Consider the following 63,674-nt stretch of genomic DNA (forward strand, 5'->3'; position numbering starts at 1 on the left):
CTAAAGGAAAAATGAAGAGAATCCTAATTTGTTGGATTATTTATACAGTACCCCGAAAGCAATCGCTGATAGATGAATAATGTGGCTGTTAGGAGGAAAGGGTTTGGTACACCCCATCAACTTCTCAGACATTCTTTCGATCAGTCTCAGTGGATTTAAAGTGAACGCCCGTGCACTCATCCTCTGGTTCACATTTAGTTGAGGGATTGTTATTCTTAAACAAAGTGGGCAAATGGAGATTCCATTCCCTACATACATTTCTATTCAATCCAAGATCACTAAATGTAGTCTAGTTCAAAACATGGTCACGCAAGACAAAGTTCATAGAAAACGGTCAAAAGGCTTACATTTCGACCAAACGTTGCCACTATCATGGGAAGTTTATTGGGCCTACTGGTCATCAAGTTATGCTAGAATTCTGGATGCTATAATGTTATAAAACGGCCTATATATCCACCTCAAATACCTCATACCACTGCACATTGATCTGGTACTGGTACTCCCTGTAGGCCTACATATCTACCTCAAATACCTCATACCACTGCACATTGATCTGGTACTGGTACTCCCTGTAGGCCTATATATCTACCTCAAATACCTCATACCACTGCACATTGATCTGGTACTGGTACTCCCTGTAGGCCTATATATCTACCTCAAATACCTCATACCACTGCACATTGATCTGGTACTGGTACTCCCTGTATATAGCTCCACATTGATCTGGTACTGGTACTCCCTGTATATAGCTCCACATTGATCTGGTACTGGTACTCCCTGTATATAGCTCCACATTGATCTGGTACTGGTACTCCCTGTATATAGCTCCACATTGATCTGGTACTGGTACTACCTGTAGGCCTATATAGATCCATTCTTGTGTATTACTATTTTTATTTTATTTATTTTATTTTTAAAAACTGCATTGTTGGGAAGGGCTCGTAAGCAAGCATTTCACAACACCCGTTGTATTCAGAGCATGTGACAAATACACATAGATTTGATGTGATTTCTAAGTAGAATTATACAAACAGCAGACTGATTGAGGCAGTGATTGAGGCAGTATGTGTCCAGCGCAACCTCTAAGACGTGGTGGTAACGTTGTTTTGGTGCTAATCACCATGGACGTAATGTAAGCGCCTTCATTTTTGGAACAGTGAAACCTGGACACATGTTGCTTGCTTTGCACATCTTAAGTCAATACAGCGACTGCCAAAGCACCGCTGGAAAAGCGTTAGATTCTCCCGATAGCCGATTATGTGATATAATATTATATGAGACGGATCCCACTGCTTGATAGGCAGACAAGATACTTGAGACAGTTATGAACTGGTAGGACCGTTGTGTAGCCTGTAGCGGGAAATGTCAGCATAAATACAATACTGACAATTTGTCTGTTACATAAACATCTATTGTCGGAGTTTCATATAGGCAGGGAATAGGGGGAAATGTCTGCATGGAAATATGTATATATATAGCTTGTGTGTATATTATCGTGTATAATATCATAATATATGTAAATAAAGGATAGAGGCCAATATGATTAGAGGGAGTCAATGAGAGATAGGGGAAACACAAAACAGATTAAGTACAAGAAAATAAGTTACCTTTATTTAACTAGGCAAGTCAGTTAAGAACAAATTCTTATTTACAATGACGGCCTAGGAACAGTGGGTTAACTGCCTGGTTCGGGGGCAGAACAACAGATTTTTACCTTGTCATCTTGGGGATTCGATCTAGCAACCTTTCGGTGTAAAGCTCTAACCACTAGGCTACCTGCCGCCCCATAACCGATAATATTCCTCGAAATTCATCAATCATTTGGCAGGATGGCGTGATTTACTTCATTCCAGTCAAGGGAGTAGCCTACTGGTCAATCATTCCATATCGATACATTCATATGTTGAGAATATCGATGCGGTGCAAACACTATGGTATTAAAATATTTAAAATATATTTAAAATTCAAGGTGGGTTAAAATGTGCAAAGAAACACTTGAGATACCCAGTCTGGTCTGGTGGAGGGCGCTATACTTATTCTGCTGGACCTCTCTCTCAAAACAAATGTAGCCTAGTACCAAGCATACCCTCGTTTACTAGTTTTCTACAATGGCTTTGCCTTATACAACAACAACACATTACAATGTATAAAATTCAGTAACAGATATTTTTCTGAACTATTTGAGAAAATAGCTCGACCAAATCTAAACATGGGTGTTGGGAAAAGAAAAGTATCGCGTTGGCCCAGTTCGGCAACCTCAATATTGGCCTATAGTCATGTCGTGCAAGAAATGTTTAAACTATAAGGCTGCTCTGGTGACAATGCAATATAAAATACAGTGGAATAACCAACATGATATCTGGGACTAGCATGAACACACACATAGGAGGCGTTTCCTCTTCTAAAATTCAGAATGGTCTAGAACAGGGCCTGGTTGTAGCCTTTTGGGGGCCCTAAACCAGATTTGGTTGGGAGCCCCCCCACCCCGCAGCAAAACATTTTAGTGGCCCCCGCTTGATGGTGGAGAGAAAAATGTTACGTTTTAAAGTTCATTTCCTCCAATTCTACACATTTTGCCACGGGGAGTAGAGAAAATGTTGCAGTTTTAAAGGCCCAGTGCGGTCAAAAACTTGATTTACCTGTGATTTATATTTATTTCCACTATGAGGTTGTGAAATAGTAAACATGTGGATAATGTCCTTTTTAGTGTAAGAGCTGTTTGAAAAGACCGCCTAAAATGTCTGCCTGTTTTGGTGGAATGGAGTTTTGGCCTTCCCATGGTGACATCAAAATTAATTAATGGACCAATAAGAGAGTTCCAAACCTCTGCTAATAACAGCTAATTTTCAGGTTTCCCCTCCCCACGCAGACCACTCCCAGACAGTCCTAGCAAAATTCATGCTTGAGAAATTGCTCTTTGCCAAGAAGCAATTTGTTTATTTTTTACAATTTTAATTGAAAACAATCACTGTAAGGTAGTTTGTTACCCAAAAATTATTTGATATTGAGATAAAAACGGCTGCATTGGACCTTTTAAAGCAAGTTTCCTGCAATTCTACCAATTGTGTAATTATTTATGCCATGTTAATATGATATCTGAATGAGAATGACTACCAAAATCAAATGGGGGCGCCCTGGAAGTCAGGGCCCCAGGGCACATTTAGATAGCTGGCTAGACTACCAATCTAAAAATTGTTAGCGGACATGGCTAATTGAGTGACTGAGTGACTGACATAAGATAAAAACTGTTGATGCACAACCACATTTGGAATTTGCACCTGTGTGTTCCACTACTATTATTCTCAATAGTAAATTGAGATGAGACTGAGTTCCTAAACTCCCTAGCGGCTGGAGCCCTAAGCAACCACTTATGCCTGGAATCGGCCCTGGTCTAGGGGTACATTAACCCCTTTCCTCTTTGCATAAAATAATGGCACGAGCCACCCCGGGAACATCCTGCACGCGCTATTTATATTCACCGAGAGGGCCACATTAGTCTGCCATATAGGATCACATTATAATAACGCTATTTATATTCACCGAGAGGGCCACATTAGTCTGCCATATAGGATCACATTATAATAACGCTATTTACATTCACCGAGAGGGCCACATAGGATCACATTATAATAACGCGTATATGCCTACTTATACAATGCCATAATGGTCGACGGTGTGTTAACCTACCTCTATGAGAATGGAAGACGCCTGGGAAGACATATGATCCTTTGCCTCCCGGGTCTGGTACATCCTCCTGCACTATTTAGATTCAGTACCTACCGAGCTGAAGGTCTTATCCTTATAAGGGCACATTAAGCTACTCCAAGACCAGTCCAATGCGCCCTGTGTTGTTTGCCACAACTAACTCCACTGCATGCAACGTTTTTTGATTTCATAGTTGTCGAAATATCTGCACAGTTCAGTCAGGAATAATGTTTGTATTGGTACGTATTGATTACACAGTGCAATTAAAACGAGGCATAGTCCTATAATAAAAAAAAACATCATTGGGCTATCTGATGCACTCAAAAATGTTTATTAGCAAATACTGATCTAAACATATGCCTTAATTATCTAAATTAGTATTGAAACAGAATGATATCACCATGCAGCCAAAATAGCAGCAAACATGCCATATGATAAGACCCATACATGGTTATCTTTAAAAAATGAATATGCCTAGAACAGAGGTATGCTAATGTTGATCATTTAATGTATGCATTATCTTCGCCTAAAAAAGTACATGTCCCTTTGCTCCTGACTCTAGATTTGGTGCATAAAATTAAGGATTCCCGCATGGGTTACAAGCGAGATCAACAGACAGAAACGAAAATATTGAAATTGGGTTATTCCGTCAGCTGTCCTGTCGGTCTCACACATACCCTAAAACCAGATAGTCGTGTTTAACGGCTCAGGAAGGATGCGATGCGTTGACTTGCGCTCAGGACTATTCGACACGGTTAATTCTGTTTTAGTCAGCTATGATACATGCCTTAAATACCGTCAGGCCTACTTCAAATAAACAGGGCACCGCAAGGCTTTACCCTATACCATGCGCGCGGGACATTGTCCTGAACGGAGGACATGCATGGAGAGTTGAATTCATTTTTAGTCATGCTGTTCAGAATGCCGCAAAACGTCGCCTAAAAGTATTTAGCGACTCACTATTTGAGTCAAGTATGTAGCCTAATATATTGGAAAATATCTGATGAAAGAATACAAATCGTGGCAACACGGACATCAAAAGATTCCTCCTGATCTAACAGATTACATGACGTGCCATGGTAATCACCGTGACTGTCGTCGAAAAATTGCTCGTCACCTTTAATCTCCTCAGTGGTAGGTCATTTTATACCGTATTCATGAAATTACAAAATCAACTATTTCGGTGGATTGCAACGCATAGTGTAAATAAAAAAAGTCGGTTAGAATGAATAGGATAGAGATGATACAGTTATACATAGGATTCTGTAGGATTCTGTAGCCTCTTTACTAGTTATAGGCCTACACATGGAACACAACGTGTCATTTCAAATGGTGAATTCCTACCATATGGTTGGCTATAACAATAATAATACTGTAATAATAATAATAATAATAATAATAATAACAATAACAATATAGGCTACAGGAAGAAATCCACAGGTAGGCAAAAATATATAAAAATACATATTTTATTGCCTACCGATAACAATAAAAATACAACCAAGAACAATAACAACAACAATAATAGCCTAATCTGATGTAGTCCTAGTCCTAATATCGCTTGGGCTGTAAATACATTTTAGCCTAAATCTCACTGATGAAACACGATCATTATTATATCTGTAGGCAGTCTAAAGACCTCGAAAAGACCGTACATGTATCTATTTCACATTCCCCTACACACCTTGTTAACACTTATCTGTCAATGCCCAATTAAACCCTTCAGATATACGTCTCACTGCGATAAGATTAAGTTAGACAAAACGTGTGGACAGAAAGAACAGAGCTAAACAGACAAGGGACTTGAAGTCCCATCACTAGACACTTAGCTCTTCTTATTAGAACGTTAAGGTGATGGAATGGATGGCAAGCGAATTCCCTTGAGGCTTTGAGTTGGCCCCAATGCACTCGCGCCCCCGGGGAATTCGCACTTGAAGCTGGTTTGCTCATAATCCAAAAGGCTAGTTTTATAAATCATAAATAAACTACTTCAAATCTTGATCAACACTGCACCATACATGGTCCGAATGGGGCTGTATAACATTAGTATAATATTTGTACACCAAAATGCTTTTCAAATACCATCACTTCTGCAAGTATCTACAATAGCCTACTAATTGTTGAGCGGAGACCTCTGATCCCTCGGACGTGACCCTTTGTTATTTCAGTCATCGGAAGCACCTCAATGGAAACAAGTTGAGCACGTTTTCCAATGGTAAACATTATCCTTAACGCATTAGTGACTGCCATGAGCGAGCGGGGTCCAGGGGAATCGGCCATGCCGGGAACAAGCACATCAGGAACACCCATAGAGCAGCTGGAAAACGAGCTAGACATTCAGAGTTCAGTGATCAGTAATCTGGAATCTCTCGCCGCTATAACAGACGAGGGCCCTGGAAGACACGGACAGCAAGAAGATGGTTAGAGTCTACGCCAATCTTGACAAATGAAGTGCAGAATAAGCTGGAGCACGTATCTGCGTGTAGCATAGGCCTATATAAAGGCTAGTGTTGATCTACTGAAATCTATTTCTAAGATGGGGAGCAAACGAAGCTTACTGTTGTGAAGTGACCCTTAGCAATAAGAGAAAGGGAAAGCCGTGAGCACAGGTCAACCATTGAGAGCTTCAAGAGCTAAGGTTTCTCGTGTAAACAGGAAGCGAAGCGTCCGATTACCTGCGTGTGTAAGGCATCCGATATCGCCTGTCAGATGGGTGAAATATAGGTGCCGGGGTAGTCAGCGCATTCATGGTATGTAGGGTAGTCTATAAATTGAATAAATAAACATGACATAACAGCATACAATATTTCGTAATAACGGAGAATGTATTTGACATATGCTATTATAAGTTATTATAACTGCTTATTTGTATAAATACATTTTGTCGAATATACAAATCGAACATTTATTCAAGCTATTCAGTCCGTTTTCATGTAAGCTAGAGATGGCGCGTTGTAACTTTTTTAAACACTCAGTTGAATGTCAATATACAACCAAGGTTATATGTCGAAATATACCTTTTTTTTTTGTATCTCAATTTTAGAAATAATAAGGATTATTCACAACAACATTGAACCAAAAGTGTATTAGTAGCCTATATGGAATGAGTTATAATAGGACCCAAAGCCCGAATCAGACAGCAGATGTGTTCTGCAGGCTACTGCTCACCGTCCACATACACCTATTTGTTTTTGGTTGTGTACTTTATAAGTCAACGCCGATACATACCAAATCAAACAATTTGTTTGCCTTGCTTTGGAGTCCATGTCACGATGTGCAACTATTCTGAATGTCTAATGTGATGTATTTGGTTGGTGAATGAAGACATCCACGCACGTTAAGCTATCCAGTTTAACTTAGATAATATCAATATGTAGGCTACCAATTTTACTTTCATACCACATTAATTCCTCACTGACAATATAGGCAAACAAAATCCAAACACTTGGATTGCCACTGACTATTACATTGGGATTGTTGCATTGCTGATTTATCCTGTAGCGTAGTTCATTGTTATGATTCATAATCACAATATTCATATACTTGTACTTACTTATATGTCATTTACCATTCCAGTAGAGTGCAATTCATAATTGCAATTCGTGGTGGTAAGTTAACACTGTCTGTAGTTCCGGAAGAGAGGAAGTTGCCTTGCTGCACGAGCACAAACTTTCAGACCAATAGGAAAGCGTCTCTCTATAAACTCAAACTTCCATTGGCGGACCTAGCCTCGCCGAGAAGAAAAGTTTTGGAAGTCCGGCCCATGATTTGTCTGGATTGAAATGTAAGCCTGTCTCCCCTGCTATCAGGAAACAGATCGCGGATTTGTCCTTCTCACTACTATCGTCAGTTCGGTTAACACAGTACCCGTGGCCGGAGGAGAGCGAGGATTTGTGCTCCCCTAGACAGGTTTCCGGACACCAGCGAAACTGGACTCGGAACTGGACGGAAGGCGTAACTCCGAGATCCCAATAATAATTTGTGGACTAAACGCAATGGGTAAGTTTATATGGAAATGTTGTGTGGCCGATGATGGAGTTAGTCTATAACAGGCACTCGACCGGATATTCCTACATCTTTCAAGGAACGAATTATACCTAACATTCTAATGAATCAATTATGATTGTAGGCCTATGGCTTGAAAAGCGATGGTATGGCTACAAATAAAGGCCGAGCCGTTTTGAGCTCCAGTTGGTTTCATTATGGGATTTTCCAGTGGCCAGTATTAATAGCCAATTAGTAAAACTATAGCATAGCTATGCGTAAAACATATTTTTACTGCAAATGTATATTGAAATTCAAATACAACGGTATAACAATGGAGCAGTATGTTATGTACAAACTGAAAATGTGCGGGGGTTTTATTTGCAGGGGGCAGCCTAATGGTGGGACATGTTTTTATTTTAATCACACGCTTACTGAATCGATTCTTGCGCAACTGTTTCGAGTGCATTAAATACATATATCCCAATACATTTAAGACAATTTCATATGCTGTAAATAAGCATTTCATTTGTCCTTAATGGGTTGAAAACGACGTTGCAGACCGCAGTATGTCGACTAAGGACTCGGGAACGGGAGGCACGATTAACAACACTAGACCTAAAGGGCCTTTACAGGCTACTACAGCTACAAGTCGTCCAATTTAAGATTTGTGTTTCATTGTGTTGCCTCTGTGTATGTTTCCATGACACCAGAGCCAGCCTTTGGAGAGGTGAACCAGCTCGGCGGGGTTTTTGTCAACGGCAGACCGCTTCCCAACGCAATCCGGCTGCGGATTGTAGAGCTCGCCCAGCTGGGCATCAGGCCTTGCGACATCAGCAGACAACTCCGGGTCTCCCACGGCTGCGTCAGCAAGATACTGGCCCGGTACAACGAGACCGGCTCTATACTCCCGGGAGCGATCGGGGGCAGCAAACCAAGGGTCACCACGCCTACAGTGGTCAAGCACATACGGACATACAAGCAGAGGGACCCGGGTATCTTCGCCTGGGAGATCCGGGACAGGCTACTGGCTGACGGAGTTTGTGACAAGTTCAATCTACCATCTGTGAGCTCCATCAGTAGGATCCTCCGCAACAAGATTGGGAATCTGTCCCAGCAGAGCCAGTATGAGTCCAGCAAGCAGTCGTCTCACCCACCACCACAACCAACGCTACCATACAACCACATATACTCGTATCCGACCCCCATCGGAGCCTCTGGGACCAAAGTACCAACTCCCCCGGGCATGCACTCCCTCCCTGGACACATGGCTATGCACAGGATATGGCCCTCCTCCCACTCGGTAACAGATATTCTGGGGATTCGGTCGATAACAGAGCAACAAAGTAAGCATGATTTTTACTTTGGTACGTGGGCAAACCAATTGCTTTAGTAAATGGTTAAAATTAATAGGAAAGCGCATGGGTTAGGGTATGTCTGTCTGTGTGTGTGTGTGTGTGTGTGTGTGTGTGTGTGTGTGTAGTGGGCCTAGTGGCAAGATGTGTAACTTTATTCATTTGGAGGTATTTAGTTAAAAAATATATGACCAATGCACATACCGGTCTGTATATGCACTATATTACTAACTAATAACAGATAAAAGAGTGACTATTCTGGAACAAAATGCAAAAATAAATTGGCAAAGTTAATTATGTGTTATTTTGCCAGTATTGGTGAGTGCATACATGAGTAAAGTTGAGTTCCTAGTTCAAAGGTTGCATTAAAACAGATGGTTAAAGGAAGGCTTGCACTAATAATTAAAGGGCGGATGTGGAATATTAGTGGGTTAATGAAGGGAAGGCGCAGCGGTGCACGAGGAGATGAACTAAAATCAAAATGAGGTGTTCAAAGCTTTGCCATGCCATGTCTTACAGCCAGACATTTTGTTCTTGCGTGCCTTGCTTCAAAATAGACTCCCCTGAAATGTAGTTTCACATGCTTTTAGTCTACCAGGCTGCTCCAATAGGCTACACTGAACTAGGCTACTAGACCTGTGTTGTTCCCTAAAGGCCCGATCCGAGTTTAGAGAACTTATTTTTGTTACTTACAGTCAGGTTTGGACAGTTAGTTTTCACTAGTGTGCTACCACACATACAAGTCTGTTTTGGAAACATTATAAAGCAAACCTGACCTCCGTCAATCATGATACATTACTGTTGTTGTGAATACCATTTTTAGTGACAACGTTTCTTGTGTTAGCAGAGTGTTAGATGTCAGTCGACCACCTATGCGCTTGTCATAACCGTGCTTCTGTCAGAAGGGAGAACGGCCTCGAGTCTCACCGCCTTGTGGATATAAACATGCCCTTCTCCTTAGTGCTTGTATAGTCCATGAGGCCTCGACCATGCCATGAATTAACTTAACTCAGACAATCTAAACAACAAGGCTTCGCCCCTCAAAGGCAGCGCCGATCTTCAAGCCGAACAAGAATTCCCGGATGCCTTTATAAACAACTTATGCATTTCCAAATTATTTGCAGATGTTTGCTGCAGGTTTTGAAAGCCGAAATAAGTGTCCTGTACACTGAATGACGTGAGGCCTTTTAGCGCCACAATCACTTCGCCAGCCTAGAGACTCAGGGTTTTAATCAAACAAATCCCTTACTATGACATAGAACTGCTATTGGGTTTACACTACAACAGTAGAGGGATACAGTAGACCTATTCTAAGACGAAGAGCGTTGACGCATATGGCGAATATCGCCGTCATGCGTAAAGATGCGTAAATCATCATAATTGCATTTGAATTATGGCGATATTTCCAAAGGCGTTGGTCATCAAATGGCACTCTCTTGCTCTCTCTCTCTCTCACACACACACACACACACCTTTCGCATTGCACTGCACTATTTTATAAGCCAGGCCTACCATGCCATCAAGAAAGGAAAATAAAGTACCATGCATATTCCTTCCTCGAATTAACCTAAGACAGCTTTATGTCAGTGAATGATTATTAAGGAAATAGCAAGAGACCCAAACATTTTAGACCGACAAAAATATTTAAACAAATGTCTATGCACAAAATACACAACTCCAAGTAAAACCTGCTTTGTTGAAAGAAAGAAAAGGAGGCCGAGAAAAAAAATGATCGACCCAATGGTCTTCTCAAGTTACAACACTGGTGGGCTTGCTTTTCCAATTCTAAACGTTAGCACCCGTGTATAATATCATATCCATCATGTACAAAGGGGAAACGGTTAAAGTACATCTAATTTGTCCCCACAGAAAGACTGGTTTGGTTAAATGTTACTGACCATTACAGCAATGTGCTGTTTCGGTTTGATCAGTAGGCTTAAGGCAAACACACACACACACACACACACACACACACACACACACACACACACACACACACACACACACACGGGTTCTAGGCGCCCTCTGTATAAAATATAAGTTGGCCTAGAATTAATTCAGATTTGAAATGCCAAAAAGCTTTTTAAGTATAGGAATGTCTATGCATAAAATCGCAAATGTTGATCTTTCAAGTATTTTTCGTGTCTTTGCTGGATAACTTTTTGTTGTGGGGGGGGTTTGCTAAAAAGCTGTAGGGTGATGGTGAGGTGATATCAATGCCTAGGATGGTAGATGGGAGTGGTAGCGTGAAGTCTCTTCGGTTCATCTCCTCTGACTTCCCTCTCCTCTGTCTCTGTCTGTTTTGCCCCATGCAGTTAGTGACAATTCGTCCTTTCCCAGTGGCAAACTAGAAGAATGGAGCGTTATAAACAGGACGCATTTTCCGCCGTCAGCAAGCTCTCCACTAGTCAATGGCGTGCAGGATGATAAACCACCGCATTCTATAGAACCTGAAGCAAAATACAAACAGGTAAAAGGAAACACATCCTTGATCAATAAAATTGCATCCTCGCCCATCTCTAACCTAATGTGTGTTAATCTCAACAACGGTGTAGTACAATATGATACCCTTCCATTTTTGGCCCACACTTATTGTATAATCCACGTAGAGTATGCTTTCTCGGCGCTTTCAAGTCATATTGACACGCTCTCTCCGCTGGGTGTGAGCGGTATGCCTCCAGACAACACACCGCACCGCAGAGTGTTTTGGGCCTAGGCTAAGGGTTGTTCTGACGGCTACATTAGGCCTACTGTGCTATTACATTACTATTACGTGTTGTAGTTTTGTAACCATCATTGGCATACGATTGATACCGTTCCGTGACAAATTAACCATGTACCTTGGACCCCATGACTCATCAATTTCCTTGCGTGTGACAGCGTGTTGACAAATGGACATGTACTGAGAAGCTCATTGGCTGTCATTAGCATAGCACGCCAAATTTAGATTTAGTTTGAACAGCTTTTGTCGATATAGCCAAACGTTGCATGGCCAAACGCTGTAGGTATAATATATTTGAGAAATTATTTTGTATTTTTTGTTGTTGAAAATCGGTGTTTTTTTTTTTTTACTTTGTATTTTGCAGCCACTTGTCTTTGTCTTACAAGGTTGAGACTTTAGGGATATGAACGAAGAAAAAATCATTTTGTATAGACTTCTCAAGTCCTCATATTTTCGACCAGTGAACGTGGCACGAGGAATCAAGTCGTTGATTTACGTCATTGGACAAGTTTCTACGGTTTACTTTTTGTTGCGAGAAGAGAAAATCCATAAGCACGAAACGGAGACAGGCCGACTCATAAGTTAATAATAAAAGTCTAGCCGTTGGAGAAAGATTATTTAAATGTTTAAATTCAAATTCAAATTTGAGTGTTGTGGTTGTATATGTTATGCTTACAAGGATCATTAGGACTTCCTAATTGCATTACATTTCCATATTGTCTTAGCCAATGTGCTAAAATAACTAATATTAGGCCTAATGTAAATGAAAAATAAGACCGAAGTTTAAATAATTAAAACGTAATGATACATTTAAATTTGTTGACCAGTAGACTACATTTAGGCCTATTTAACCCCCAATAATGATTTGCACGCTGATCTAATAGAAGTTGAAAGGCATTGTTGAAATTGTGGGTTCATTCAATCGGAACTTATCCCCATGCACTAATAGGCCTATAGTCGAAAAACGTCTTATATTTTAGTGTGTATAAACTTTGTTCATTCCAAAGGTTTAATGAAGAACGTCTCACTAGACTCGGGATAGTCTTGCGTGAGAAAATATGGTGCATTTTATGTTGCAAAATAATATATCGACTGCAAACAACGTGTGAGGTAGAGGGACGAGGGAGAGGACAGGGAGTGTGAGCGTGCGTGAGGGATATATTACGTGTAAGAAAGTGAGAGGGGGTGAGGCATGCATAATTGGTATGATATATCGTCGGAGCCACGCGATCTATCTCGAGTTATGCGTGGTAACCTCAATATATTCAATAGGCTACGGTTTGATGCATCAATGGAGACAAATGATGCAGAATAACACATGCGGCGCCGGTGATATAACTCCCTGGGATAAAAATATGAAGAAGAAAAAACCTAGCCCAATGCCTATATGAATAGTAGCCCTATAAATTGCATAATCCGCCATAGGTCAAGTGTGTATTTTTTACTTCTACTTACTTTATATTTTGTGATTTTGTATATGGCAAAGTCTGATCTAAAGCAATCATCACAATATAAGAAACACTTATAATTCGATTTTTTTACTATCAAAATGTTCAACTATTTTGATAGTAATTTGTAACGTATGCCTTTCTCTGCGTGCCACAGGCTGCTATAGGCCTATACTTGTCAATGGAACTTTATGTGTAGACGATAAATTGCTGATGTACTAGAACCTTTCAAAATGGTGCATATGCTATCCTATAGGCCCATATTTCAAAGCACAATACACATACTGCAGTCCGCACGCACTTTCGAACACTCTACTCGTCCGCCCTCACCCCATGCACACCCACAGTCCCCCCCTCCTTATAATACAACTCGAGTAGTCTTGTGGCGACTGAAGTAAGAAGTGGAGATTTTCAAAAAGCCGAAGGCCAATTGCTATATATTGATTATGTACAAATTCAAATACGTTGCTAAAATAAGGATTATTTTTCTCAGATCTTTCGAGTGTCAGCGAACAGCGCATGTAGCCTATGCAGCTGAAACGGCACAGTTATTTTCTGATAAGAATGGAACATAAAAAACTACCTCCCAATGACGGGTCAACAAAAGCGTTAACAGATGAATAAAGACGATTTTTTGTTTTTATCTAACACACACGTAAGCATAAAAAAAATGAATTCAAGATGTATCTCAGCCTGAAATCAAATAAATAAATCGTAACTTCGGGTTCTAGGGGTTCCTACATGTAGAACCTGATGTTTCTCTTAAACTGTACTTGAGGAGTCCCAGTCCTGCGCCTACGGGGCTGAGGGTGAGCTATCAATGTCACTTTTTGGAAGAATTGAATCATTAACTTTCGATTTAAGGTAATGACACACACATACATAAACAGTGCCCACGGCTCGGATGTGATGTTTAAATGCCTTTCTTCCGCTCCGGAATTCTAGAGTCTAGAGGACAGTTTTTTTTTAATCAGACATAACATAGACCATTAGGTTTCATGCTAATGACAAATCACTGGTTTTGACTGACATTTTGGATACGACAGCATTTTCCCCACAGTTAAGCTATTATTTATTATTACAGCATTGAATGCATTTCAAGGCTTCTGTAGCCTAAATACCTCGAGATATTGGATTCTATTAAATAGGAGAACATATTTCTTATCAGGCTAAAGACTGCCTTGTGCAGCGTGTTCTTATATCAGTTCAGTGGCTGCCCATTCAATTGCAATTTGAATTGCTTTTATCCGTCAACAGAGATTATTCTCAGTCATCCGGTTCGTTAGATGCTTGTGCGTTTAGAAGAAAACACACTGCATGGAAACGATCATCAAAAATAATGCGAATTATTTAACGAAATAAAAACATTGGTAAGCCTGTCTTTTCCGTTTGCCAGAATTTACTGTAGAATCGATAGACGTTAATAGAGCTCTTGCACACAACAGGCAAGCCAAGGACTGTCTTTTTTTAAAGTATGACTTAACATTGAATATTGACAAATAAAGGGGCGAGACAAACAAAAATTAAGCCTATGTGAAAAGCAAGGCGTGTAGAATATCATGATTGGATCGACTGAATCTAGCCTATTCCAATAAACCTGTATGTGTGTGATGTGTGTATTTCATTATTTAGCAATATCCAATAACGGGGGAAAAAAAATATTGTATCAAATTAAGATATGAGCAACATGGGCTAGGCAAGTCTTCTTCCTGAACTATTTTTTGTTTTCACAAATTGAAATATCTTGAAAAAACTAAACATAAATTAAAAGCAGTGGGCCTACGGAAATACTCGGTAGAAAAACGAGATCATTTAACCTCAAACTAAAATGCCATTATGTAAGTTGGCCCATAGCATTTTGCTTAGTGAAATATAAAATATCAGTTAAATATATAGCCTCCTATAAAACGGAAAGCGATTAGAATTGGAGTATTGCACGTGCCCGTCATGGCCGTGGATTTCAGTCGAAAGAGAGAAAAAAAACAATAGGCAATGGTTGTTTAGGTTGAGGAAATCCTGGACAAATATCAGACAGGAACGAGAAGTATGCTCACTTCTGCAGAAACCATTCTTATTCTCACTAGTCATAGAATAGACCACCCACGCATATAATGTTGAATTGTGTGAATTCTTCAAGTTATGTTTTGTCATGGTGCCAAATAGTCCTCATGCTTAACCCTGTACTTTTCTTTCCCCTTTCCCTTCTTCATTTCTGTCGTTCCAAATCTCCTCTCTCTCAATAAACCCTCAACTTCTCCCAACCCCTATTGTATTCAGCCCCCATTTCACGTTGTATACCGCACCACTGTACCCTTCACCCAAATTCGAACTCAACCCTAACCCTCACCTACTCTCACTTCTCCCTCTCCTTTTCCTCCTCTCTCTCTCTCTCGCTCTCTCCACATCCCTCACTGCCATACTATATCACATTTCCCTTGCACCTCTCCTCCTCCCCATGTCTCACCTTCTCTCTCTACCTCTGTCTAACCTTGTGTTTCTCTCCTCTCCCTCTAACAGACGCAGAGTGGCCTGCCCACAGTGAACAGTTATGTCTCTCCACCTACCGCTCTTACCTGTGTCTCACTCCCAGAACGCTTCAATGGTCTCACCATCCTCTCTCTCTCTCTCTCTCCTCTCCCTGACAGACGCAGAGTGGCTTGCCCACAGTGAACAGTTATGTCACAGCGCCCAGCATCCCAGCCTACCCCCCTCCCACCCCAGTGTCGCCCTACATGGGGTACAGCGCCACCACGTCGGCCTATGTGACCGGTCCCACATGGCAGCCGCACAGTGGCAGTGCTCTCTATCACCACAGCTGTGACAACATCACCGCTCCACTGGCCTTCAAGGGTATGACAGCCCACCACCGTAACGCCATCCACCCCCATGCCCACCCCATCACGGCCTCAGCACTGTAGAACACAGACAGACGGGCCGGTCGGACGGACGGAGAGACAGAGGGAAGAAGAGGGGGAGCAGGACAGACGGACGGGCGGATGGAGATAAAAGAGGAGGGAGGGAGAGAGGGAGGAAGGAGATAAGGAGCAGGACAGAAGGAGAAATGGAGAGACAAGTCCTCCTTTACCATGTCTGGAGCCAGCTCATTACACTCAACTCTTCCGTATTTATATGGTGACCTCACCTAGGCCCCATATCCATCACAGCATTCTCTTCCATACCAAAGACATGGTGACCTCACCTAGGCCCCATACCCATCACAGCATTCTCTTCCATACCAAAGACATGGTGACCTCACCTAGGCCCCATATCCATCACAACATTCTCTTCCATACCAAAGACAAGGTGACCTCACCTAGGCCCCATATCCATCACAGCATTCTCTTCCATACCAAAGACATGGTGACCTCACCTCGGCCCCATACCCATCACAACATTCTCTTCCATACCAAAGACATGGTGACCTCACCTAGGCCCCATACCCATCACAGCATTCTCTTCCATACCAAAGACATGGTGACCTCACCTAGGCCCCATACCCATCACAGCATTCTCTTCCATACCAAAGACATGGTGAACTCACCTAGGCCCCATCCCCATCACAGCATTCTCTTCCATACCAAAGACATGGTGACCTCACCTAGGCCCCATGCCCATCACAGCATTCTCTTCCATACCAAAGACATGGTGACCTCACCTAGGCCCCATACCCATCACAACATTATCTTCCATACCAAAGACATGGTGATCTCACCTAGGCCCCATACCCATCACAGCATTCTCTTCCATACCAAAGACATGGTGACCTCACCTAGGCCCCATACCCATCACAGCATTCTCTTCCATACCAAAGACATGGTGACCTCACCTAGGCCCCATACCCATCACAGCATTCTCTTCCATACCAAAGACATGGTGACCTCACCTAGGCCCCATACCCATCACAGCATTCTCTTCCATACCAAAGACATGGTGACCTCACCTAGGCCCCATACCCATCACAGCATTCTCTTCCATACCAAAGACATGGTGACCTCACCTAGGCCCCATACCCATCACAACATTCTCTTCCATACCAAAGACATGGTGACCTCACCTAGGCCCCATACCCATCACAGCATTCTCTTCCATACCAAAGACATGGTGACCTCACCTAGGCCCCATACCCATCACAACATTCTCTTCCATACCAAAGACATGGTGACCTCACCTAGGCCCCATACCCATCACAGCATTCTCTTCCATACCAAAGACATGGTGACCTCACCTAGGCCCCATACCCATCACAACATTCTCTTCCATACCAAATACATGGTGACCTCACCTAGGCCCCATACCCATCACAGCATTCTCTTCCATACCAAAGACATGGTGACCTCACCTAGGCCCCATATCCATCACAGCATTCTCTTCCATACCAAAGACATGGTGACCTCACCTAGGCCCCATACCCATCACAACATTCTCTTCCATACCAAAGACATGGTGACCTCACCTAGGCCCCATATCCATCACAGCATTCTCTTCCATACCAAAGACATGGTGACCTCACCTAGGCCCCATACCCATCACAACATTATCTTCCATACCAAAGACATGGTGACCTCACCTAGGCCCCATATCCATCACAGCATTCTCTTCCATACCAAAGACATGGTGACCTCACCTAGGCCCCATCCCCATCACAGCATTCTCTTCCATACCAAAGACATGGTGACCTCACCTAGGCCCCATATCCATCACAACATTCTCTTCCATACCAAAGACATGGTGACCTCACCTAGGCCCCATACCCATCACAACATTCTCTTCCATACCAAAGACATGGTGACCTCACCTAGGCCCCATACCCATCACAACATTCTCTTCCATACCAAAGACACGGTGTGGAGAACTCAAGTTAAACGCACAGTTAAAAACAGGACATGGAAGGGAAACCTTGCCACACTATCTACAGACATGACACTGGTCTGTGGCCCTGCAGAAAGCTGGCAGGACAGGTGTATTGAAGGACTGACTGGCTGTTTCTCATATTTCCATGGCGGAAATTGTGCCATTCTCATCAAGAACTTGCCTCTTAAACCCATTTCTGCACACTTCTCTGCAAATGTTATTAGGGACAGGAGCTAAAATACTGTATGAGAATCACAACCATGAGGAAAACAACGTTTGCATTTAAGTGTTTCAGGGGTGATATCAATTGGTATTGTTTGGGTTGTTTGTATTTTTCTTTTTTGTTTATTATTTTGATAAAATTTACGATCTTAATATTGAACATTGTTTTTTCACTTCTCGACTTAAATGTATGCCAAAGCTTCGGAGAAGTTATCTTCATGTTTATTTATTAGACTGACTAAAAGGTACTAGGGTTTAACGAAGTACAATCACTACATCAGAAGGCCACGGTGGAAACAGTATAGGCCTATATGGATGTTCCCAACACACTTTGGCAGCATTCGTCTTCTGCCTAATGTTTGAAACTACATTATGATAAAAACAGTACAGCTGCACAGGTCCAATCTATCCACAATGAAATTGAATGTATCTTAATTAAAGGAAATTGTTTGGATTTTACCCGATTCTTCCTGAATTGTAGCAGTTGTTTCAAAGACATTTCAAAAACTCGTGTTAGGACTATCAAGAAGAAAAAAAATAACCTTCTGCGTGAAATAATATTCTACACACTTTTAAAAGTCACACGCGTCGTACTAAATTAACCCAGTGTTGTATAAATATATGCAATCATTTGATACATTTTAAGCAAGCGCTTAGGCCTACATGAAAGATTTTTGATGGTCATAAAATCGTTCAAATTTGTCAGTGATATTAGGCTATATGTTAGCTACGACTCGAGGTTCAGAATGGCTGAACATCTACAGTATTTACAATAACTTCTCGAAACATTCTCTGTGTGTTGCGACTTTCTTCGGCCAACCTAATGATCGCTTGCCATGAGGCGAGAAGGACCGGATGTTTCGTGGGTGATTCAACAGCGCATCGGGCGTAGTGATGTATCGGCAGAGTGGTATACGGAGGCTGTCTCATATAAAATTGATTCACTTGGAATTTGGGCTAGGAAAAACGTGGTAAGGTTGCCGACGGGTGCTCTACAATTTCGTAATCCATAGAGAATACATTTCGTTCTTTCTCCTTTTCCCCTTAATGGCATTTTGACTCGGAATAGGTAGGCCGCATTCCAGTTATGCATGTGTTTGAATTTATTTTGACCATTGTAACCTTCTCCTACCGATCATATCTTTACCCATATTAAAATGCACAGCTTTTGGCGTAGATAACATTTATTTGTTGTAGTTTAAAATTCATTTTTTCTAAGATACACATTTCTAATGGTTTTTAATCATGTTTATTTTCAGTCTCAATGGATCTGAGAATATTGTGCGTAAAAAGTGACCAAAAGAGAGTGATTCAACGAGTGTCTCAAATGTTTGACATGAAAGAAAGATGGTGTTCAGAAGGTCCATTCAACCATGGACTGGGTAAAGCACTCTAACCACAAGGCCACTGTTTCGGTACCTGTTTTGGTCATCTAGGTATAAGTAAAAGCCTTTTGTGCCTCTAATGGCATCGTGTCTGTCTGATCAGGGGGCTGATGGAGGGAGGAGGAGAGAGAGTGTATGTATGTATGTATGTATGTATGTTGGAGTAGCAAACCGACCTCCACTCCAACTCGGAGACTAGTACCGACAAAGAAAAACTGTTTTGCCTGTGGTCTGTGAGGTCACCAGCCACCTGACCTAGTGTGTACACTCATTAAGTCCTTAGCAAACAGCAGGCCAGCAGCACCAGGCTGAGGTTGTGCTGCAGAGAGGTGTGTACGTGTTTGTGTGTCTGTGTGTCTGTGTGAGCTTGATGAAACATGGCAGCTCTTTTAGAAAGTATACTTCATTAATATATTACATAGGCAAGGATGTAGGTTTCAGAGATGTGTGTGTGTGTGTAAGCTTGATGGAACTCGGGAGCTATTTCACATTAACCTATTATATATGCGCCACAAAGGAAAGGGGATGGGTGCCCAAGTCCCCACCAGCCCAGCCCTCCAGTGTTACAGCATAAACAGTCCCTCTGTTTGTGCGACAGTGTAAACATTCCTCTGTCCTTTGCAGGCCGGTGCTTATTTGACTTGGAAAGCACTCTCCCCCGCATCCAGTGGTCACGGACCGTTGCATCAGGGATCCTAGTGTTGTTTTTGACCGTACGTGTGCCACATCACAGAGCCGCAGTGAGATGATCAGGAGCCGTATGTATAAAGTGTCTCGCAGTATGAGTGCTGATTCAGGATCAGTTTAGCCTTTTAGATCCCAATGACAGATTGCATGGGGGGGTGGGATGATCCTAGATCAACGCTACTACTCTGGGATCGTAGTGTTGTTAGTGAGATAAACACACACCGTACCAGCTCTACTTACAATCCCTTCAATCCACCATCAAACAACAGGGAGAACAACCCAGTCACGGCGTTCAGCCTTAAGACATGAGAACAGATTGGCTGTGCTACACAGTATGGGTTGATGTACACTGACAAATCAACTAAAACAAGAGAAGCAGGATTTTCTTAACAACTAAAACGCGCATCACTCTTGGACAAAGTCCAGTTCTTTTGGCTCATAGGAACGAAACAAAAAATAGAACCACGTTAAATTAAGCCAATGCTTTAAAAAAAAAATGTAATAATAATACATGGGACTTATATAACTCTTTTCAATGACCCAAAGTCTCTTTACAATAGTAGAAATGTTTGAAAAACAACCATAACTAGTTTGATGTAAAACTATGGGTACTCTTTAGTCTAATCTGGGAACTCTTCAGGATAATGTAGGTCAAACGTTATGGAAGTGAGGTCTAATAGGGAAACTGTCGTTTTAAGAATGAAGGGGGGGGAGAAAACACATGTTGTTAATTAATGATGTTGAGTCTGCCTCCAAATGTCATATGGTTATCTTTACTCCACTACACGCAATCAGAAACAAGTCAAGCTCCAACTAAAGTGTGCTACACACACTACTACTGGAATACATGGCTTAAGAGCGCATTTAATGCACGCACGCACGCACACACACACACAGTGTACTAAAGTAACACTAAGCAGGGTGCCACACACACACACACAGTCTACTAAAGTAACACTAAGCAGGGTGCCCCCCACACACACACACTCTACTAAAGTAACACTAAGCAGGGTGCTACATACACACACACACTCAGTCTACTAAAGTAACACTAAGCAGGGTGCTACATACACACACACTCAGTCTACTAAAGTAACACTAAGCAGGGTGCTACATACACACACACTCAGTCTACTAAAGTAACACTAAGCAGGGTGCTACATACACACACACAACTACAGAAATGCATGGGGTTAGGCGCGCTCTTGTTCATTGGACTTTTAAAAAAGGAAGGTGACAATAGACAGATTGTTTTCTATGTGTCTTAAAAACAGCATGTTTAAACACACAGGTGAGTAAAAACTATAAATGAGCAGATCCGTTCTGGGGAGCCAAACCACTGCACATCTGGTGTGTGTGTGTGTGTGTGGCATGATGCTTTAACAGAGACTAGGGTAGGTGTACCTTCCATTTTTAACCATGTCAGTACAGAACACTACCGTAAAACTCAAAGTGTGGCTCCTACACACAGTATTGGGGAAGCTACTTTGAAAATATAGTTTACCAAGCTACCAATAACTTCACACTGAAAAATGTTAAGCAACACTAAAGTTACGCTTAAAAAAGATATATAGTTTACTTAACTGAAGTTACTTTGAAAAAGCAGTTTCACTACAGCTAAACGACTTATTGATAAATGATCATATTTAAATCTGAAATGTCATAAACTACAAATTACAAGAACAAATCACTTTGGGGTCATACTGTATGTTAACACAATGTAATTTTGCCTATTAAAACACACACAAAAAACAAATGTTTCAAGTGATAATGAGGCAAGTTTGATGCCGAAAAAGAAAGGAAATTATTGCATTGTCTTTTCCTTATGCAAAATAAGTATAGTGTAGTTACAGTTGTTAGCTACGACGCTAAATGGCAAAACAAAGTTATGAACTACTGAAAACACTACCCAGATTTGAATTTAGCTCAACTACCACCAAACTACTGCACAATGCAGTCGAACTACATATAGTTACCTACTCCCCAACACTGCCTACAAATACTGTGGATGCAGTATTTTCATCTTTCACTTCCCTCTATATCCACTGTGGCCTTGTAGGAAAAAAAAAACAGACTGCTACTTCATTTAAGCTGTGACAAGGCTACTGTATGTTTTCTCATGATTGCACGGCTGTCAAAGAGGAGACGGGGATAGGCCATTCTGAGGAAGACATGTCAGCATTGGAGACAGACGAGAGAGAGCAAGGAATTCCTACACAGGTGGGGGAGTGAGGAACGGAGAACGGCGTGGCGGTATACGTTCAGTACGGGGGAAGGCGTTGCAGTTTGCATGCGTGTGTGAGGGAGGAGCTTACTGCATCGCTACGTTACTCCGGCGCACGTACCGAACACATGTTGCAAGAAGTCGAGACGCTAACAAACGCATTCACACTCGACACTCCATTACGAAGAGAACAGGTTAAGCATTTAAAATCCCATCCATCCACAGCCTTTCAGTTGTTAGGTCTATCACCGACCGTACAGTGGGCCTCGGGGCAAAGAACCGGGAGCCTTTCCATTTTGGCAGAGAACAGCTCAAACATTAATGATGAGTGTCAAATAGCAACCTGACTCAACATAGCCTACTGTTGACTGCTGCCGGGGGGGGGGGGGGGGGGGGGGGGGGGGGGGGAGAAGGATCCAGGGTAAGCCACAGGTGTGTGTGTGTGTGTGCGTGAGAGCGCCTACAGGAGATATAGAACAGAACGAGAGAGTGTGTTGTAGACTCCATTCTCGGCTCAAATATTTGAATATCTCGAGGTTGTTATTTTAGCTTGTTGTAAGCTATGCTGCACCAGTGATTCAGTTAGTTCCACAGACCCAGAGAGGAGGCTGATATGAAGGCACACTCTTGGCTAACAGCTTCTATGGCTGACAGGGACACACACTCATGCATGCACGCACACACGTCTCTCTCGCTCCCTCTCGCTCTCCCACACACGCAGGCACACACACACACACACACACACACACAAACACACACTTCAAGTTTGATGCGTTTTAATCTGTCACATACAAGTAGGCAGCTTCATAGGGACTTTGAAAAATATGTTCTATGAAAAAAGACATTAAAATCACAAACTATTTCAAGATATCAATGCGAGTCTCTCTTCTATGATGATTTTGTCATTTCTATTCAATGTGTACAAAAAATGGCAGAATTTTACAGGAGGCTTCATCCTGTGCTTGATTCCGTTTATGTGAAGTCGTCTTTGAATTAATGCACTGTGGTGTGTGTGTGTGCGTGTGTAATCTGGACATTTGGTCTTGGAACACCGTGGCTGTGTGTGTGTGTAATAGTTTGTAGTGGATTCCCTGTATGTTAAATAGGTTTACATTAGTATGGCAGCGAGATACAATATAGGGCTCATCTATGCACACAGTATGTAATGGCATGCATGGCTATTGTATTATAAGTGTAAGTTGTTCCCAATAATGTTTGTGTATTAAATGAGGCAGGGCCTTGATTTGTCGAGGTGGATTATTATTGAGTGTAATGGAAGATGAGCTTGGACGTTGTATGGCTGTAATATGGATAACAGATCAGTGTTTTGCGTTATGGTTCTATTCCGGTTATACTACGGTTGTATTCTGGTTGTATTATGGTTGTATTCTGGTTGTACTATGGTTACCTTCTGGTTGTACTATGGTTGCACTCTGGTCATAATTTGGTTGCATTCTGGTTGTACAATGGTTGTACTCTGGTCATACTATGGTTGTATGTATGGGACGGGCACTAGCTGGAACAGTCTATTGGAGGTCACAGGGTTTAGGGAGACCAGTGGATGTTGGAACCTGAGACAGCAGGCCCCTTAAGGCAGCTGCCTGGTGCGCTTCAGTAAACTGCCTGGTGGGCATCCTAATAGGCTGCCTGGTGGGAACCTTAAGGCATGCTGGTGGGCTTCAGTAAACTGCCTGGTGGGAACCTTAAGGCATGCTGGTGGGCTTCTTCTTATCACCAGTTCTTATTTAACCATCCAGATACGTATTCATACACCAGCAGCATCACAGCTCCACCTAGGAGGAGGAGACAACGGGGCATAGAGATGAATACAATACTACAAATTATAAAAATAATTGGACGGTATGACGGTATTTGATATTATTTTATGTTTTTGATTAATAAAAGTTCTCAATTTGCTTTATGAGTAGTGAGTGACCCTAGGGTTGCAACACAAACAGTGCATTCGAAAAGTATTCAGACCCCTTGACTTTTCCCACATTTTGTTATGTTACCACCTTATTCTTAAATGTATTAAATCGTTTTTTCCCCTCTTCAATCTGCACACAATACCCCATAATAAACAGGTTTTTAGAAATTTTTGCAAATGTATAAATAATACAAAATGGAAATATCACATTTACATAAGTATTCAGACCCTTTACTCAGTACTTTGTTGAAGCACCTTTGACAGCAATTACAGCCTCGACTCTTCTTGGGTATGACGCTACAAGCTTGGCACACCTGTATTTAGGGAGTTGCTCCCATTCTTCTCTGCAGATCCTCTCAAGCTCTGTCAGGTTGGATGGGGAGCGTTGCTGCACAGCTATTTTCAGGTCTCTCCAGAGATATTCGATTGGGTTCAAGTCCCGGCTCTGGCTGGGCCACTCAAGGATTTTAAGAGCCTTGTCCCGAAGCCACTCCTGCATTTTCTTGGCTGTGTGCTTAGGGCCGTTGTCCTGTTGGAAGGTGAACCTTCGCCCCTGTCTGAGTTCCTGAGCACTCTGGAGCAGATTTTCATCAAGAATCACTCTGTACTTTGCTCCATTCATCTTTCCCTCGATCCTGACTAGTCTCCCAGTCCCTGCCGCTGAAAAACCTCCCAGCAGAATTATGCTGCCACCACCATGCTTCACCGTAGGGATGGTGCCAGGTTTCCACCAGACATGACACTTGGCATTCAGGCCAAAGAGTTCAATCTTGGTTTCATCAGACCAGAGAATCTTGTTTCTCATGGTCTGAGAGTCTTTAGGTGCCTTTTGACAAACTACAAGCGGGCTGTCATGTGCCTTTTACTGAAGACTGCTTCAGTCTGGCCACTCTACCATAAAAGGCTGATTGGTGGAGTGCTGCAGAGATGGTAGTCCTTCTGGAAGGTTCTCCCATCTCCACAGAGGAACTATATAGCTCTGTCAGAGTGATCATCGGGTTCTTGGTCATCTCCCTGTCCAAGGCCCTTCTCCCGCGATTGCTCAGTTTGGCCTGGCAGCCAGCTGTAGGAAGAGTCTTGGTGGTTCCAAACTTCTTCCATTTAAGAATGATGGAGGCCACTGTGTTCTTGGGGACCTTCAATGCTGCAGACATTTTGTGGTACCCTTAGTCAGATCTGTGCCTCGACACAATCCTGTCTCGGAGCTCTACGGACAATTCCTTTGACCTCATGGCTTGGTTTTTGCTCTGTCAATCACTATCAACCTGGGACCTTGTATAGACAGGCGTGCCTTTCCAAATCATGTCCAATCAATTGAATTTACCACAGGTGGACTCCAATCAAGTTGTAGAAACATCAAGGACGATCAATGGAAACAGGATGCACCTGAGCTCAATTTCGAGTCTCATAGCAAAGGGTCTGAATACTTATGTAAATAAGGTATCTGTTTTTTTATTTTAAATACATTTGCAAACATTTCTAAAAACCTGTTTTTGCTTTGTCATTATGTGGTATTGTGTGTAGATTGCTAAGGATTTTTAAAATTTAATCAATTTTAGAATAAGGCTGTGATGTAAAAAAAAAGAGAATGTCAAGGAGTCTGTATACTTTCCAAAGGCACTGTACATTCTAAGTGATTTCAATGGGACTTTCTCCATTGTTTTATACTGTTCAATTAAATTTCAACCAAAAATCATTTTCAAAATTTTTCATCAATTTCTGCATTTCCTGAACTCATTTGATATCATTTACACACTGCCATGTAGGGCTGCACGATATGGACAAACAATCTAGGCCTTATTTATAACCAAAAGTTACAATTGTGATTTGGAGCGAAATATTTAGGTGAACTGTTGAATCATGGAAATAGAATGATTATTCTAATTCTATAGTTAGAATATAATAGTGGGCACTTTAAATACAGTGTTGTTTGACATGACAACGAATAAAAATGCCAGGGAGAAGTTATTGTGACAGGGTAGGAACCAAAGTGTTGATAAGTGCTTCCTTGGGGACCCTATAATCTTTGGCTAAATTGAATGTTTTCTCTTAGCTACTTCATGTAGCTAACATATTCATGCTTTGCGTATTCCTCTTTGATTTAGAAGATACTGTTGCACAAACAACATGCTGTTTAAGTGTACACCAGTTTCAAGTTTTAATGTAACATACACAAGTAACTAGCAATTAGCATTAGTGTCTAACAAGATTTAGGCAGAACTTGCTAAGAAAAGACAAACTAGCTGTTTGCAGATGTGAGAGACACAAACTAAGTGTAATTATAGAACACAAGTGGATTTATATTAAGAAGCAAAGTGAAAACAGCATCGTTGTCATCAACATTGTTGTATGTGCTGCATTGACCATGCAGACTGAACACAAGTGTCTCATGGTCAAGGAGCAACAAATTATCTACTTGAGTGACGGGGGCGGGGTTAGGTCTGTGCGGAAAGAGGCATGGAGAGAGAGAGCGGAGAGAGATGACTCAAGTAGCGATGTAAACTATAAAAATGGACGTTACACACGGCGTATCACATTTAACAAATACCGTTATACACTGAACAAAAATATAAAAGCAACATGTAAAGTTTTGGTCCCATGTTTCATGAGCTGAAATAAAAGTTCCCAGAAATGTTCCATATGCACAAAAAGCTTATTTCTATCAAATGTTGTGCACACAATTGTTTACATCCCTATTAGTGAGCATTTCTCTTTTGCCAAGATAATCCATCCACCTGACAGGTGTGGCATATCAAGAAGCTGATTAAACAGTATGATCATTACACAGGTGCACCTTGTGCTTGGGACAATAAAAGGTCACAACACAATGCCACAGATGTCTCAAGTTTTGAGGGAGCGTGCAATTGGCATGCTGACTGCAGGAATGTCCACCAGAGCTGTTGCCAGAGAATTTAATGTTCATTTCTCGAACATAAGCCGCCTCCAACATCATTTTAGAGACTTTGGCAGTACGTCCAACCGGCCTCACAACCACAGACTACGTGTAACCACGGACCTCCACATCCGTGTAACCACGGACCTCCACATCCGTGTAACCACGGACCTCCACATCCGGCTTCTTCACCTGCGGGATCGTCTGAGACCAGCCACCTGGACAACTGATGAAACTGTGGGTTTGACAACCAAAGAATTTCTGCACAAACTGTCAGAACCAGTCTCGGGGAATCTCATCTGCGTGCTCGTCGTCCTCACCAGGGTCTTAACCTTACTGCAGTTCGGTATCGTAACCGATTTCAGTGGGCAAATGTTCACCTTCGATGGCCACTGGCACGCTGGAGAAGTTTGCTCTTCAAGGATGAATCCCGGTTTTAACTGTACCGGGCAGATGGCAGACAGCATGTATGGTGTTGTGTGAGTGAGCGGTTTGCTGATGTCAACGTTGTGAACAGAGTGCCCCATGGTGGCGGTGGGGTTATGGTATGGGCAGGCATAAGCTACGGACAATGAACACAATTCTATTTTCAATGGCAATTTGAATGTACAGAGATACCGTAACGAGATCCTGAGGCCCATTGTCGTGCCATTTTTCTGCCGCCATCACCTCATGTTTCAGCATGATAATGCACGGCCCAATGTCGCAAGGATCTGTACACAATTTCTGGAAGCTGAAAATGTCCCAGTTCTTCCATGGCCTGCGTACTCACAAGACGTCACCCATATCCAGCAACTTCGCACAGCCATGGAAGAGGAGTGGGAAAACATTCCACAGGGCACAATCAACTCTATGCGAAGGAGATGTGTCGCGCTGCATTTGGCAAATGGTGGTCACACCAGATATTGACTGGTTTTCTGATCCATCCCCTACTTTCTTCTTTAAGGTATCTGTTGACCAACAGATGCATATTCGTATTCCCAGTCATGTGTAAAATAAAGTATTTGAAATGATTGTATGTTGCGTTTATATCTTTTTTCAGTGTAGAGGGTAAAGTAAAAACCCAAACCGGTCCGTGCGTCAATACCGGTAAATCGTAAAATACTGTATTCCGCCCAGCCCTATGGAGTTGCCAGACGGATTTTTAGAAGGACATGCTGTGTAATAACTATTATACCAAGATAAGGGTTAGGCTATCATTAGCAAAGACCACATCTAGATAAAAAATATCTAGAATATAGTATAATCAACTTCTCATTTAGTGATATGACGAAGACGCAGGCTACATCTCAAATAAGCCAAAACATTCAAGATGCACTGTAACAAATAGCATACTTGTCTTTACCAAAAACATTGCTCCTCTGGTAAAAATGCAATATTATTATTTCTCAGTCCGTAATGACCAAACGTTTGGGAAGAAAGTGAATTGAATAGTTGTAGGAACGTCACCTGGTCCGAGTCTCATGATCTTGGGGATCAGTCCTTTGTACAGCGCCAAGTATCTGGAGAAATAATATATTATTACATCTGGAGAAATGACAGAGGCAGTAGCATGATGTCTTAGTACTTTCATATCCTAAGAAAAAAAAATATAACATTACTTTTTAAAAATAAATAATACTGGGATAACTTTTATTCTAAATCCCTGTACAGTGTGTGTGAGTGTATGTGTGTGTGCATGAATGCGCGAACATGTGTGTGTAATTGCGAGTGTTGGCGTTATTGGGCTTAGCAGATGCGGCTGCCTGCCCGGTTTCGGTCTCCCTCGCAGGTCAGGTAGAAAGAGAGAGAGCACACTAATAGCCATTGGTGTTTAGTGTAGTGTAACTTAAGGGTATACCTACTATCTGCACTAACCCTAATGTTTTCAAGGTGATCAGTGTTCCTGGCTGGCGCTGGCCGCCTCCTGCTCCCTCACCCGTCACCCCTCCCTCCCCCGTCCCACACTACGCCTCCTGCTCCCCTACCCCCGCCACTGATGGCGTTAATAAGGCTCGACCCACTTCCTCCCTGCCCCTCTGTCTGATTAGATTGACCCGCGGAGCGCCGCGCGGCTCGTTAGGACAGCCTTAACGACGTCTCCCATAGGGACCACTAATTAGCTGCGACTGTGTTGTGTTAGAGCATGGGGACTGGACGGAGTGGGCTGAGAGTAGACCTCTCTCTCTCTCTCTCCCCCCCCCCCCCCTTCCTCCCTCCCTCCCTCCTGAAAAGGCAGCAGTGAGTCAGTGCCACGCCTACAGCAGCATCAGCCCCCCCTAGGCCCCAGACAATACACTAGTCGACCCAACAACACCTAGGAACCCCATCAAGAGGTTCAGATCTCTTGGCGTAATGGCTAAGGGGTTGAGTCGCTGGACCCGGGTTGGAGTCCAGGCTGAGGCAACCCCCCTGACTTCAGTGCTCCATACGTACCCCTCCTCCCGGTAGACCAGGCCCATGGTCTGGAAGCAGGTCCGGTACTTGATCTCTCCCGGTATGGGCTGGGGAGCCTGGATGCGGCTTTTGGCCACGTCGAAGGGAATGTTGACACAGGAAGAGATGGTTCCTGAGGCCAGGCCAATAGCAAACTTCCTCAGGAACTCCAGGGTTGGGTCCTGATAGGGGAAAAGGGAGAGACAGAAACATAGAACAGAGAGAAACAGGGACAAAGAAGAGAAAGTGAGACAGGGACAAAGAAGCGAGACATGGAAGAGTGAGAGATGGGAGAGAGATAGGGGGAGAGATAGAGATGTTCACTAAAGAGACAGAGGTTTGTGCTGCAGCTGTATCCGTGTATGTCCCTCTCATTTATCTGCCTGGACATCTTTTTCTATTTTATAATCTGCCTGCTCCAGGTCATTGTTTTATATGAAAGAAAGAAATAGTGATATCTAAAGTTGAAGTGGGAAGTTTACATACACTTAGTTGGAGTCATTAAAACTTGTTTTTCAACCACTCCACAAATGTCTTTGTAACAAACTATAGTTTTGGCAAGTCGGTTAGGACATCTACTTTGTGCATGACACAAGTCATTTTTCCAGCAATTGTTTACAGACAGATTATTTCACTTATAATTCACTGTATCACAATTCCAGTGGGTCAGAAGTTTACATACACTAAGTTGACTGTGCCTTTAAACAGCTTGGAAAATTCCAGAAAATGATGTCATGGTTTTAGAAGCTTCTGATAGGATAATTGACATCATTTGAGTCAATTGGAGGTGTACCTGTGGATGTATTTCAAGGCCTACCTTCAAACTCACTGCCTCTTTGCTTGACATCATGGGAAAATCTAAAAAAATCAGCCAAGACCTCAGAAAAACAATTGTAGACCTCCACAAGTCTGGTTTATCCTTGGGAACAATTTCCAAACGCCTGAAGGTACCACGTTCATCTGTACAAACAATAGTACGCAAGTATAAACACCATGGGACCACACAGCCATCATACCGCTCAGGAAGGAGGTGCGTTCTGTCTCCTAGAGATGAACGTACTTTGGTGTGAAAAGTGCAAATCAATCCCAGAACAACAGCAAAGGACCTTGTGATGATGCTGGAGGAAACGGGTACAAAAGTATCTATATATCCACAGTAAAACGAGTCCTATATCGACATAACCTGAAAGGCCGCTCAGCAAGGAAGAAGCCACTGCTCCAAAACCGCCCTAAAAAATCCAGACTACGGTTTGCAACTGCACATGGGGACAAAGATCGTACTTTTTGGAGAATTGTCCTCTGGTCTGATGAAACAAAAATAGAACTGTTTGGCCATAATGACCATTGTTATGTTTGGAGGAAAAAGGGGGAGGCTTGCAAGCTGAAGAACACCATCCCAACCGTGAAGCACGGGGGTGGCAGCATCATGTTGTTGGGGTGCTTTGCTGCAGGAGGGACTGGTGCACTTGACAAAATAGATGGCATCATGAGGTAGGAAAATTATATGGATATATTGAAGCAACATCTCAAGACATCAGTCAGGAAGTTAAAGCTTGGTCGCAAATGGGTCTTCCAAATGGACAATGACCACAGACATACTTCCAAAGTTGTGGCAAAATGGCTTAAGGACAACAAAGTCAAGGTATTGGAGTGGCCATCACAAAGCCCTGACCTCAATCCTGTAGAAAATTTGTGGCCAGAATTGAAAAAGCGTGTGCGAGCAAGGAGGCCTACAAACCTGACTCAGTTACACCAGCTCTGTCAGGAGGAATGGGCAAAATTCACCCAACTTATTGTGGGAAGCTTGTGTTAGGCTACCTGAAATGTTTGACCCAAGTTAAACAATTTAAAGGCAATTCTACCAAATACTAATTGAGTGTATGTAAACTTCTGTGTTGAAATAAATAAAAGCTGAAATAAATCATTCACTCTACTATTATTCTGACATTTCACATTCTTAAAATAAAGTGGTGATCCTAACTAACCTAAGACAGGGAATTTTTACTAGGATTAAATGTCAGGAATTGTGAAAAACTGAGTTTAAATGTATTTTGCGAAGTTGTATGTAAACTTCTTACTTCAACTGTATATATCTCGATGGTGTAGTGATTAAATCCAACCCAACAGGATAGATGTAAGGACAATGTGTGTGGGGTGGGGGGGGTTGGAGAGAGAGAGCTATGACTCTGACTCATGCATATGATTGCAAAGCAAAGCTGGCATGAAAACCTTGATCATTTTATGGTAGCAGGGGGCAAATTAGTGCTTCCTGACTGCAGTTTCCACCTCTCTGATTGGCTGAAGCACATGTCTGTTTGTGCGCTTGCTAAAGAGAGAGAGGATTTATAAACAGGGTTCATGCAGGCAGACTGGCGGAGGCATATGGGGACAATTTAGTCTAATTGGGCATTGACTCTCTCTGCAGCACAGGGGTATTACTGTGTGTGTGTGTGTGTGTGTGTGTGTGTGTGTGTGTGTGTGTGTGTGTGTGTGTGTGTGTGTGTATTACTGTACCAGAGAGAGAAGTCCTGGTCGTCCCAGGGAACTCTGAAGGTTAATTGGTCAGGATATATATATTTTTTTTACAAATGACAGAAGCCTATAGAAACGCAGGCCCTGGACAAGCCTGTATCTTGTCAAAGATCTGGACACTGAGTGCTGCTGAGTTAAATAACAGATCATCTTAGAGTTGTTTTTTTTTTAAAGTAGAATGTGGAGTACGGAACTGCTTGAAGTGGAATAAAAATTTCCGGTACTCGTTTTAGTTTTACAGTACCGGTACTCATAAAAGAGTTGGGGTACTCAAGCAGGAGGTTACGGTTTAGTTACTGAGGAGGTTACATTTTAGTCTGGCCTCTGTACACCAACATGTACCTACAATAAGCACCAACTCACACATTCACTTCTGATAGCATTGTGTTAGGAACAGCCCATTCAAATGCACATGAACGTGGCACAGTGAATTTGACTGCCGACACGACTGAGTTGCGATGCTCATTGCTCACCCTCCTAACAAAAGCTTTTGAAGTGGTTCAATAATCAGCCCAGTCTGTCTCTGCTGGAGTAGGTTATATCTTTCCTGTCCTGTAACTACACAATGGTCTGAGCTTCACCTAATACAGCCTCAACTCCAGCCAAGCCTGCAGGTAGGTATAATGCATTATGATGCAGTTATAATGCATAGTTAGACTTATATGACCCCCTTTTTCCATCTCATAATGATTCCGTCTAATTACCAGCCATTCTGAGTCAGTAGAAAAATTCCTACATGGAGAGATATGACTGGTTTTCCCCAAAGGATCACTCTCAGAACCTAAGATAACCAAGCCTAAGAAGTGGTCATTTTCCCTCTATGACCACTTTAATACAGTTCACGCATGATAATAACTATCCATAAATGCCAGAATCATGCAGACCTGGGGTGAATTCACCCAATAAAAGAAAGCTTCAGTTATACGGCTTCCACATCTACCCCACTGTAGAACTAACTTCCTCCTGAAATAATAATACACTGTCTGCTTTCAATTAGTCCATGGAAGTTAATCTAGGTTGCATCCCAAATGGCATCCTATTCCAGATGTAGTGCACTACTTTTGACAAGAGCCCTATGGGCCCTGGTCAAAAGTAGTGCACAATATCTGAGGTAGGGTGCCATTTGGGACACAGACCTAATGCTGTCTCCAGTTTATACACGGTGAACAGGCTGGCGTATGGTAACGTTTCCATTCAACAAAATGTACTTTTGTTTGGGAATCAGGCCCTCTACGCCGGATGTGTAACGTGAACCTCTGAGGATGTTGTAGAGAGCAAACAGACGAGGTATTAGCGGCACTCTACCCAACTCCTCTCTAATTTTCCTTCCTCTCAGTTGCCTCACTGACTGCAGTACTTAGGCTAACCAATCCAACTGTAGTACTTAGAGCATGGCTAACCAATCCAACTGTAGTACTTAGAGCATGGCTAACCAATCCAACTGTAGTACCTAGAGCATGGCTAACCAATCCAACTGTAGTACCTAGAGCATGGCTAACCAATCCAACTGTAGTACCTAGAGCATGGCTAACCAATACAACTGTAGTACCCAGAGCATGGCTAACCAATCCAACTGTAGTACCTAGAGAATAGCTAACCAATCCAACTGTAGTACCTAGAGCATGGCTAACCAATCCAACTGTAGTACCTAGAGCATAGCTAAGCAATCCAACTGTAGTACTTAGAGCATGGCTAACCAATCCAACTGTAGTACCTAGAGCATGGCTAAGCAATCCAACTGTAGTACCTAGAGCATGGCTAACCAATCCAACTGTAGTACCTAGAGCATGGTTAACCAATCCAACTGTTGTAATTTGAGCATGGCTAACCAATCCAACTGTAGTACCTAGAGCATGGTTAACCAATCCAACTGTTGTAATTTGAGCATGGCTAACCAATCCAACTGTTGTAATTTGAGCATGGCTAACCAATCCAACTGTAGTACCTAGAGCATGGCTAACCAATCCAACTGTAGTACCTAGAGCATGGCTAACCAATCCAACTGTTGTAATTTGAGCATGGCTAACCAATCCAACTGTAGTACCTAGAGCATGGTTAACCAATCCAACTGTTGTAATTTGAGCATGGCTAACCAATCCAACTGTAGTACCTAGAGCATGGCTAACCAATCCAACTGTTGTAATTTGAGCATGGCTAACCAATCCAACTGTAGTACCTAGAGCATGGTTAACCAATCCAACTGTTGTAATTTGAGCATGGCTAACCAATCCAACTGTTGTAATTTGAGCATGGCTAACCAATCCAACTGTAGTACCTAGAGCATGGCTAACCAATCCAACTGTTGTAATTTGAGCATGGCTAACCAATCCAACTGCCATAAAATTTGTATTTTCACAGGCCTGTTAAGTGGCTGAGAGCCACTTATCCAGTATATTAGACTGAGAGGCTGTTTGAAAGGCTCTCAAAGTGATTAATAGGCCTGGCTTTGTCTATGGACAGGACATAACAATTAGATCTACTGTAAGGGAAAGTCACTTGGTGGCTGGTCAGTTTGGTTTAGGAATGTATAGTCTATGACCTACAATACAACTTAACACACAAAAAAACTGTACACATACAGTTACATTCAACTGATCTAACGTAAAGGAAAGTCAAAAGTCCTTGGTCTGTTTGGTGTAAAAACAGAAAGTCTATGGAAAAAAACAACAGAGATACAGGCCAGGACAGCAACAACACAGACAGGCACATTCAATCCAATCTCCTGATACCTGGCTGGCAGGAATGGCGTCCTTGACGTTGAAGTAGAATCCAAAGTAGATCATGTTAAAGACACCGTGGCGCCCCAGGGTTGACGTTAACCCTTTATTCAGCCCTCGCAGGCCAAAGCCGTCTGCGTTGATGATGTTCCGTGCTTGGGCAAACGTGGAGGGCTGCTGTATAGGGGCAAGGTCAGGAAGAGAAGAAAAGAGCACAATGTCAATGACAGAGAATAGAATAGTTCCACTTTATGAGAGTAAAATAAACAGTTAAGAAAACGACCTCAAGGACACATGGAAGGCTGCATGCCGTATGGGAGCACGCGTCAATGACTGAGAATAGCAAAGATCCACTATAAGGGTGGAATCCTTAACTCGACTATCGCAAAACCATGCATCGGTGGCAATGGTTACTGCCAAGATAAACATCAACGGTAAAGGGCAAGTTAAGCATGCAGATCTCAAGTTAGGATTCGGCCCATCGTAAGTGACAACAGTGAGATATTGCAGTGTATTAAGTTCCTATTAAACAGTGCTTTTGAATCTCACCACTTGGAAAGAATCTCTGTTGGCCTGCAGGCCGACTTTGACCACTTCAAATGGGTTGACCACCAATGCCTCGGTCAGACCTGACCCTAGACCTGCTACTGACAGAGCCTGGGGAGAGAGGAAGGGAGGGGGAAAGCAGGAGAGAAAGAGGGAGATGGTTAAAGAGGGAGACGTACGGGAGTGAAATACAAGATTCAAGTTCCACATCAACAGGGAGGGAAAAGGACAGAGGGAAGAGAGAAACAGAGAAGGGCAGGTAGCCACAGGGAAAGGTACAGGGCATATTTGTTTCTAAGATATATAGTATAAGATGGATTATATGGGTTTACATTGTGAGCATAGTAGTGTGTTTATGACAACAGTACAACTGAAAGCTTCGTGGCATACAGGGCATACGGCTTTGACAGAAACCAGTCTCTCTCACACACGGACATAGGACATCAGTCTCAGTCATGCTGTGACAGCCATTGTTCCACGTCTACAAATGTAAAGAGCCAACAAAGCGGTGGATAGAGGGAGCAGAGGGAGAGAAGGGGCTGAATGAAAGAGCGAGCGAGAGAAAGGAGAGGCGGATGTCATAGACGTTGAAGACGGATGAGGAGGACGCAAAGGCGGATCTGTTCTTGTAAGAGAACTGTTGGACAGGTGGATGAAGTTGTCACTTTCAAAGACAAGGGGAAAAAGCCCAAGACGACTGGTGGAAGAGTATAGGGGTGAAGCGACTGATTCTCCAGAAAAGTAAAACAGTCCAATCGAATGGACATTTAGCATGAAGTACTTAAGTGTGTGCTTGACGTACAGCGAACGGTGGTCAATGTGTGTCGAGCCTGTGTGGTGGGGAAAAGACCAGCGCATGATGTGTGTGTGTGTGTGCATGCATCATATCAACGTTTCTTGGTCACGTACACATATTTGCAGGTGTTATGGCAGGTGCAGAGAAGTGCTTATGTTACCAACAGTGCAGTAGAATGTCTCGCAAATACAATAAAAATCACTCTCAATACAAATAATCTAAAAATCTAAACAAGAATCAAGAAATAACAATACAAGTAGATAGACAGTGTCTTCAGAAAGTATTCACACCCTTGACTTATTCCACAATTTGTTGTGTTACAGCCTGAATTTCAAATGGATTACATTTAGATTTTTGGTGACTGGCACACACACAATACCCAATAACGTGAAAGTGGCATTTTTTATTTTTTTATTTTGTACAAATGAATAAAAAATGAAAAGCTGAAATGTCTTGAGTCAATAAGTATTTAACCCCTTTGTTATGGCAACCCTAAATAAGTTCAGGAGTAAAGATTTGCTTAACAAGTCACATAATAAGCTGCATGGACTCTGTGTGTAATAGTGTTTAACATGATTTTGTAATGACTATCTCATCTCTGTACCCAGTGGCGGATTTAGGTATAGGCGACATGGGCAGCCGCCCAGGGCGGCACAGAGCACCCGCACCAAAAATGTTGGAATGGTGACATTTGCATGATCGGTTTTCTATCGCTCATTTGAACGTCACGCCAATGATATGATGTCACCGTGTGGGACTGTGGGTCAATTAACCTTGTCGGAGTGGGCACCCTGATTCTAGTTTGTGAGCTAGGCAGGCTACTGCCTGGGAAGTACGAGATGGGGAGGGGGCCGGGGTAGGTTGACCTCAGGTCTCCCCACTGTAAGCCCGAGGTAGGGGGGGCGGGGGAATCTATCAAATAGCGCACCTCTAACTTTGTACAGTACTAATGCAATTAGTAAAATCAGTCACACTATGAAATGCTACCAAATAAACCACAATTCATTCATAATACTGTGCATATATAGTTTCACAGACATGTTGTTGCATTTTTTTCTGGTTTGTGTGAAATGGTTAAGAATAATATAAAACCTGTTTGCACACCACCAAGGTGAGCTGGTTTAGTCTTGACTCTTGGTTGACAGTGTTGGGTGATGGGTAATGAATTGATGCTCGAGTGCCAAATCAACACACACATTTGTTTCTATTTGTCTTTGTTACTTCTTTTTGATATTTCTGAGTCTTATTTTTGTATATATTTTTATATTTATATAGTTTTAGCTAGAACCGCCACACTCTGTACCCCACACATACAGGTAATTGTAAGGTCCCTCAGGCAAGCAGTGAATTTCAAACACAGATTCAATCACAAAGACCAGGGAGGTTTCTAATGCCTCACAACGAAGGGCACCTATTGGTAGATGGGTAAAAAAAAAAATACATTGAATATTCCTTTGAGCATGGTCAAGTTCTTTAATTACACATTGGATAGTGTATCAATACACCCAGTCACTACAAAGATACAGGCGTCTTTTCTAACTCAGTTGCCGGAGAGGAAGGAAACCGCTCAGGGATTTCACCATGAGGCCAATGGTGACTTTATAACAGTTACAGAGTTTAATGGCTGTGATAGGAGAAAACTGAGGATAGATCAACAACGTTATAGTTACTCCACAATACTAACCTAATCGACAGAGTGAAAAGAAGGAAGCCTGTACCGAATAGAAATATTCCAAAACATGCATCTTGTTTGCAACGAGGCACTGAAGTAATATTGCAAAAAATGTTGCAAGCAATTAACTTTTTGTCTTGAAGACAAAGTGTTATTTTTGGGGCAAATCTAATACAAACACTACAGAGTAACACTCTCCATATTTTCAAGCGTAGTGGTGGCTGCATCATGTTGTGGGTATGCTTGTATTCGTTAAGGACTGGGGAGTTTTTCAGGATAACAAATACATGGAATGGAGCTAAGCACAGGAACAATCCTAGAGGAAAACCTGTTTCAGTCTGCTTTCTACCAGACACTGGTGAGATGACTTCACCTTCCAGCTGGACAATAACCTAAAACACAAGGCCAAATCTACATTGGAGTTGCGTACCAAGAAGACGGTGAATGTGGCCGAGTTATAGTTTAGACTTAAATCTACTTGAAAATCTATGGCAAGACCTGAAAATGGTTACCTAAGCAATAGTCAACAACCAATTTGACAGAGCTTGACATTTTTTTTAAAGAATAATTGGGCAAATGTTGCACAATCCAGGTGTGGAAAGCTCTTAAAGACTTACCAAGAAAGAGTCACAGCTGAAATCTTTGCCAAAGGTGTTTCTTCGAATTATTGACTCAGGGGTGTGAATACTTATGTAAATTAGATATTTCTGTATTTAATTTTCAATCAATTTGCTCAAATTTCTAAAACCATGTTTTCACTTCGTCGTTATGGGTTATTGTGTGTAGATGGGTAAAAAAATACAATATTTAATACATTTTGAATTCAGGCTGTAACACAACAAAACGTGGAATAAGTCAAGGGGTATGAATACTTTCTGAAGGCACTGTATTAGAGTGAGCATGTGTGAGAATCAAGAATATAAATACATGGTGTGTGTATAGACAGTATATCATTTGGAAAGAAAATTGTAAAAAAGTATGTGGACACCTGCTCGTCGAACATCTCATTCTAAAATCATGGGCATTAATATGGAGGTGGTGCCCCCTTTGCTACTATAACAGCCTCCACTCTTCTGGGAAGATGTTGGAACATTACTGCAGGGACTTTCTTCTGTTCAGCCACAAGAGGATTAGTGAGGTTGGGCACTGATGTTGGGCGATTAGGCCTGGCTCACAGTCGGCATTCCAATTCATCCCAAAGGAGTTTAACGGGGTTGAGGTCAGGGCTCTGTGCAGGCCAGTCAAGTTCTTCCACACATCTCAATGTCATGCTGAAACAGGAAAGGGCCTTCTCCAAACGGTTGCCACAATGTTGGAAGCACAGAATCGTCCAGAATGTCATTGTATGCTGTAGCGTTAAGATTTCCCTTCACTGGAACTAAGGGGCCTAGCCCGTACCATGAAAAACAGCCCCGGACCATTATTCCTCCGCCAAAGTTTACAGTTGGGACTATGCATTGGGGCAGGTAGCGTTCTCCTGGCATCCGCCTAATCCAGGTTTGTCTGTCGGACTGCCAGATGGTGAAGCATGATTCATCACTCCAGAGAACGCGTTTCCACTGCTCCAGAGTCCAATGGCGGCGAGCTTTACACCACTTCAGCCGATGCTTGTCATTGCGCATGGTGATATTAGGCTTGTGTGCGGCTGCTCGGCCATGGAAACCCATTTCATGAAGCTCCCGACAAACAGTTCTTGTGCTGACGTTGCTTCCAGAGGCAGTTTGGAACTCGGTCGTGAGTGTTGCAACCGAGGACAGACGATCTTTACGCGATACATACTTCAGCCCTCGGCGGTCCCATTCTGTGAGCTTGTGTGGCCTACCACTTCACGGCTGAGTAGTTATTCCTCCTAGACATTTACATATCAGAATAACAACACTTACAGTTGATCGGTGCAGCTCTAGCAGGGAAAACATTTGAAGAACTGACTTGTTGTTAAGGTGGCATCCTATGACGGTGCCACATTGAAAGTCACTGAGCTCTTCAGTATAGGCCATTGTACTGCCAATGTTTGTCTATGGAGATTGCATGGCTGTGTGCTCGATTTTATACACCTGTCAGCAACGGGTGTGGTTGAGATTGCCGAATCCACTAATTTGAAGGGGTGTCCACATACTTGGCCATGTAGTGCATGTACAGTATTAGGTATATTAGGATGAGCTGTCGCGAATACAGTATATACAGTTGAAGTCGGAAGTTTGCATACACCTTAGCCAAATACATTTAAAAACTCAGTTTTTCCCAATTCCTGACATTTAATCCTTGTAAAAATTCCCTGTCTTAGGTCAGTTAGGATCACCACTTTATTTTAAGAATGTGAAATGTCAGAACAAAAGTAGAGAGAATGATTTATTTCAGCTTTTATTTCTTTCATCACATTCCCAGTGGGTCAGAAGTTTACATAAACTCAATTAGTATGGTAGCATTGCCTTTAAATTGTTTAACTTGGGTCAAACGTTTCGGGTAGCCTTCCACAAGCTTCCCACAATATGTTGGATGAATTTTGGCCCATTCCTCCTGACAGAGCTGGTGTAACTGAGTCAGGTTTGTAGGCCTCCTTGCTTGCACACGCTTTTTCAGTTCTGCCAACAAATGTTCTATAGGATTGAGGTCAGGGCTTTGTGATGGCCACTCCAATACCTTGACTTTGTTGTCCTTAAGCCATTTTGCCACAACTTTGGAAGAATGCTTGGGGTCATTGTCCGTTTGGAAGACCCATTTGCGACCAAGCTTTAACTTCCTGACTGATGTCTTGAGACGTTGCTTCAATATATCCACATAATTTTCCATCCTCATGATGCCATCTATTTTGTGAAGTGCACCAGTCCCTCCTGCAGTAAAGCACCCCCACAACATGATGCTGCCACCCCCGTGCTCCACGGTTGGGATGGTGTTCTTCGGCTTGCAAGCTTCCCCCTTTTTCCTCCAAACATAACGATGGTCATTATGGCCAAACAGTTCTATTTTTGATTCATCAGACCAGAGGACATTTCTCCCAAAAGTACAATCTTGATCCCCATGTGCAGTTGCAAACCGTAGTCTGGCTTTTTTATGGCGGTTTTGGAGCACAGGCTTCTTCCTTGCTGAGAGGCCTTTCAGGTTATGTCGATATAGGACTCGCTTTACTGTGGATATAGATACTTTTGCACCTGTTTCCTCCAGCATCTTCACAAGGTCCTTTGCTGTTGTTCTGGGATAGATTTGCACTTTTCGCACCAAAGTACATTACATAACCACACATCGCCCGAGGGGAGGGTGGGTTGGTTGTGGGAGGCTTAGAGAGGGGAGGAGGTAGGGAGGAGAGGGGGAGGCCGCTGAGAGAGACTGAAGGGGGTGGAGGAGGGGGGGGGGGGTGGAGAGGAGTGATTGATGGGACAGGTAAACATTTCTCCGTGGATGGCTATGCAAACACTCTGCGGTAGTTACGCAGTGCCAGATCAGGTACATCTAGGCTAGTCATTGTGAAGTGCATACAGGTACGGGCTAGCACAGGTAGGCCATCCATCACTCAGAAATCCCAGCTGACACACATCTGTCAGCTGAATGGATGCTGGGTGGGGAGGCGGGGTCATTCCTTGTAGAGGTGACTCTGTCTCAGTTACACATCTGACTCACACAGTCAGCCAGAAGAAAATTCTTAGTCAAGGTAAGAATGTTGACGGTCAGTCAGTGGATACACATCTACCGGGGCTTGAGTGATGGGGTTAGATATACTTGGGTGCTTTTGTTTTGTGTGTGTGGAAAATCTGAAGTGAAAAAGCACGGCCCATAGTTGTCTGAGTGTGTGTTTGTGTAACTTACTAGACCAGCGGACAGACCGGTGAGACTCAGCAGCTTCTTGTACTGTTCGAAGGTGAAGAACTATGGAGAGAAGAGATGAAGAGAAATGAGGTGTCCAAGCCAGGAGGAGGAAGTTTTAGACAGACTCATTACATAAAGACACACACAGTCACACAATGGTGGGAATACTTGCACTTACATGTACAGTGAGGGGGAAAATGTATTTGATCCCCTGCTGATTTTGTGTTTGCCCACTGACAAAGAAATGATCAGTCTATCATTTTAATGGTAGGCTTATTTGAACAGCAAACGTACAAAATCAGCAGGGGATCAAATACTTTTTTCCCCTCACTGTATGCCCACTATGATGCACACATACAGTGCCTTCAGAAAGTACTCATACCCCTTGACTTATTCCACATTTTGTTGTGTTACAGTCTGGATTCAAAATGGATTCATTACCACATCTAACCCCATAATGACAAACTGAGAACATCTTTTTTGAAATTTTTGCAAATGTATTGAAAATACACTCTCATTTACATAAGTATTCACACCCCTGAGTCAATACTTTGTCGAAGCACCATTGGCAGTGATTACAGCTGGGACTCTTTCTGGGTAAGACTCTAAGAGCTTTCCACACCTGGGTTGTGCAACATTTGCCCATTATTATTTACAAAATTATCAACAAATTTGTTGTTGATCACTGCTAGACAACCATTTTCAGCTATTGCCATAGTTTTTAATTAAATCTACTTGAAAATCTAACTCGGCCCCTCAGGACATTCACTGTCTTCTTGGTAAGCAACTCCAGTGTAGATTTGGCCTTGTGTTTTAGGTTATTGTCCTGCTGAAAGGTGAATTAATCTACCAGTGTCTGGTGGAAAGTAGACTGAACCAGTTTTTTCTCTAGGATTTTGCCTGTTCTTAGCTCTATTCAATTTCTTTTTATCCTGAAAAACTCCCCAGACCTTAACGATTATAAGAATACCCATAACATGATGCAACCACCACTATGCTTGAAGATATGGCGAGTGGTACTGGCGAGTGGTAATGTGTCGTATTGGATTTGCCCCAAACATAAAGCTTTGCCACATTTTATGTATTACTTTAGTGCCTTGTTGCAAACAGGATGCATATTTTGGAATATTTGTATTCTGTACAGGCTTCCTTCTTTTCACTCTGTCAATTAGGTTAGTATTGTGGAGTAACTTCAATGTTGTTCATCCATACTCAGTTTTCTATTTCAGCCATTAAAATCTGTAGCTGTTTTAAAGTCACAATTGAGGGGTTTCCTTCCTCTCGGGTAACTGAGTTAGGAAGGATGCCTGTATCTTTGTAGTGACTGGGTGTTTTTGATACACCATCCAAAGTGTAATTTATAACTTCACCATGCTCAAAGGGATATTCACGGTCTGCTTATTTTATCTTTACCCATCCCTTCTTTACGAGGCATTGGAAAACCTCCCTGGTCTTTGTGGTTGAATCTGTGTTTGAAATTCACTGCTCGACTGTGGGGCCTTACAGATAATTGTATGTGTGGGGTACAGAGATGAGGTAGTCATTCAAGCATCACGTTAAACACTATTACTGCACACAGAGTCCATGCAAATTGTTATGGGACTTGTTCAGCACATCTTTACTCCTGAACGCATTTAGGCTTGCCATAGGGTTTGGATACTTATTGACATCAAGACATTTCAGCTTTTCATTTTCTATTAATTTGTAAAACATTTTTTGAAAAACACAATTCCACTTTGACATGGGGTATTGAGTGTGTGGGCCTGTGACACAAAAAAAAAATCTCAATTTAATCCATTTAAAATTCAGGCTATAACACAACAAAATGTGGGAAAAGTGAAGGAGCATGAATAGTTTCTGAAGGCACCATATAATTTTGAACAAGATTTGAACCAATAACAGTTGCTCTATATTAATACCATCCCTTAGGACAGTGATTTGTGGGGTTGTGATGCTCAAGGACTTAGGCCTCAATTAGAGACACAAAAAGCACAACTTCCTATCTCCTTCCTGAATTTCATGTACAATGAAATAGGAGCATCAGCCTGGCGACAAATCAGCAGATGTGTTTATCTGAGCTCAGGGCAAAAAACCCTGCAGAGGCCATTACTTCTGCTGTTTAAAGGAACGATTGACCCATGTTGAATGTTATATTGTTTTTGTGCATCTCTGAGTGATGTTCTATCTATTCCCGGGGTCATTTGTTTTTGTTTTATGTGTATCTGAGCTATTCGCTGTTCAAGCAGGCAGATATACATCCGGTATGATGAGTTTTGCATCATATGAGATGTACAAAAACAATATAACATTAAAAAAAAATGGTTGAATTTTTCCTATAATTCACTATAATTTCCCCCTACAATCGCACAGCCAGCTCTAGCTCGGTAAGTGATTTGTCCGTCTCCTCGCTGAGAGTATTTACGCACGCACGCACACACCTCATTACAAGAGGAGGGGGAGGTAGGGAAAATGCTTTGCAACGGAAAACAACCATTTTTATTTCTTATTGGACAAATTCAGGTGTGGTCCCTCCTGGTTTCATCCGTTTTCTTCCATTTGGTGCCTAATGAACACAACCGTGGCACATTCTGTACTCTGGCACTGACAGAGAGAGGTGCTGCTGCGTGTGTTTTTGTGCATGTGTCTCACCATCACAACACCTTCCTATTCCCAGAGGCAAACGCAGCAGCAGATACCAGAACTGGTGACCCAGAGGAGGTTGTGTGTGCTGTGTTCCCTGGATGTCAGCATTAGCGAGCATTTTCACACAGTAGAAGTGTTCAGCATGAAATGGAAGAAAACACTCGGAAATGGAGTGAAACAGGGAGGTCCTATTTGAACTTGTCCAATAAGAAGCACTCACTTTGGTGGTCCATTGCAAAACGTTTTGCCATGATGGGCCCTAACGAACAGAACCTACTGGGTTGTCACACAGGTGACTCACCCACAGCTCTAGTGGGCATGTGTTGCATTGTCTTACGTCAGATAGCGCGGCGATTCCACCTGCACTGAGGGACGAGCATTGCGTAGGAGTGACGCAACCTGGCGCGTTGACCGTGCACGTGGTGAATAGCGTCGCACTTCCTGTGCCTTACCTTAACTGCTCTCTTTGGGGTCTCAGCCAGGATTGGAGGGAGGATCCCCTTATAGAAGCCATATATACTGTCGAGAGAAAAATATACTGAGTATTAGACATGACGCAACATGACAACTTTTACTGTCCCCACGGGGAAATTTGCTGGCAGTGTCATGTACACGTTTAAAGTGGCGTTTAAATACAAAACAAATTGACAATACAACTTTCATAACAGTTACATACCAATAAAAAGAGACTAGCCTGCTGGCCTTACTGAGTGGATAGGAACATTAGCCTGCTGGCCTTACTGGGTGGATAGGAACATTAGCCTGCTGGCCTTACTGGGTGGATAGGAACATTAGTCTGCTGGCCTTACTGGGTGGATAGGAATATTAGCCTGTTAGCCTTACTGGGTGGATAGGAACATTAGCCTGCTGATCTTACTGGGTGGATAGGAACATTAGCCTGCTGGCCTTACTGGGTGGATAGGAACATTAGTCTGCTGGCCTTACTGGGTGGATAGGAACATTAGTCTGCTGGCCTTACTGGGTGGATAGGAACATTAGCCTGTTAGCCTTACTGGGTGGATAGGAACATTAGCCTGCTGATCTTACTGGGTGGATAGGAACATTAGTCTGCTGGCCTTACTGGGTGGATAGGAACATTAGCCTGTTGGCCTTACTGAGTGGATAGGAACATTAGCCTGCTGGCCTTACTGGGTGGATAGGAACATTAGCCTGCTGGCCTTACTGGGTGGATAGGAACATTAGCCTGCTGGCCTTACTGGGTGGATAGGAACATTAGCCTGCTGGCCTTACTGGGTGGATAGGAACATTAGCCTGCTGGCCTTACTGGGTGGATAGGAACATTAGCCTGCTGGCCTTACTGGGTGGATAGGAACATTAGCCTGCTGGCCTTACTGGGTCGATAGGAACATTAGCCTGCTGGCCTTACTGGGTGGATAGGAACATTAGCCTGCTGGCCTTACTGGGTGGATAGGAACATTAGCCTGCTGGCCTTACTGGGTGGATAGGAACATTAGCCTGCTGGCCTTACTGGGTGGATAGGAACATTAGCCTGGCTACTGGTGGATAGAACATTAGCCTGCTGGCCTTACTGGGTGGATAGGAACATTAGCCTGCTGGCCTTACTGGGTGGATAGGAACATTAGCCTGCTGGCCTTACTGGGTGGATAGGAACATTAGCCTGCTGGCCTTACTGGGTGGATAGGAACATTAGCCTGCTGGCCTTACTGGGTGGATAGGAACATTAGCCCGAGCTGTTTAGGAGGGATATCACACCTGGCACACATTATTGTCTAGTTGTGTTTTTCCTGCTGAGGGGTGCCCTATACCTGCACCCAGAGGGGAGTAGTTCAAAGTCCAGCTACAGGGGGTGGCTTGGGTCTAAAGTAATTTTGTGAGCCTTGCGGAGGGCCCTGACCTTAAAGATCTCATCCAGGCCTGTCTGTTTGACTCCCAGTACCTTGCTTGCTGTGGTGATAATACTTCTCAGCATATTTCTCTGGCTGACAGTGGCATTGCCAAACCAACAAACAATACAAAAAGTTCAAATACTCTCAGTGAAAGATTTGTAAAACAGAGTCAGTATAGTACAGTCTACATTAAAAGATCCCAGCTTTTTGAGAAAGTACAGTCTCTGTTGGCTCTTTCTGTAGATCAGGTCTGTACATTTACTCCACTGAAGCTTATTGTCCAAGAGGACACCCAGATATCTCTATTCCTCTACAATCTCTATGTTCTGACCTCTGATAGATGTTGCAGAGGTAGGTGTTGTACGCTTCCTGAAGTCTATGCACATCTCTTTGGTCTTGTTGGTATTGAGGACCAAGTGTGATTCGTCACACCGCCTCTACAAAGTCATTTAGGACCGGGCCATGTTTGTCCTCGTCAACATGTAACAGGCTGATCAAGGCAGTATCATCAGCGAACTTAACGAGGTGTCTGTCAGGACGGGAACTAGTACAACTATTAGTGTACAAGATGTACATCCCTTTACCTTACCTTGACCTGCCTATGGCTATTTTTGCTCTTTACTCGGAATATACTGGTTGATAGTGGTCCAAACTGTGCTTATGTTACCCTGCTGTCAATCATGCCTATGTACTGTATATGGGAAACCTTCTCCAGCTAAAAAGCACAAGAAAGAGGACACCCACCATCTCAGAATGTTCTGAAGTCGTTTCCCAAGTTAGAAACAGATAAGAGTAGCATTCCTGAAACATTATTTTGTTGAAATATAATTTGATCTCTGACAAATTAAGCTAATTGATTGCACCCAAATGGTCTATTTTAATTTATAGGATTCATATAATCTTCGATATTTAATATCCGATTTGGACCATCATTCTTCCTAATAATGAGTAAGACATGAGGAATCCGATTAAAAAATACTTTGAATAGAAATGGCTAATTTGGGTGCAATCAAATTAGCTTAATTTCTCAGAGATCATATTCAATTTCAACAAAATAATGTTTCAGGAATGCTAATCTTAGCGGTCTCTACCTACATAAACGATTTCAGAACAATCTGTGTGTAGTGGCCTTCTAAACTGACATGGAATGACTCGTATGTTATCCATTTCTGCAAAGAAAGCACAAAAAGGCGTTGTATGAATTAGCAGTTCCTCCACACCTGTCCTTATGTGACAACATACTGCACACAGAACGTATATCACATCCTGAACGTATATCACATCCTGAACGTATATCACATCCTGAACGCATATCACATCCTGAACGCATATCACATCCTGAACGCATATCACATCCTGAACGTATACCACATCCTGAACGTATATCACATCCTGAACGTATACCACATCCTGAACGTATACCACATCCTGAACGTATACCACATCCTGAACGTATATCACATCCTGAACGTATATCACATCCTGAACGTATACATTTACATTTACATTTAAGTCATTTAGCAGACGCTCTTATCCAGAGCGACCACATCCTGAACGTATACCACATCCTGAACGCATATCACATCCTGAACGTATATCACATCCTGAACGTATATCACATCCTGAACGTATACCACATCCTGAACGTATACCACATCCTGAACGTATACCACATCCTGAACGCATACCACATCCTGAACGTATACCACATCCTGAACGTATACCACATCCTGAACGTATACCACATCCTGAACGTATATCACATCCTGAACGTATACCACATCCTGAACGTATACCACATCCTGAACGTATATCACATCCTGAACGTATATCACATCCTGAACGTATATCACATCCTGAACGCATACCACATCCTTTTATGTCACTGGTTCTGACCTGGGTTAAAATACTATTCGAAATCATTTCTAAAACCGCCTGTGCTTGAGTAAGCTTGCCTAATGAAATATAACCAATAGAAACATCCCAAAAGTGCAACCACTACCCACCTGGCATTCCAAAGCGAACACTCAAAGTATTTGAAAGATTTCAAATAGTATTTGAACCCCGGTCTGTATTGGTTACTCTGTAGGTAACACTGTGTAAACCTCCACAAGCACCCCACTGGCCTTCCCTTTCACTCCAAATTGACCGCCTGCCTCAAACAAATCAAGACAGGTAGAACAGGTCTAAATCTTTATAGCTAAGTGTAACAGTAAACATGGTCCCCACCTGCTTGCATTTAGGGGACAGGTTTAGATTATTCCAAGAGACCTCTGGTATCAAGTTGAATATTTGATACTTATTGAAGCACTGGCTGTCTCCTTGTTTCCGTTCTTGGATTACCTGCCATTTAGGGTCCTACCTTTCCACTGCCCTCATCTCACCTGGAAAAGAAACTATTTTCTCACATCAGAAGATTGTGGATGTATTTAGAATACTTTATTTTAAAGTGGAACTAACAGCGATTTAACTACTTCGCAGATATGAAACAGACTAAAAATAGGTTATATTTGTCTCAGAATTCCATGACATATGGTAAGGCATTGTTGGCAGAATAGATGGATGCAGTTCAATGCATGATTAATATAATTCACCAATACATGTCTTGGAAGTCCAAACAATATTGCTATCAGGTTGTAAATCACAACTGGTCTGGTACATTGTTTGCTGCCTCCACCCATTCGGGATGCACTGTTTCAGTTTGACTCAATATTTAGAACAAAAACAGATGACTGTAAATAAGGCTGGGTATGTAAATAAATTAAACAAAATACAATCAAATGATCACAGGTCAGTCATAACGTAGCTAATAGGCCCGCGGGCCGAATAGGACACACAAGCGGGTACAAATAACTCAACAGTTGAGTCATCTACTTTCTGAAATTACAGCCTGATGCGCTCGCATTGGTAAATTCAACTTAAATTGCGCTGCTTTTGTGTGTCCGGTTTACCGCGCAGTGGAGGGAAAGTACAGAGCAACAGTCCTAGCTAGGCTACTAAAATGTTTGCAGTCTGGCTTCGGTTTTGACATTTTTGACAATGAATAACCATAAAACAAAGCCTGCAACAAAACACCACGCAAAGGAGAAACATGTAGCCCTAATACAGCAATATCTGAGCTGTAGCCTAGGCTGGCTACTCAACTACAAGACATTTTGAGCGCATCATACAGCAATGCTGCGTTCAACCGCACCAGTGATCCATGCAGTGCAAAAAAAAAGAAAAACATGTTATAAGTTTAAACCTTAAAACGTACAGCTACGTTTTTGTTATTTGGAGTTGTTAAATACTTTTTGATTAGGGTAGCAGCATATTATGCACATCTGCAAGCATAGCAGCAAAGGCTTGACAAATATGATTTATCTCTTATTTTGTTGTAATGTTAAAATACTATATATACACGTACATAATTGGACATTATAAAGGGCCACATTTAAAAAAATAAATAAAACAATGCCCAGTTTGGGTCGCAGTTGCAGTTTTCTTTTATAAAAACATGTCTGGCCGGTGAATTCATTGTTCTTTCAATAAGGCCCATGCGCTGACTGGGTTTGACACCCCTGGGCTAGCGTATCCATTTATGTAGCTAGTTATTTATTAGGCAAGCTAAAAACACGAAACCTAATGTTAGTTAGCTACTAGCTACTATAAGTCATTCCCAACATTCTATGAATTTATGCAAACGTGAAAACAACCATATCTAAGTGCTCGCTTGTCAGAAAACGGAAAAGTAGGTGTCATATTCTCTCTGGGGGTGTATATGAAACAGATCTTATTAAGATATGTTGCTTAAACGCTGTCAGTTCCACTTTAAGGGAAAAAACGTCATGTTTATTTGGAATGTTCGGATATTTTGAACCAACTGATATGGACCCCAATTACGTTTTCATAGTTTATTAGCTTATTCTTCTTGGAAGTTTCTTTATTCATAAGATGAAGTGGGTGGAGAACAACCCCCTATTTAATTTACAACTGAACCTTTTTTTTTTAGGAAATCATCAGTAAATGTGAAAACAAAAAAGCAGTATAGGTACCAAAATACGATACTTGTTGACAAATGTACATTTTCTTTTGAAGTTCATGTACTCTTGTCTGTATATTTACTTGTATTGTGTTATTGTTCAATAAAACAAACTAAAAAATAACATCATTTTCTCAAATCAACCTTAAAAGGGACAATCTGGGAGTTGCTACAACCGTTTTTTCACTTATAAATGAATGATATATATCCATTGATTCTTGAAGAATACACCTTAGAAATGCCTCATGAGCTTAGTTCAACCGTCACATCAGAACCCAAAATATAAGCTTGTTTTACTCCATTTTCTGTAAACATTGTAAATGTAAACAAAACACTGTTTAGCCTCAAAACACAGTTAAAAAGATAATTTTGATATCATGAATGTTCAGTCCTTGCATCCATAGCTCAGTTTAGGAATTTGAGAGTGGTTACATTTCTCCATGCCCATCCCTCAGCTTTTCACCAGTTTGTTATTGTTTCAACAGCGGATTGGCTTTTTAAGTGAAACAGAGTATTAATTGTCCTCTTTAGGGATAACGATACAAGACAGAGTTGCTTCCTAAAATGAAGTGCTGGTTTAGGTACGCTAAAAGTGGCCTCAGTCAGTTGTCTGATAAGCAAATAAACTGTGCGATCTAGTTATATAAACGTGAACCTGACAACAGTCTTTGTCACAACGCTGCACTGGAAGCCAATCTTACCAATTTAATTGCTGGGAATGATAACCCTATTCATTCAAACAGACACTCTACTCAGACTCACTATCGTAACATTAATCCTATCTGAGGTTTGCAGTGACATTTGTTTCTTGGAATGGAAATGAAAGTTCCACAGAAGATATCGAGTTCCGGAATCCTTTTGTGACGGTCAGCCACATTTGCCCCTCTGATTACTTGGTATCGATAAACCATGTGCACATTTGCATTGCTAAATGACGGCCATTGTCTTTTCATAGCTCTAAGGCACGTGCGATCATTATGCATGAGATAGTAGTTGGTGTGAAACCTGCATAAACAACTAGAGGAAGTACAGTTACTACCACCTGTAACAACCCTGATGTTATGACCTCTATGATACTGCCTAATCACTAGGCTGGGTAGTCTTTAATAAAACCTCAGGTGTTGGTGGAATAGACTGTTTTCCCCCCCCTCATTTGAATGTGTGTGTTTTCAGAATGAGCTGTGGTTCAGTGCGGCAGACAAAGTAGACTGCCCTGTTCTGCTCTAGGGGTACTATCACTAGCTAAATCTCGACTTTCTGAAACCATAATATTGACACCTGTAAGCCAAACGGCCGATAACATCACCGCGTGTCGTCTTCCGAGGCGTGTTTCCACAATAGAGAAGCAGGGGTTCCTATACCATCAGTCACGCTGGCTACACCGCCCTGTCCTCCCTGTCCACACGCATACATGTGTTCTATATCGATAAGACATACACATTCTGTAGGCTATATCCTCTCCCTCTTATTATTGGGGTCCAAATGGATGGCTGTTTAGTAGGGTTGTTTGGCAACCCTGAAAACCGACAGGTATAAAGCTTAATAACTTTGTAACTGCTCGAAACGGCGGTTATTTCGTCAGGATCATTATGAGATGACAGTACGACATTACAAGGGAGGAAAACATGCTCATGACAAGTCTCACAAAGCCTTGCAAGCCCATAATGAAGGGTTACACTTGTCATCCGTAGTAAAATGTTACCAATTGTTTCGCATACACAGAAGGACGGAAGATCCTGGTCTGTGTCTTGTTTGTCCATGCAAATGCCAACCACAGATTTCCCGGGTGTGGTCAGTCTACATAGCCACCAGGTGAGAAAGGAGGACTGACATTTGTTACAGACAAACTCAGAGCTCATGTGACCGAGGTTCATTTGAATCCTGATTTGATTTTAAATGTAAAATACACACTAAGTCCCTTTTTGGCTTTCCTAAACAAATTTTCTCCCATGGCTACTGAGGCTACTGTGGGCCCAGCTGGCCAGTGTGTGTGTATGTGTGTGTGTGTGTGACAGAGAGCGTACATAGTCAGTGGTTTGTCTTAGATTTTCATAAAACTTAACCTTCCTAAACTCATAGCCTCCATCTGTTTTAAATGCTCAAAATGACAACACAAAGCGAGAAACAAGTCAAATCAGATAATGGAGCTATAAGATGACAAACAAGACGCGATTAACAAGATAAGAGTGCTAATAAATTCAATTGAAATGTGGCAATGCGATAAATCTTGTCGAAAAACAACCAGTATTTGTGGTTGAGAAAGCCTTGAATAATGTGTTGAATAGGCTAATGTTGCTCTGGTTCGGTCTCACACCGGCTGTACCATGAGAAACAGGAAGGGTCACAAGCAGGACATTCTCTCCCTCTTCAACAACCGGTAAACAACCTGCATGCTTCATCTGCAAATATTGCTGTTTCCCCAGTGACTGTTTTAACCTTGAAATTGCCTGGAAGAGAAACCCAAGGGAGCTGAAATAGGACTCAAGGCACACCGGTCAGGTTACATCACAAAAACACTGCTCTTCTAGAGGTCATCAACAACTAATCGGACACAACCAATAAACCCACCAACTGTTCATATGAAACTACTGAATTGCATACACCTGGGTTCAAATACTATTTGAAATCTTACAAATACTTTGAGTGTTTGATTTGAGACTGCCCCCCCCGATGTGTGCGGTTTACATGATTTGGGAATAAAACAATTTTTTTGTTGGGGGGGGGGGTTGATTGCGCCAGGCAAGCTCAATCAAGCCCAACTAAAGTAAATGAAGAAGAGGAGGAAGTAGAACAGAGAAGCAGGAAGGTGATTTGGGACTGCCGGGCAACCTGAGGGGAGTGAGCAGAAGGAGGATATCAGGGCTTCTGGAGGTGGTTAACCCACAGGACTGTAAAAAGCCCCTAATGCAGGGTGACGCAGCTATGAATCTAGCTGAGGGCTGATAATATAGTGACTAACAGAGAGAGGGGCGGGCTGAGAATATACTGGCTGGCTGGTTGAAAGGCTGTTTGAATCGGGACGGCTGAGAATATACTGTCAGAGAGAGAGAGAGAGGCTGTTATAATGTGAAGGCTGAAAATATACTGGCTGTTTTTTTGTTGTTTGGCTCCAGACACAGACACTTAGCAGATGAATGAAGCATGCGCCCTGCTCCCGCACTCAGCCGAACCACGTGGCGCCACACAATGCGGCAAGATGAGTGCCGCTGAGGCATTTCACACAGCCGTACAAGTCACAACCACTTGCATATATAGACACACACACACACTTACAGGGAACAGATAAACATTTTTACGGAAACGGACTATTACTTCATACAAAAACCTTGATTTAAAAACTTGATTTAACACAGTAATCATTTAGTAAATGTAGCTACAGTATTTCTACGCTAAAAGTGAGACCTGGAATGTGCGACTTCCCTTTTCTCTTTACAACATCCTTTATACCTCCATTATCAATATCAAAACCAAGGAAGTGTTTTAGGAACTGAGTTACAGATGGGAAGATTTTCATTTATTTGCTTTCCTTTTTAGCTTAATTGCCAAGCTGGTGCCGAGGGTTTCAAGTTACTCCTCCGCAGCCTGAGACTGACAGACAGAGAGACAGAGTGTTAAGTCGGTGTTAGCTCAGTCCTCGGCCTGAACCGACAAGAGCCGTTTATTTTTAATAATAATTCCACAACAGTGGAGCCCTGGTAGTATTTGTATAAATTATAACTAAGTGGTTAGGCCTGGAGGTGATCTTGGTACTAGCTACTGGAGAGTGATTACAGACTCAGCCAACATATACTAACACTGATAATTGGTCTATAGAGGAGAGAGAGAAGAGCTGCTTTCCATGGGGATAATACGCGGCTGCTGAAGACAAGCACATGAAATACTGTAATATACTCTAAATATAAATACTATAACAATTACAGAGTATTATTGAAGACCCCAAAGACTAATTTCCCATCGAGAAGAGAGAAAAGCTGCTGTCAAAGAAGAGAAGAGAAAAAGGAGACCAAAAAATATATTTATATTGACCTGCGTGTCGTGATCACATTTGGTGTGGGGGGGACAAAATCAATTTGCACATGATGACGTGCGGGTTGTGTACGGTGTTAGGCCGATATATCATAGTGTCAAGGCATATGAACTAACATGTTATAGAACAAACAACACAATTATCACAACACCTAGGTTGTAATATGGATTTTTTTTCCAGGCTTGGCTTCCCCAGTGATTTTACACAGGCACTGCTACATCAATGAAAAATGAGGTTGAATAAGCTTGAAAAAGAGTAATACACCGCAGAGGGAGAAACAATTAAACACGAATAATTACAATTATATATTTAGTTGAAGTCGGAAGTTTACATACACTTAGGTTGGAGTCATTAAAACTCGTTTTTCAACCACTCCACAGTCAAGTCGGTTAGGACATCTACTTTGTGCATGACACAAGTCATTTTATCAACAATTGTTTACAGACAGATTATTTCACTTATAATTCATTGTATCACAATTCCAGTGGGTCAGAAGTTTATATACACTAAGTTGACTGTGCCTTTAAAGAGCTTGGAAAATTCCAGAAAATTATGTCATGGCTTTAGAAGCTTCTGATAGGCTAATTGACATCATTTGAGTCAATTGGAGGTGTACCTGTGGATGTATTTCAAGGCCTACCTTCAAACTCACTGCCTCTTTGCTTGACATCATGGGAAAATCTAAAGAAATCAGCCAAGACCTCAGAAAAACAATTGAAGTCTGGTTTATCCTTGGGAGCAATTTCCAAACGCCTGAAAGTACCATGTTCATCTGTACAAACGATAGTACACAAGTGTAAACACCATGAGACCACGCAGTTTTCAAACCGCTCAGGAAGGAGACGCGTTCTGTCTCCTAGAGATGAACGTACTTTGGTGTGAAAAGTGCAAATCAATCCCAGAACAACAGCAAAAGACCTTGTGAAGATGCTGGAGGAAACAGGTACAAAAGTATCTATATATCCACAGTAAAACGAGTCCTATATCAACATAACCTGAAAGGCCGCTCAGCAAGGAAGAAGCCACTGCTCCAAAACCGCCATAAAAAATGCAGACTACAGTTTGCAACTGCACATCGGGACAAAGATTGTACTTTTTGGAGAAATGTCTCTGGTCTGGTGAAACAAAAATAGAACTGTTTGGCCATAATGACCATCGTTATGTTTGGAGGAAAAACGGGGAGGCTTGCAAGCTGAAGAACACCATCCCAACCGTGAAGTACGGGGGTGACAGCATCATGTTGTGGGGGTGCTTTGCTGCAGGCGGGACTGGTGCACTTCACAAAATAGATGGCATCATGAGGTAGGAAAATTATGTGGATATATTGAAGCAACATCTCAAGACATCAGTCAGGAAGTTAAAGCTTGGTCGCAAATGGGTCTTCCAAATGGACAATAACCACAGACATACTTCCAAAGTTAAGGACAACAAAGTCAAGGTATTGGAGTGGCCATCACAAAGCCCTGACCTCAATCCTATAGAACATTTGTGGGCAGAACTGAAAAAGTGTGTGCGAGCAAGGAGGTCTACAAACCTGACTAAGTTACACCAGCTCTGTCAGGAGGAATTGACCAAAATTCACCCAACTTATTGTGTGAAGCTTGTGGAAGGCTACCCGAAACGTTTGACCCAAGTTAAACAATTTCAAGGCAATGCTACCAAATACTAATTGAGTGTATGTAAACTTCTGACCCTCTGGGAATGTGATGAAAGAAAGAAAAGCTTAAATAAATCACTCTCTTCTATTATTCTGACATGTCACATTCTTAAAATAAAGTGGTGATCCTAACTGACCTAAGACAGGGATTTTTACAAGGATTAAATGTAAGGAATTGTGAAAAACTGAATTTAAATGTATTTGGCTAAGGATGTATGTAAACTTCCAACTTCAACTGTAATTAGCTGAAAATGCAGATAGTCTGATCGCTGGTTCAATCAGAATAGGCCCAGAATGCCAAGCCTGTAAGGAGCAGAGGACAGCAGGCTGACTGAGGAACATCAGACCACAGGTGGGGAGGACAGAGGCCCACGTGGTGGAGTAGCATGTGCAGGAGCGGAGGGCAGCAGGCTGACTGAGGAACATCAGACCACAGGTGGGGAGGACAGAGGCCCACGTGGTGGAGTAGCATGTACAGGAGCGGAGGACAGCAGGCTGACTGAGGAACATCAGACCACAGGTGGGGAGGACAGAGGCCCACGTGGTGGAGTAGCATGTACAGGAGCGGAGGACAGCAGGCTGACTGAGGAACATCAGACCACAGGTGGGGAGGACAGAGGCCCACGTGGTGGAGTAGCATGTACAGGAGCGGAGGACAGCAGGCTGACTGAGGAACATCAGACCACAGGTGGGGAGGACAGAGGCCCACGTGGTGGAGTAGCATGTACAGGAGCGGAGGACAGCAGGCTGACTGAGGAACATCAGACCACAGGTGGGGAGGACAGATGCCCACGTGGTGGAGTAGCATGTACAGGAGCGGAGGACAGCAGGCTGACTGAGGAACATCAGACCACAGGTGGGGAGGACAGAGGCCCATGTGGTGGAGTAGCATGTACAGGAGCGGAGGACAGCAGGCTGACTGATGCGGGTATACTGACATAAAGTCATCTTAATGGCATGTTTTATTGCGTCACTCCTAGCTGGCTGAGAGGCAGATTCTCTCTGCATCAATTACACCAAATACCCAGCATACCAGTAATATTTTCAACCACCAACTTGAAGGCCTGTTTCCTGTAATGGCTGAATTGCATCTCCTGTTGCCCAGCAGGTGAGCCCTGCTTGCTGGGATGCCATTTCTGAGCAGTACAGCCCTCCTGGCTGAATATATCCAGAGACATAGCACTGGTGCATTCCCTTCTTACACCCATGTCTCCTGAAATGCCAAGCATCCTTACCGTAAAAACTACATCTAATCAAATCAAAATGACATCAAATCCAAGTTTAGAAAACCTCTACACAGGATACAGCGGGGTGTAAATGGTGCAATATAATGACATGCCTACCTGCATGCTACCTCTCAACAGTGAAATATCAAAATATAGAGCAAAAAAGTAACAACAGTAACACAATAAGGTAAGTGGTAAACACATATTTAAAAGTATAAAAGTAGGAGTAAAACTAGCAGTAACGGTATGTACTATGAAATGTGCTATGTCATCAAATGGTTCTTTACAAGTAGATAAAGTGAGAAGTCGAAATAACAGTAATACAGACACATACTCAAACACACTCCCCCACGCACACGCATGCACACGAGCGCGAGCGCACACACCATAGGGGCCTCAAAGCTCATCACTAAGCTAAAGAGCCTGGGACTAAACCCGGACTATTTTGTATTGGCTGCTGCTACTTGCTGTTTACCATCTATGCGTAGTCACTTCACCCCTACATATGACCTCAACTAACCTGTACCGCCGCACACTGACTCGGTACCGGTACCCCCTGTATATAGCCTCGTTAATGTTATTTTATTGTGTTACTTTTTAAACTTGAGTTTATTTTGCTAATATTTTCTTAACTCTTATTTTTTGTTAAAACTGCATTGTTGGTTAAGGGCTTGTAAGTCAGCATTTCACTGTCAGGTCTACACCTGTTGTATTCGGCGCATGTGACAAATACAATTTGAATTTATTTGATTTGACGCACGCACGCACGCACGCACACACACACACACACACACCAACAGTAGCAGGGTTTGTGGGCTGTTAGCCAGCAAAGAAGTTCCCCAACTGTCACCGGGCAGCCTCTCAGCACACACACACGCTCACACATCAATTTTATATCCACTATAAAGCTGTCGGCTGTCCATAAACAGGCTGAGTGGCACACACTTTCACCTGGCTCTGTACACTGTCTCCGTCTCACTGCCTTGACACAGGACCAGAGGGGAGGGAGAAAAACCCTTTCACCAGAGAAAGAGAGAAAGAGCGAGAGAGACACTTTTACCAGAGGGATGGCGAGTGAGAGGAAGAGAAGCCCCATGTGTTGTATTATTTCAGAGTGAGAGTATTTCAGAGTGAGTTCTACTTACTGAAAATGTAGCAAAACGGCACTCGATACCGAGCATTTACTTACCTCTCTGTTAGAAATAGAACTAAATGTTGGATAACTTCCCTAATGAACAGCAGGTTGGCATTTATTGCCACGAGTCTTGTCCTGGAGGCAGAACTGAGTGATTTCCCCTTAGATACAGTGCCTTCGGAAAGGATTCAGACCCCTTGACTTTTTCCACATTTTGTTACGTTACAGCCTTATTCTAAACTTGATTAAATCACGTGTTTTCATCAGAAATCTACACAAAACAGTTTTAGACATTTTTGAAAATGTATTACAAATAATAACAGAAATACCTTATTTACATAAGTATTCAGACCCTTTGCTATGAGACTTGAAATTGAGCTCAGGTGCATCCATCTCTGCAGCACTCCACCAATCAGGCCTTTATTGTAGAGCGGCCAGACGGAAGCCACTCTTCAGTAAAAAACACATAACAGCCCGCTTGGAATTTGCCAAAAGGCACCTAAAGGACTCGCAGACCATGAGAAACAAGATTCTCTGGTCTGATGAGAGATCCATGATGAAAACCTGCTCCAGAGTGCCTGAATACTTTCCGAATGCACTGATGGCCAGCTGCAAAGTCAACATTGGCTATATTGAAAAAATGTATGAAAACTAAAATGTATTCAAGGTTAGGGTTAGGCATTAAGGTTAGCAGTGTGGTTAAGGTTAGGTTTAAAATCAGATTGTATGACTTTGTGGCTGTGCCAGCTTGTGACCACTTTGCAGAGCTGCCTCCAGAACAAGATTCATGACGAAAAATGCTAACAGGGAAATCAGAATACAGACAAAAAAAAAACGATTGAAAAACATCAACAATCATTTATACTAGAGGTCACCATCGTTTCAGTTAAACTCCCACCAGGTGGCACCTTGCCATGTTATTTGTCTACACACTAAATAACATAGGAACACATACCTGTTTTAGAGGGAAACATGAGGGTATACATTGAATGCCTCAACTGTGCCGAGTACAGGAAGACTAGCTATACCGTGTGCGATTAAGGTTAAAACAAGGTGGACATGTCTACTGGCTGGCAGTACACTTACCCTTCGTTGCGGAAGATGGTTCTAAAGCAGTCAGCGAGGCTCTTGTAGTTGTGTGGATCACTGGTGCCTCTCTGGATCTGAAACCTGACAGATGACATCTCATTAGAACAAAATGCAATACGCACTGAGTACAGCAAATATTAGGAACAGCTTAGTTGGAGAAGTGACAGGGCTGTTCCCTGAGAAACTCTCGTCTTGGAATGTTGATTACATGCATGTCATAGATTGATTTCAAAAGGGACATCATCGTCCTAATTATCATGTAAATGTCCACACTTATCCATTTACTCTCCTCCCTCCCTCCCTCGCTCCCTCCCTCACTCCCTCCCTCCACTCCTAACCACAGGTCCCTCCAGCCCAGAGGAGAAGTCAAACATTTACTTAACCCAGCCTATATCCAATTAGCCCCTCAACTCCCCAGCACCAGGACCAGGACCAAGCTTTACGTAGCTAGCTCTGAATGCTGCTAACACGCTAGTAAGAAGCACTGTAACAGCTCCTGGGTTACGTGTAAATGTTTTAATATGATAGAAGCAGTGGATGGGATTTTGTGTTGCACTAAACATGCTGCTAAACCCCCTAATAAAGACGTCTGAGCTCTGTGTAAATCTTTTACATGATACAACCGGTGGAAGTGAGCGGATACAGAGAGGTGTGCGGTAGGGCTGGGGTTTTGGTGAGGGGATGGCTGAGGGCTGCAGTGCATTGGCGAGGCTGGGGGCGTGAGAGCTGTAAACAGGGGTGGGTTGGGGGCCATCAAGGCTGGGGTATTATTGAGAGGATGTTAGGAAGGGTTAGTGTTATACATTCTATATTTTGGGAAGAGAAGGTTGGGATGCTTTGAAATGATTTGATTTTCACTGCTGAAGGCCCTTTAACTCTCTGGACATGACTCCTAGACCAATGAAAGGATGGCACAGTGAACAGAATCACAAATCAGCACATTGACTTAACAAAAGCACCCCCGAGCATTACAATTGTTATGACAAACAACAGGAAGACAGAGGAAAGAAAGACAACGCGAGACAGAAGAGGGCTCAGCGACGAAGACATAGTGGAGAGGGGTCTGGGAGGAAGAAGAGAAAGATTCTCTCCTCGTACGGCTTTCAATGGTAGGTCATGAGGTCAGCAGTAAGTCGTCCAGGCGGGTGCCTGATGTAGCCATAAAGGGCCACGGGTCCTAACAGGGGAGGATGGGTGAGGAGCGGAGGGGGAAAAGAGTAAGAAGGGGGAGAGGAGAGGAGGAGGGGGGGGGGGAGGAGAGGGAGAGGAGTAGGGGTGATGACAGGGGAGGAAGAGGAGGTTGGAGAAGAGGGAGGACGGGCGAGGTTTAGTGGGGTGAGCAGACCTCATATCGCCAACACATTAACATCTTACAGTGAGTGTCCCCAAAATCCTATTTGGTGGATTCCCCAATAGCTTGTAACCCGTGGCTGAGCCCAGGTTAAAACAGAGTAATACACAGACGTCCAACACCATATTAAAGACAAGAAGAAAAGGAGTGGAAGAAAAGGGGGACTATGAAAGAAAGGAGGGCGGTGTTGGAGGGGTGTATGGGGGAATTGGGGTGCCATAGGGTGGGGGCAGACCCAGAAGATTTAAGACCAGTGGGGCTTGTAAACAAATTCAAATCGAGCTTAATTAAAGGCATATGAGTCCAGGGTCAAGGCTTGAAGGGGTCCTGTCCCTTAGTAACCCCCGATCCCTTTCTCTCTCGCCTCTCTCATCTCTCTCTCAGGGCCAGTTCGGGTCGGGGGGTTGGGGGAGAGGTGGAGTGAGAGAGAGACACAGAGGTGGATCGGAGACAGAGACGGAGAGAGCAGGGTAGAGGTGGTAGGGCCATGGTCCGGTCTCAGCCCCCTGACCCCGGGGTCAGCTCATTTCCTCATGGCCCTTCTCTACCCTGCCATAAAACCAGGACCAAACAGCTAGGCTCAGGGAGGGAGAGATAATGGGGAGGGAAGCTACAAGCCCCAATAGGAGAGGAAGTAGGAGAGATAATGGGGAGGACGACCAGAGAGAGGAGGCCATTGCCCTGGAGGAGAAAGAAGCCTCGAGTAGAGAGGAGGAGGAGAGATAATGGGGAGGACCACAGAAATAGAAACCAGCGGAGAGGAGAGGAGGCCTGTGGGCCCGGAGGAATAGGTAACCTCAGGCCTCAGTCTTTCTGTGGGAGGGTGTGACGACTACCGACTAGTGTTGCCTTGCCTTTCACGATCAACGTGAAGAAGTGCTGAGATGACTAATACTGATCATGACGATCGTCATTTGCCCTGCAGGAGAATATCGAGTTTGACAAGGCACGGGTTCTGTAGAGTAGATAAGCAGCTTTCTGAAGTAGACACGGAGCTTCCAGTGTTAATGTGAGCCAGACGAAACGCTGAGCGCTGAGCGTTTTGGTCGACTGGTAAAGAGCGAGATAAGCTAGCGTCAGCGAGTGACTCTGCTCTGGCGGACCCTCTCGGCCTTGGATCCTTGGAGCCAGGAGCAGCCGTCTTGGCGTCGTAAACTCAGCAGACAGACAGACAGACAGAACAGGAACCAGAGGAAAGCCCAGGGGCTTCTTTAAAACATCACACTCCCAGCATCCCTCTCTCCCTCCCTCTCTTCCCGGGCCAGAACCGGACGAGATGTACTCAGAGGTGATGAGATGTGGGAGTTCATCGACAGTCACTTCCCCTCTCTACTCCCCTCCTCTCCCCTACTTTGACAGTAGTCAACTCTCCACTCCCAAGGCCCCCCCCTCCTCTCCACTCTTTCTGGCCTTGACCCAGTTTTACAAGCCCTGGGAGCTTCACTATGAGACTGGCCAGGTGAGGGGGTAAGAGGGTGAAGGCCAGGGCAGATTAGGCTCACAGAAGCACCACAGACTGGAGAAAAGCATTCAGGGTTAAATAATCCTCCACCCCTTCACCTCTCCACCCCAACCACCTGACCCCAACCTCCCTATAAAAAGACACAGATCCTAGGTTGCGTCTCATATGGCACCCTAGTCCCTTTACACTGCACTAGTTTTGACCAGAGCCCATCGGGGCCTATATAGGCAGAATCAGCAGTGTTTCAGGGCCAAACATGTGTCCCCCAACGTACCCCAGAGGTAATGGGGACCGGGGCTTGGGGACCAACCAATTCATTTATATATAAACTAGATGACTGACAGGTGCCGCTGTTTTGAAGTCACTGCACCTCCATCTTGACACTCCCCCCACCATTATAAAAAAGATTTTAGAAGCTATAGAAATGCATTTATTAATGTCTACATTTGTTTTGCCACATTTATTCTATTACAGACACCTGCATACTTGTAAATTGTATTATGCGAGCTAAACAAACAAAACAAAAAATAACCCTAAAGATCCTTATAGTATAACGTTCTAATGTTACTGTCCCCACTACAACAACAAAAATACTTAGATAGATGTCATTTAGTCCTTGAAACATTTTATAGAAATACTGTAGAATTCCATTCATTCCTGTGGAGGACTGCTTCTTCTGAGGAGTGCCAATATGGCCGACCGGTGGCTACAAAGCCTCTCAGTGGCCAATACATAGCGTCAGAAATCCAAGCACAAACACACACACACACACACACACACACACATAATAATTTAAAAGAAATGCCGATGGGAAGGGGCAAGGGTTATTGGGTTGATCAAAAGGCAAGAGGTTTGATGGGCCTGATTTTAAAAGGGCAGGCCGCTCTTTTAAAAGGAGTCTTTTAAATTTGGCCTTGTTAAATTGTGTTGGGTATTCCCTATGCGAGAGGAGAGGAGAAAGGGGTGGGACGAGAGGAGAGGGGAGGGGGGAGTAGGGGACGAGAGGAGAGGGGAAGGGGGAGTAGGGGACGAGAGGAGAGGGGAGGGGGGAGTAGGGGACGAGAGGAGAGGGGAGGGGGGAGTAGGGGACGAGAGAAGAGGGAAGGGGGGTAGGGTACGAGAGAGAGGAGAGGAGTTTAGATGAGGAGGCGGGTAGAGAGAAGGAGAGGAGAGGTGAGGAGAGGAGTTTAGATGAGAAGTCGGGTAGAGAGAAGGAGAGGAGAGGTGAGGAGAGGAGAGAGGAGTTTAGATGACGAGTCGGGTAGAGAGAAGGAGAGGAGAGGTGAGGTGAGGGAGAGGAGTTTAGATGAGAA

At 42.9% G+C, this 63,674-nt stretch overlaps 3 protein-coding genes and 1 long non-coding RNA gene across 5 annotated transcripts; 2 read left to right on the forward strand and 2 right to left on the reverse strand.

The window, feature by feature from the left end:
- Window positions 1-4,020: 4,020 nt before the first annotated feature.
- LOC115172273 (uncharacterized) lies at window positions 4,021-7,377 on the reverse strand. Of its 2 annotated transcripts, XR_003871412.1 has the most exons (3): window positions 7,259-7,377; window positions 6,381-6,469; window positions 4,021-6,098 (listed from the first exon to the last, which is right to left on the reverse strand). It is a non-coding gene; the product is annotated as an uncharacterized LOC115172273 (long non-coding RNA). The 2 variants fall into 2 exon arrangements; XR_003871411.1 differs by having other exon boundaries at window positions 6,381-7,377.
- A 27-nt stretch (window positions 7,378-7,404) lies between these two features.
- Window positions 7,405-16,454, forward strand: pax9 (paired box 9). The gene is made up of 4 exons (XM_029729570.1): window positions 7,405-7,704; window positions 8,403-9,035; window positions 11,360-11,514; window positions 15,860-16,454. Exons 1-4 carry the CDS (start codon window positions 7,701-7,703, stop codon window positions 16,130-16,132), a joined length of 1,065 nt encoding a protein of 354 aa, XP_029585430.1. The 5' UTR covers window positions 7,405-7,700; the 3' UTR covers window positions 16,133-16,454.
- On the forward strand, window positions 16,319-19,470 carry LOC115172271 (uncharacterized). Its single transcript, XM_029729569.1, has 2 exons — window positions 16,319-17,996; window positions 18,054-19,470. The coding sequence occupies exons 1-2, from the start codon at window positions 16,344-16,346 to the stop codon at window positions 18,300-18,302; spliced, it is 1,902 nt and encodes a 633-aa protein (XP_029585429.1). The 5' UTR covers window positions 16,319-16,343; the 3' UTR covers window positions 18,303-19,470.
- Window positions 19,471-23,342: 3,872 nt separating this feature from the next.
- slc25a21 (solute carrier family 25 member 21) lies at window positions 23,343-59,658 on the reverse strand. The gene is made up of 8 exons (XM_029729572.1): window positions 59,546-59,658; window positions 44,978-45,044; window positions 41,883-41,942; window positions 35,617-35,724; window positions 35,080-35,244; window positions 29,819-30,000; window positions 28,853-28,905; window positions 23,343-24,376 (listed from the first exon to the last, which is right to left on the reverse strand). Exons 1-8 carry the CDS (start codon window positions 59,641-59,643, stop codon window positions 24,315-24,317), a joined length of 795 nt encoding a protein of 264 aa, XP_029585432.1. The 5' UTR covers window positions 59,644-59,658; the 3' UTR covers window positions 23,343-24,314.
- Between the last annotated feature and the right edge of the window lie 4,016 nt (window positions 59,659-63,674).

The sequence above is a fragment of the Salmo trutta genome, chromosome 33, assembly GCF_901001165.1.
Source record: "Salmo trutta chromosome 33, fSalTru1.1, whole genome shotgun sequence".
Lineage (NCBI taxonomy): Eukaryota > Metazoa > Chordata > Actinopteri > Salmoniformes > Salmonidae > Salmo > Salmo trutta.

Coding starts and splice junctions, on each gene's coding strand:
- LOC115172271 (XM_029729569.1), top strand. CDS start 16,344: ATGGTGACCTCACCTAGGCCCCATATCCATCACAGCATTCTCTTCCAT. Junction 17,997..18,053: donor TTCTCTTCCATACCAAAGAC/ATGGTGACCTCA, acceptor CATACCAAAGAC/ACGGTGTGGAGAACTCAAGT.
- pax9 (XM_029729570.1), top strand. Junction 9,036..11,359: donor GTCGATAACAGAGCAACAAA/GTAAGCATGATT, acceptor TGCCCCATGCAG/TTAGTGACAATTCGTCCTTT. Junction 11,515..15,859: donor CTGAAGCAAAATACAAACAG/GTAAAAGGAAAC, acceptor TCTCCCTGACAG/ACGCAGAGTGGCTTGCCCAC.
- slc25a21 (XM_029729572.1), bottom strand. CDS start 59,643: ATGTCATCTGTCAGGTTTCAGATCCAGAGAGGCACCAGTGATCCACAC. Junction 35,725..41,882: donor CCGGTCTGTCCGCTGGTCTA/GTAAGTTACACA, acceptor CTCTCTCCCCAG/GCTCTGTCAGTAGCAGGTCT. Junction 28,906..29,818: donor CTGGTCTACCGGGAGGAGGG/GTACGTATGGAG, acceptor TTATTTCTCCAG/ATACTTGGCGCTGTACAAAG.